This window comes from Rattus norvegicus, chromosome 3 (genome assembly GCF_021556685.1).
Source record: "Rattus norvegicus strain SHRSP/BbbUtx chromosome 3, alternate assembly SHRSP_T2T, whole genome shotgun sequence".
Taxonomy (NCBI): Eukaryota; Metazoa; Chordata; class Mammalia; order Rodentia; family Muridae; genus Rattus; species Rattus norvegicus.
The window spans coordinates 5,601,654-5,673,742 of NC_141536.1; the positions used below are offsets into that span (position 1 = coordinate 5,601,654).

General features: G+C 39.8%; 1 protein-coding gene and 1 pseudogene across 2 annotated transcripts; both read right to left on the minus strand.

Moving 5' to 3' along the window:
* Positions 1-28,056: 28,056 nt before the first annotated feature.
* Tbpl2 (TATA box binding protein-like 2) lies at positions 28,057-49,500 on the minus strand. Of its 2 annotated transcripts, none has more exons than NM_001099361.2 (7): positions 49,382-49,500; positions 47,491-47,954; positions 46,581-46,668; positions 43,650-43,741; positions 41,565-41,732; positions 31,356-31,450; positions 28,057-28,727 (listed from the first exon to the last, which is right to left on the minus strand). In NM_001099361.2, exons 1-7 carry the CDS (start codon positions 49,430-49,432, stop codon positions 28,651-28,653), a joined length of 1,035 nt encoding a protein of 344 aa, NP_001092831.1. In that variant the 5' UTR covers positions 49,433-49,500; the 3' UTR covers positions 28,057-28,650. The 2 variants fall into 2 exon arrangements, with proteins under 2 accessions (NP_001092831.1, XP_087510510.1); XM_087654384.1 differs by having other exon boundaries at positions 28,651-28,727; positions 31,356-31,453; positions 49,382-49,444.
* A 1,290-nt stretch (positions 49,501-50,790) lies between these two features.
* On the minus strand, positions 50,791-52,161 carry Hnrnpk-ps4 (heterogeneous nuclear ribonucleoprotein K, pseudogene 4; annotated as a pseudogene).
* Positions 52,162-72,089: the final 19,928 nt, after the last annotated feature.

Sequence of the window (72,089 nt, forward strand, 5' to 3'; positions counted from 1 at the left end):
AACCACAGTGTCCTTTGCCTTACAGAAGCTTTGCAGTTTTATGAGATCCCATTTGTCGATTCTTGATCTTAGAGCATAAGCCATTGGTGTTTTGTTCAGGAAATTTTTTCCAGTGCCCATGTGTTCCAGATGCTTCCCTAGTTTTTCTTCTATTAGTTTGAGTGTGTCTGGTTTGATGTGGAGGTTCTTGATCCACTTGGACTTAAGCTTTGTACAGGGTGATAAGGATGGATCGATCTGCATTCTTCTACATGTTGCCCTCCAGTTGAACCAGCACCATTTGCTGAAAATGCTATCTTTTTTCCATTGGATGGTTTTGGCTCCTTTGTCAAAAATCAAGTGACCATAGCTGTGTGGGTTCATTTCTGGGTCTTCAATTCTATTCCATTGGTCTATCTGTCTGTCTCTGTACCAATACCATGCAGTTTTTATCACTATTGCTCTGTAATACTGCTTGAGTTCAGGGATAGTGATTCCCCCTGAAGTCCTTTTATTGTTGAGGATAGCTTTAGCTATCCTGGGTTTTTTGTTATTCCAGATGAATTTGCAAATTGTTCTGTCTAACTCTTTGAAGAATTGGATTGGTATTTTGATGGGGATTGCATTGAATCTGTAGATTGCTTTTGGTAAAATGGCCATTTTTACTATATTAATCCTGCCAATGCATGAGCATGGGAGATCTTTCCATCTTCTGAGGTCTTCTTCAATTTCTTTCCTCAGTGTCTTGAAGTTCTTATTGTACAGATCTTTTACTTGCTTGCTTAAAGTCACACCGAGGTACTTTATATTATTTGGGTCTATTATGAAGGGTGTCGTTTCCCTGATTTCTTTCTCGGCTTGTTTCTCTTTTGTATAGAGGAAGGCAACTGATTTATTTGAGTTAATTTTATACCCAGCCACTTTGCTGAAGTTGTTTATCAGCTTTAGTAGTTCTCTGGTGGAACTTTTGCGATCACTTAAATATACTATCATGTCATCTGCAAATAGTGATATTTTGACCTCTTCTTTTCCGATCTGTATCCCTTTGATCTCCTTTTGTTGTCTGATTGCTCTGGCTAGAACTTCAAGAACTATATTGAATAAGTAGGGAGAGAGTGGGCAGCCTTGTCTAGTCCCTGATTTTAGTGGGATTGCTTCAAGTTTCTCTCCATTTAGTTTAATGTTAGCAACTGGTTTGCTGTATATGGCTTTTACTATGTTTAGGTATGGGCCTTGAATTCCTATTCTTTCCAGGACTTTTATCATGAAGGGGTGTTGAATTTTGTCAAATGCTTTCTCAGCATCTAATGAAATGATCATGTGGTTCTGTTCTTTCAGTTTGTTTATATAATGGATCACATTGATGGTTTTCCGTATATTAAACCATCCCTGCATGCCTAGGATGAAGCCTACTTGATCATGGTGGATGATTGTTTTGATGTGCTCTTGAATTCGGTTTGCCAGAATTTTATTGAGTATTTTTGCGTCGATATTCATAAGGGAAATTGGTCTGAAGTTCTCTTTCTTTGTTGTGTCTTTGTGTGGTTTAGGTATAAGAGTAATTGTGGCTTCGTAGAAGGAATTCGGTAGGGCTCCATCTGTTTCAATTTTGTGGAATAGTTTGGATAATATTGGTATGAGGTCTTCTATGAAGGTTTGATAGAATTCTGCACTAAACCCGTCTGGACCTGGGCTCTTTTTGGTTGGGAGACCTTTAATGACTGCTTCTATTTCCTTAGGAGTTATGGGGTTGTTTAACTGGTTTATCTGTTCCTGATTTAACTTCGATACCTGGTATCTGTCTAGGAAATTGTCCATTTCCTGAAGATTTTCAAATTTTGTTGAATATAGGTTTTGATAGTAAGATCTGATGATTTTTTGAATTTCCTCTGAATCTGTAGTTATGTCTCCCTTTTCATTTCTGATTTTGTTAATTTGGACGCACTCTCTGTGTCCTCTCATTAGTCTGGCTAAGGGTTTATCTATCTTGTTGATTTTCTCAAAGAACCAACTTTTGGTTCTGTTGATTCTTTCTATGGTCCTTTTTGTTTCTACTTGGTTGATTTCAGCTCTGAGTTTGATTATTTCCTGCCTTCTACTCCTCCTGGGTGTATTTGCTTCTTTTTGTTCTAGAGCTTTTAGGTGTGCTGTCAAGCTGCTGACATATGCTCTTTCCTGTTTCTTTCTGCAGGCACTCAGCGCTATGAGTTTTCCTCTTAGCACAGCTTTCATTGTGTCCCATAAGTTTGAGTATGTTGTATCTTCATTTTCATTAAATTCTAAAAAGTTTTTAATTTCTTTCTTTATTTCTTCCTTGACCAGGTTATCATTGAGTAGAGCATTGTTCAATTTCCACGTATATGTGGGCATTCTCCCCTTACTGTTATTGAAGACCAGTTTTAGGCCGTGGTGGTCCGATAGCACGCATGGGATTATTTCTATCTTTCTGTAGCTGTTGAGGCCCGTTTTTTGACCAATTATATGGTCAATTTTGGAGAAAGTACCATGAGGAGCTGAGAAGAAGGTATATCCTTTTGCTTTAGGATAGAATGTTCTATAAATATCCGTTAAGTCCATTTGGCTCATGACTTCTCTTAGTCTGTCGACATCACTGTTTAATTTCTGTTTCCATGATCTGTCCATTGATGAGAGTGGGGTGTTGAAATCTCCCACTATTATTGTGTGAGGTGCAATGTGTGTTTTGAGCTTTAGTAAGGTTTCTTTTACGTATGTAGGTGCCCTTGTATTTGGGGCATAGATATTTAGGATTGAGAGTTCATCTTGGTGGATTTTTCCTTTGATGAATATGAAGTGTCCTTCCTTATCTTTTTTGATGACTTTTAGTTGGAAATTGATTTTATTTGATATTAGAATGGCTACTCCAGCTTGCTTCTTCTGACCATTTGCTTCGAAAGTTGTTTTCCAGCCTTTCACTCTGAAGTAGTGTCTGTCTTTGTCTCTGAGGTGTGTTTCCTGTAGGCAGCAGAATGCAGGGTCCTCATTGCATATCCAGTTTGTTAATCTATGTCTTTTTATTGGGGAGTTGAGGCCATTGATATTGAGAGATATTAAGGAATAGTGATTATTGCTTCCCTTTATATTCATATTTGAATGTGAGGTTATGTTTGTGTGCTTTCATTCTCTTTGTTTTGTTGCCAAGACGATTAGTTTCTTGCTTCTTCTAGGGTATAGCTTGCCTCCTTATGTTGGGCTTTACCATTTATTATCCTTTGTAGTGCTGGATTTGTAGAAAGATATTGTGTAAATTTGGTTTTGTCATGGAATATCTTGGTTTCTCCATCAATGTTAATTGAGAGTTTTGCTGGATACAGTAACCTGGGCTGGCATTTATGTTCTCTTAGGGTCTGTATGACATCAGTCCAGGATCTTCTGGCCTTCATAGTTTCTGGCGAAAAGTCTGGTGTGATTCTGATAGGTCTCCCTTTATATGTTACTTACTTTTTCCCTTTTTCCCTTACTGCTTTTAATATTCTTTCTTTATTTTGTGCGTTTGGTGTTTTGACAATTATGTGACGGGAGGTGTTTCTTTTCTGGTCCAATCTGTTTGGAGTTCTGTAGGCTTCTTGTATGTCTATGGGTATCTCTTTTTTTAGGTTAGGGAAGTTTTCTTCTATGATTTTGTTGAAGATATTTACTGGTCCTTTGAGCTGGGAGTCTTCACTCTCTTCTATACCTATTATCCTTAGGTTTGATCTTCTCATTGAGTCCTGGATTTCCTGTATGTTTTGGACCAGTAGCTTTTTCCACTTTACATTATCTTTGACAGTTGAGTCAATGATTTCTATGGAATCTTCTGCTCCTGAGATTCTCTCTTCCATCTCTTGTATTCTGTTGGTGAAGCTTGTATCTACAGCTCCTTGTCTCTTCTTTTGGTTTTCTATATCCAGGGTTGTTTCCATGTGTTCTTTCTTGATTGCTTCTATTTCCATTTTTAATTCCTTCAACTGTTTGATTGTGTTTTCCTGGAATTCTTTCAGGGATTTTTGTGATTCCTCTCTGTAGGCTTCTACTTGTTTATTAATGTTTTCCTGTGTTTCCCTAAGTGTGTTCATGTCTTTCTTGAAGTCCTCCAGCATCATGATCAAATATGATTTTGAAACTAGATCTTGCTTTTCTGGTGTGTTTGGATATTCCACGTTTGTTTTGGTGGGAGAATTGAGCTCCGATGATGGCATGTAGTCTTGGTTTCTGTTGCTTGGGTTCCTGCGCTTGCCTCTCGCCATCAGATTATCTCTAGTGTTACTTTGTTCTGCTATTTCTGACAGTGGCTAGACTGTCCTATAAGCCTGTGTGTCAGGAGTGCTGTAGACCTGTTTTCCTCTCTTTCAGTCAGTTATGGGGACAGTGTGTTCTGCTTTCGGGCGTGTAGTTTTTCCTCTCTACAGGTCTTCAGCTGTTCCTGTGGGCCTGTGTCTTGAGTTCATGAGGCAGCTTTCTTGCAGCAGAAAATTTGGTCTTACCTGTGGTCCCGAGGCTAAGGTTCGCTCGTGGGGTGCTGCCCAGGGGCTCTCTGCAGCGGCAGCAACCAGGAAGACCTGTGCCGCCCCTTCCGGGAGCTTCAGTGCACCAGGGTTCCAGATGGTCTTTGGCTTTTTCCTCTGGCGTCCGAGATGTGTGTGCAAGGAGCAGTCTCTTCTGCTTTCCCAGGCTTGTCTGCCTCTCTGAAGGTTTAGCTCTCCCTCCCACGGGATTTGGGTGCAGAGAACTGTTTATCCGGTCTGTTTCTTTCATGTTCCGGTGGTGTCTCAGGCAGGTGTCCTGCCGCTCCTGGGCCCTCCCCCACGGGAGCCCAGAGGCCTTATACAGTTTCCTCTTGGGCCAGGGATGTGGGCAGGGGTGAGCAGTGTTGGTGGTCTCTTCTGCTCTGCAGCCTCAGGAGTGCCCACCTGACCAGGCGGTTGGGTCTGTCTCTCACTGGGTCTGGGAGCAAAGAGCTGCTGCGGGCCGGGATCCGCGGGTGTGGGACTTCCGGTAAAACTATTAGGTGTTTTCTAACAAGCCTACACTCCCTTCTGGAGAGACGCCAGACTACATTGTATACAAGGAGCAATATAGGAGATAACCCAAACATATTATTAACTTATACCTCAATTTTGAAGCAATTCCTTCTTTTCCTAATGCTTTCATATATTCTAGTCTTATAGTAAGGTCTTTGATTATTTTGAGTTTCTTTTTATGCAAATCGAGACAATGATTGTTAAAGATACTCTTTTCTTCTCTCTCTGTCTCTCTCTCTCTCTCTCTCTCTCTCTGTGTGTGTGTGTGTGTGTGTGTGTGTGTGTGTGTGTGTGTGTATGGTATTTGCCAAAAGTCAGCATTGGTAGCTGCATGGGTTTGTATTTGGGTATGTAAATTAATCTTTAAGTCCAAACAGTGGGTTAATGTGAGCATTTCTCATGAACAATTTCATATATATTTCTACATTTGAAGCTGTCACTTCTCCTATGAAATTGATTCCATCTTCAATGTTGGAAGGGATTTTTTTTGTCACATTAATATAATTAATTCTTCTCATCTTTGACCACTTTAAAAAGACTAGAGATTTTTTTCATCTACTTAGAAAGAATCTCATTTATTTCTACACATGTGCCTGCTCCAAGTGGTAGTTTGCAGGTGTGGAATCAAGGACTGTTCCCGGATAGCTTGAAACCCACACCAGGATACAGGACAGGGTCCTGCTGGATGCTATTGTCAGGAAGAAAAATCTTCCATGTCCAATGTCACCCTGCATTCTCTAAAAAGAGAGAATCACTGAACCTGGAAGAGTGCCTTCAACTAAAACAATTCTCTTCTGCCCTCTCCTGGCAAATATACAAATCACAGGCACTATCAAAGCAGAGACAGCAAAGAGCGATTCTGAGACAGTGTCAGTGACAAAGCCAGGAGCACAGCAGTGTCCACAGGGTGCTGTTATCTGTGGAGAGAGATTAGGATGTATGTAGTTGAAGCTCTCTTTGGTTCTGTTGTTAAATAATGGCAGGAGGTGCTAGAAATGACAAAAATGATCCATGGAGGAGGGAAGGGTGCAAGGATTTAGGATTCAGAAGCAGTTCCAGTCAATCCAACGCACAAATGTAATTTTAATCAGATTCAGAATTAGACACACACAGACACAAAAAAAATCATGTGCTACCTGTAACATTATCAACTGTAGTAACAGCAATAGAATGGGTCAGTGCACCCTTCATGCCAGAGTCACTGGGACACTGCCTGGGAAGGACAGAGTTCTGAGTGTAGGTGTCGGTACACTTTGAGAATAACATCACATGACACATACATGCAATTGTACCTATGGGTGCACACATGTGTGTGCGTACACACAAACACACAGAAAAATAATAAAAATAAATTTTAAAAAACAAAAATAGATGTAGTTTTGCTCAGTATTTATTAGTATATGCCATTTCCTTTAAAAAATTTTCTACACAAGTTATATGATAATTAGTGACCAATCCACTTGACACTTTTATTTAGTGTTGATAGTGGCTTTTTTCTTTTTTTCTTTTTCTTTTACTTATATCATGTTTTTAAATTTCATATTCTTCCCCTCCCCAAAGTCCTTCTCAATCCTCTCCCTGTCACTACCCACTGAACTTTAAGTCTTTCTTTAAAAAAACAAACAAGAACCGGTAGATAGGGGCACTGGAGCTGCAGGCCCCCTGAGCCTGAGACACCACTAGAAACTGAAGGGACCAACCAGATAAACAGTTCTCTGCACCCAAATCCCGTGGGAGGGAGAGCTAAACCTTAAGAGAGGCAGACACACCTGGGAAACCAGAAGAGACTACACTCTCCCCACATTTCTGACACCAGAGAAAAAAAAAATGCCATCTGGGACCCTGGTGCACAGGGGCTCGCAGAAAGGGCAGCGCAGGTCCTCCTGGTTTCTGCCCTCATGGAGAGCTCATAAGCAAAACCCCACGAGCAAACTTGAGCCTCAGGACCACAGGTAAGACCAATTTTCTGCTCCAAGTGACCTGCCTGGTGAACTCAGAACACAGGCCCACAGGAACAGCTGAAGACCTGTAGAAAGGAAAACTACAGGCCTGAAAGCAGAACACTCTATTCCCATAACTGGCTGAAAGAAAACAGGGAAACAGGTCTACAGCACTCCTGACACACAGGCTTATAGGACGGTCTAGCCACTGTCAAAAATAGCAGAACAAAGTAACAATAGAGATAATCTGATGGTGAGACGCAAGCGCAGGAACCCAAGCAACAGAAACCAAGACTACATGGCATCATCGGAGCCCAATTCTCCCACCAAAGCAAACACGGAATATCCAAACACACGAGAAAAGCAAGATCTAGAATTAAAATCATATTTGATCATGATGCTGCAGGACTTCAAGAAAGACATGAAGAACTCCCTTAGAGAAACGCAGGAAAACATAAATAAACAAGTAGAAGCCTATACAGAGGAATCACAAAAACCCCTGAAAGAGTTCCAGGAAAACACAATCAAACAGTTGAAGGAATTCAAAATGGAAAGAGAAGCAATGAAGAAAGAACACAGGGAAACAACCCGGGATATAGAAAACCAAAGGAAGAGACAAGAAGACGTAGATACAAGCATCACCAACAGAATACAAGAGATAGAAGAGAGAATCTCAGGAGCAGAAGACTCCATAGAAATCATTGACTCAACTGTCAAAGATAATGTAAAGCGGAAAAAGCTACTGGTCCAAAACATACAGGAAATCCAGGACTCAATGAGAAGATCAAACCTAAGGATAATAGGTAAAGAAGAGAGTGAAGACTCCCAGCTCAAAGAACCAGTAAATATCTTCAACAAAATCATAGAAGAAAACTTCCCTAACCTGAAAAGAGATACCCATAGGCATACAAGAAGCCTACAGAACTCCAAATACATTGGACCAGAAAAGAAACACCTCCCGACACATAATAGTCAAAACACCAAATGCACAAAATAAAGAAAGAATATTAAAAGCAGTAAGGGAAAAATGTCAAGTAACATATAAAGGCAGACCTATCAGAATCACACCAGACTTTTCGCCAGAGAATATGAAAGACAGAAGATCCTGGACAGATGTCATACAGACCCTAAGAGAACACAAATGCCAGCCCAGGTTACTGTATCCTGCAAAACACTCAATTAACATAGACGGAGAAACCAAGATATTCCATGACAAAACCAAATTTACACAATATCTTTCTACAAATCCAGCACTACAAAGGATAATAAATGGTAAAGCCCAACGTAAGGAGGCAAGCTACACCCTAGAAAAAGCAAGAAACTAATCGTTTTGGCAACAAAACAAAGAGAAAAAAAGCACAAAAACATAACCTCACATCCAAATATGAATATAACAGGAAGCAATAATCACTATTCCTTAATATCTCTCAACATCAATGGTCTCAACTCCCCAATAAAAAGACATAGATTAACAAACTGGATATGCAATGAGGACCCTGCCTTCTGCTGCCTACAGGAAACACACCTCAGAGACAAAGACAGACACTACTTCAGAGTGAAAGGCTGGAAAACAACTTTCCAAGCAAATGGTCAGAAGAAGCAAGCTGGAGTAGCCATCTAATATTAAATAAAATCAATTTTCAACTAAAAGTCATCAAAAAAGATAAGGAAGGACACTTCATATTCATCAAAGGAAAAATCCACCAAGATGTACTCTCAATCCTAAATATCTATGCTCCAAGTACAAGGGCACCTACATATGTAAAAGAAACCTTACTAAAGCTCAAAACACACATTGTACCTCACACAATAATAGTAGGAGATTTCAACACCCCACTCTCATCAATGGACAGATCATGGAAACAGAAATTAAACAGAGATGTAGACAGAGTAAGAGAAGTCATGAACCAAATGGACTTAACAGATATTTATAGAACATTCTATCCTAAAGCAAAAGGATATACATTCTGCTCAGCTCCTCATGGTACTTTCTCCAAAACTGACCATATAATTGGTCAAAAAAACGGGCCTCAACAGGTACAGAAAGATAGAAATAATCCCATGCGTGCTATCAGACCACCATGGCCTAAAGCTGGTCTTCAATAACAATAAGGGAAGAACGCCCACATATACGCGGAAGTTGAACAATGCTCTACTCAACGATAACCTGGTCAAGGAAGGAATAAAGAAAGAAATTAAAGACTTCTTAGAATTTAATGAAAACGAAGATACAACATACCCAAACTTATGGGACACAATGAAAGCTGTGCTAAGAGGAAAACTCATAGTTCTGAGTGCCTGCAGAAAGAAATAGGAGAGAGCATATGTCAGCAGCTTGACAGCACACCTAAAAGCTCTAGAACAAAAAGAAGCAAATACACCCAGGAGGAATAGAAGACAGGAAATAATCAAACTCTGAGCTGAAATCAGCCAAGTAGAAACAAAAAGGACCATAGAAAGAATCAACAGAACCAAAAGTTGGTTCTTTGAGAAAATCAACAAGATAGATAAACCCTTAGCGAGACTAATGAGAGGACACAGAGAGTGTGTCCAAATTAACAGAATCAGAAATGAAAAGGGAGACATAACTACAGAATCAGAGGAAATTAAAAAAAATCAGATCCTACTACAAAAGCCTATATTCAACAAAACTTGAAAATCTGCAGGAAATGGACAATTTTCTAGACAGATACCAGGTACCGAAGTTAAATCAGGAACAGATAAACCATTTAAACAACCCCATAACTGCTAACGAAATAGAAGCAGTGATTAAAGGTCTCCCAAACAAAAAGAGCCCAGGTCCAGACAGGTTTAGTACAGAATTCTATCAGACCTTCATAGAAGACCTCATACCAATACTATCCAAACTATTCCACAAAATTGAAACAGATGGAGCACTACCGAATTCCTTCAATGAAGCCACAATTACTCTTATACCTAAACCACACAAAGACCCAACAAAGAAAGAAAACTTCAGACCAATTTCCCCTTTGAATATCGATGCAAAAATACTCAATAAAATTCGGGCAAACGGAATCCAAGAGCACATCAAAACAATCATCCACCATGATCAAGTAGGCTTCATCCCAGGCATGCAGGGATGGTTTAATATACGGAAAACCATCAATGTGATCCATTATATAAACAAACTGAAAGAACAAAACCACATGATCATTTCATTAGAGGCTGAGAAAGCATTTGAAAAAATTCAACACCCCTTCATGATAAAAGTCCTGGAAAGAATAGGAATTCAAGGCCCATACCTAAACATAGTAAAAGCCATATACAGCAAACCAGTTGCTAACATTAAGCTAAATGGAGAGAAACTTGAAGCAATCCCACTAAAATCAGGGACTAGACAAGGCTGCCACTCTCTCCCTACTTATTCAATATAGTTCCTGAAGTCCTAGCCAGAGCAATCAGAAAACAAAAGGAGATCATGGGGATACAGATTGGAAAAGAAGAAGTCAAAATATCACTATTTGAAGATGATTTGATAGTATATTTAAGTGATCGCAAAAGTTCCACCAGAGAACTACTAAAGCTGATAAACAACTTCAGCAAAGTGGCTGGGTATAAAATTAACTCAAATAAATCAGTAGCCTTCCTCTACACAAAAGAGACACAAGCCGAGAAAGAAATTAGGGAAATGACACCCTTCATAATAGCCCAAAATAATATAAAGTACCTCAGTGTGACTTTAACCAAGCAAGTAAAAGATCTGTACAATAAGAACTTCAAGCCTCTGAAGAAAGACATTGAAGAAAGGTCTCTCAGAAGACAGAAAGATCTCCCATGCTCTTGGATTGGCAGGATTAACATAGTAAAAATGGCCATCTTACCAAAAGCAATCTACAGATTCAATGCAATCCCCATCAAAATACTAATCCAATTCTTCAAAGAGTTAGATAGAACAATTTGCAAATTCATCTGGAATAAAAAAAACCCAGGATAGCTAAAAACTATCCTCAACAATAAAAGGACTTCAGGGGGAATCACTATCTGTGAACTCAAGCAGTATTACAGAGCAATAGTGATAAAAACTGCATGGTATTGGTACAGAGACAGAGAGATAGACCAATGAAATAGAATTGAAGGCCCAGAAATGAACCCACACACCTATGGTCGCTTGATTTTTGACAAAGGAGCCAAAACCATGGGCACTGGAGAAAATTTCCTGAACAAAACACCAATGGCTTATGCTCTAAGATCAAGAATCGACAAATGGGATCTCATAAAACTGCAAAGCTTCTGTAAGGCAAAGGACACTGTGGTTAGGATAAAACGGCAACCAACAGATTGGGAAAAGATCTTTACTAATCCTACAACAGATAAAGGGCTCATATCTAAAATATACAAAGAACTCAAGAAGTTAGACCACAGGGAGACAAATAACCCTATTAAAAAATGGGGTTCAGAGCTAAACAAACAATTCACAGCTGAGGAATGCCGAATGGCTAAGAAACACCTAAAGAAATGTTCAACATCTTTAGTCATAAGGGAAATGAAAATCAAAACAACCCTGAGATTTCACCTCACACCAGTGACAATGGCTAAGATCAAAAACTCAGGTGACAGCAAATGCTGGTGAGGATGTGGAGAAAGAGGAACACTCCTCCATTGTTGGTGGGATTGCAGACTGGTATAACCATTCTGGAAATCAGTCTGGAGGTTCCTCAGAAAATTGGACATTGAACTGCCTGAGGACCCAGCTATACCTCTCTTGGGCATATACCCAAAAGATGCCCCAACATATAAAAAAGACACGTGCTCCACTATGTTCATAGCAGCCTTATTTATAATAGCCAGAAAATGGAAAGAACCCAGATGCCCTTCAACAGAGGAATGGGTACAGAAAATGTGGTAAATCTACACAATGGAATATTACTCAGCTATCAAAAACAATGACTTTATGAAATTCGTAGGCAAATGGTTGGAACTGGAAAATATCATCCTGAGTGAGGTAACCCAATCACAGAAAAACACACATGGTATGAACACATTGATAAGTGGCTATTAGCCCAAATGCTTGAATTACCCTAGATGCCTAGAACAAATGAAACTCCAGTCGGATGATCAAAATGTGAATGCTTCACTTCTTTAAAAGGGGAACAAGAATACCCTTGGCAGGGAGTAGGGAGGCAAAGATTAAAACAGAGGCAGGAGGAACACCCATTCAGAGCCTGCCCCACATGTGGCCCATACATATACAGCCACCCAATTAGACAAGATGGATGAAGCAAAGAACTGCAGGCTGACAGGAACTGGATGTAGATCTCTCCTGAGAGACACAGCCAGAATCCAGCAAATACATAGGCGAATGCCAGCAGGAAACCACTGAACTGAGAACGAGACCCCCGTTGAAGGAATCAGAAAAAGGACTGGAAGAGCTTGAAGGGGTTTGAGACCCCATATGAGCAACAATGCCAACCAACCAGAGCTTCCAGGGACTAAGCCACTACCCAAAGACTATACATGGACTGACCCTGGACTAACCTCATAGGTAGCAATGAATAGCCTAGTAAGAGCATCAGTGTCTTTGTGTTGTTGTTGTTATTGTAGACCATTAATATTTAGTTTTCCCCTAGATTTCTGGGTTGTCCAGTCTCGGGTTCTTGTTTATACAAGTAGTGCAAGTCCCATATTTCATCTGGTAAAATTAGCCTTGAGTCAAATAAGATATTGGTTGATTACTCCCAAAAGATTTTTGCCACCATCACCATTACCTATCTTGCCGGTAGGACACCACTGTAGATTAAAGGGTTTATGGCTGGGTTGGTGTTTACATTACTTTTTGATAGTGTGTATTATACCTTTCTGTACCAAAATCACTAGAATGTAGTGGTAAAGGCTCTGTAAAGACAACAGCTGAAGTTCACCATGTTCAATGAGTTGTATCGGTGTGGTCTTCAGCAATGTGACCTTGCTGTCAGTTATGAAGAGAAACCTATAGTACTAGCAACAGTCTGGGGTGTTTGTAGATTCCTATGGGATCGTTTTTGGTCAACAACTCAATCAGATGTAACCCAAGGTTAGTACTGGAGGTTTCATTTAGTGACAAGAGATGGCCGGTTGGGACTATGTCTTCACCAACATTTGGCAATTTAGATCACCTTCACATATGCATATATTTTAGCAAGTTTCTAGTGGATTGGGTTTTTATACTACCCATCAAATGACATTTAATTTTAGCTGTCTTCTAATTCTTTCCCTCTTGGCCCTTCTCCTAAGACTTATCCTTTTATTCTAGTCCCAACCCCATCCACTGGACAATAGTATTTCTCTTTCCTAGTGAGATCTATTTTCTCAAGTCCCTTACTGTCTACCTACCATCGTGTAATTCTATAGATTGCAGCTTGATAATCGTTGACTTAACAGCCGATATCCACATGTAAGTGAATAGATAGCATATTTATCTTTCTGGGTTTAGGATACTTCACTCAGGATAGTTTTATTCTAGTTCCATTTCATTTGTTTGCAAATTTCATGATGTCATTTTTTAAATGGCTAATATTTTATTGTATAAATGTAACATGCTATTTTTGTATTCTTCTGTTGAAGAACATGTAGGTTTCCAATTTCTGGCTGCTATGAATACAGTGTTTGGGCAAATGTCTCTGTGGTGGAATGAAGCTTCCTTGGGTAAATATTCAAGAACGGTATAGATAGATCTTGATGTATATCTATTCACATCTTTCTAAGGAACTGCTGCAGTAATTTTCATAGTAGCTGCTTGTATTTTTGCTCCCATCCACAATGTGTAAGTGCTCCTCTTACTCCACACCCTCACCAGCACGAGCTGTCACTTATTTGTTATGCTAATCTCAGCCATTCTAACAGGTGTAAGGTAGAATCTCCGAGTAGATTTGATTTGCATTTCCCTGATGGCTACAAAAGTTGAACATTTCTTTTTTTTTTTTTTTTCCCCCGGAGCTGGGGACCGAACTCAGGGCCTTGCGCTCCCTAGGCAAGCGCTCTACCGCTGAGCTAAATCCTCAACCCCGAGTTGAACATTTCTTTAAGTGCTCCTTAGCTCTTTAAGTTTCCTTTATTGAGAAATCTTTGTTTAGATCTGTACTCCATTTTCAAATTGAGTTGTTTTCTTGATATATACCTTCTTGAGTTCTTTATTTATTTTGTATGTTACCTCTCAATTAGAAGTGGAGTTGGAAAAAAAAAAAAACCTTTAGGTTGCAGCTTTTTCCAAATGACTGTGACCTTTTCCTTATAGAAACTTGTCTGTTTCATGAGGTACCAATTATTAATTATTAATTTTAGTACACTGTCCATGTTCTGTTTAGAATGTCTTTTCCAATGTTAATGAGTTAGTGTATCTGGTTTTATGTTGAGGTCTTTGATCCATTTAGAGTTGACTTGTGACAGGGTGGTGAGGATGGATGTTTGTATTCCTCTAAATGCAGACCAGCACCATTTGTTGAAGATTCTGTCTTTTTTTCAGTGTGTATTTCTAGCTTCTTTGTCAAAAAGCAGGTGTCCATAGTTGTGTGAACTTACTTATGACTGGGTCTTCAATTCTATTCCATTGATTGAATTATCTGTTTTGTGGCAATACCATGCATTATTATTATTATTATTATTATTATTATTATTATTATTATTATTATTTAGCATTGTAATAAACTTGAAATCAGGGATGGTGATACCTCCAGCAATTCTTTTATTACTTAAAATTTTTAGATATTGTGGGTTTTTTGGTGTTGATGTTGTTTCCATATGAAGCTGAAAATTGTCCTTTCAAGATCTGAGAAGAATTGTGGTTGAATTTTGTTGGGGATTGTTTAAATCTGTATATTGCTCTTAGTAGAATGGCCATTTTTACTATGTTAATCCTACCAGTCCATGATCATGGGAGATCTTTTCATCTGTGTTATCTTTAATTTTTTTCTCAATGACTTGAAGTTTTTATTATATGTCATTCCCTTGCTTGATGAGAGATATTCCCAAGATATTTTATATTATTTGAGGCTATGGTGAAAATGTGATCTGATTTCTTTCTCAGATCATTTGTCATTTGTATTTAGGAAGGTTACTGATTTTTGTGAATTAATTTTATATCCATCTATTTTGCTGAAAGGATTTATCAGCTGTAGGAGTTTCCAGGTGAAATGTTTAGGGTCACTTATATATACTATCATATCATATGAAAATAAAGACATTTTTGACTTCTGCAGTAATATTTTAATAGTCCTGGCATGGGGTCCTTCCCACCTTAATGGGTTTTGTTTCTGAGTGACAGACACACAGGCAGTCTTTATATTTTAATATGCCTTAAGCAGCACAAGAGCTGGGCAACTGCCTAATCCCCATGCTTTAGAATCTACCTCCCATTGATAAAACTTATTAATTTCTTTGTTCCATCTTGGCTGCTTTTGACCCAATTGAGCAGCTCCCTCTGGGTCAACGTTTACTTGGTCCCTTTGCACGAAGACTCTGATTCTCCTGCCACTCTTTCTCCTCCTCCTCCTCCTCCTCCTCCTCCTCCTCCTCCTCCTCCTCCTCCTCCTCCTCCTCCTCCTCCTCCTCCTCCTCCAATGTTAATGAGTTAGTGTATCTGGTTTTATGTTGAGGTCTTTGATCCATTTAGAGTTGACATTTAATTTTAGCTGTCTTCTAATTCTTTCCCTCTTGGCCCTTCTCCTAAGACTTATCCTTTTATTCTAGTCCCAACCCCATCCACTGGACAATAGTATTTCTCTTTCCTAGTGAAATAGTATTTTCCTCTTTCCTCCTTTTCCTCCTCCTCCTCCTCCTCCTCCTCCTCCTCCTTTTCCTCCTCCTCCTCCTCCTCCTCCTCCTCCTCCTCCTTTTCCTCCTCCTCCTCCTCCTCCTCCTCCTCCTCCTCCTCCTCCTCCTCCTTTTCCTCCTCCTTCTCTTCCCCTTCCTTGAAGTCCCAAGCATGGGAATACTAAATCCTGCCTCTGACTCTCCTCCTCAGCTATTGTCTGGTGGCATCTTTATTTACCAATCTGGGGGACAGGTTCCCAGAAGCTACATTCATACTCTTGTGCAAAGACTTTTGGGGGAATCCAATTAGCATTATAATACAGGCAGCTACAGACTTCTTCCTTTTAATTTATATCCCTTTGATCTCTTCTTCAGTTGTTTTATTGCCCCAGCTTCAATTATTATGGAGTAGATATGGGCTGCCTTATCTTGTCTTGTTTCTGATTTTAAAGATATTTCCTTGAGTTTCTCTCCATTTAAGTTGGTGTTGGCTAAAGGCTTGCTGTAAATTCTTTACTTTGTTCAAGTATATCCCTTGTATCCCCTAATCTCTTCAGGACTTTTATTATGAAAGGATGTTGAGTTTGGTCAAAGGCCCTTTCTGCATCTAATATGGTGATTCTGCTGTTTTTCTCTTCCAGTCTGTTTATATGATAGATTACACTTATTAATTTATGTATATTGATATTTCACTGCATCTCTGGGATGAAGCCTGCTTCACCATGGTGAATGATCTTTTTGATGTGATCTTGGCTTTGATTTGCAAGTATTTTATTTAGCAATTTTTCATCTATGTTCACAAGGAAAATAAATGTGTAGTTTTCTTTCTTTGTTAGGTCTATATGTGGTTTGGGTATCAGAATACCTGTGGCCTCATAAAAGAAATTAGGCAATGTTCCTTCTGTTTCTATTTTGTGGAATAAGTTAAGGAGTATGGCATTAAGTCTTCTTTGAAAGTGTGGTAAAATTCAGTACTAAAAGTATTTTGCTCTGGGGATTTTTCCTTGGGAAACTTTTACTGTTTGGGTGAAATATTCTGTAAATATATCTTAGGTCAATTTGATTTATAACTTTAATTGGCTCCAGAATTTATCCGTTTAACTTTTGTCTGGATGTCTATTTTGTCTATTGGCAAGAGCAAAGTGTTGAAGTCTCCTACTATCAATATTGCATGTCAATATGTGAGTTAAGCAGTTGAAGTGTTTCTTTTAAAAACTTGGGTACCCTTCTGCTCAGGGCATAGATATTAAGAAGTATCATCTTGATGGTTTGTTGGGTGCCAAATATAAATGTTTCAACTTTTGGGTTTTGGAAATTTTTTTAATTTTATTTTTGTTGGATAATTTATATATTTACATTTCAAATGTTAGCCCCCTTCCCCCTCTGTCATACTCCCTCTCCCTCCCTCTCTTCTATGACTATGATCTCACTCCCTCCTACCCATCCAGTCCCACCTCAATGCCTGGTATTCCCATACATTGGGGAAATAATTCACAGTATCAAGGGCTTTTCCTCCTATTGATGCTGGACAATACCATCCTCTGCTACATATGTGACTGGAGTCAAGAGTACCCCATGTGAACTCTTTGGTTGGTGGTTTATTCCCTGGGAGCTCTGGTGGGGTCTGGTTATTTGATACTGTTGTTCTTCCTATGGTATTGCAAACCTCTTCAGCTCCTTCAGTTTTTTTTCTCTAACTCCTCCACTGGGGTCCCCTTGTTCAGTGAAATGGTTAGCTGCAATCATCCTCATCTGTATCAGTAGAGCTCTGGGAGACCCTCTCACAGGACACCCGTATCTGGCTCCTGTCAGTAAGCACTTCTTGGCATCAGCAATAGTGGCAGCATATGGGATGGATTCCCAGGTAGGACAGGCTCTAGATGACCTTTTTTTTCAGTCCCTGTTTTTCCTCCCATGAGTATTTTGTTCTCCCTTGTAAGAAGGAAAAAAGCATCCACATTTTGATCTTCCTTCTTCTTGAGCTTCATACAATCTGTGAATTTTTTTCTTAGGTATTCCAAAACTTGGGCTAATAACCACTTATCAGTGAGTGCATACCATCTGTGTTATTTTATAACTGGGTTACCACACTGAGAATGATATTTTCTAGGCCCATCCATTTGTCTAAGAATTTCATGTAGTCATTGGTTTGTTTTTTTTTTTGTTGTTTTTTTTTGTTTGTTTGTTTTTTATTAAATTGAGTATTTCTTATATACATTTCGAGTGTTATTCCCTTTCCCGGTTTCCAGGCAAACATCCCCCTCCCCCCTCCCCTTCCTTATGGGTGTTCCCCTCCCCACCCTCCCCCCATTGCCGCCCTCCCCCCAACAGTCTAGTTCACTGGGGGTTCAGTCTTAGCAGGACCCAGGGCTTCCCCTTCCACTGGTGCTCTTACTAGGATATTCATTGCTACCTATGAGGTCAGAGTCCAGGGTCAGTCCATGTATAGTCTTTAGGTAGTGGCTTAGTCCCTGGAAGCTCCAGTTGCTTGGTATTGTTGTACATATGGGGTCTCGAGCCCCTTCAAGCTCTTCCAGTTCTTTCTCTGATTCCTTCAACGGGGGTCCTATTCTCAGTTCAGTGGTTTGCTGCTGGCATTCACCTCTGTATTTGCTGTATTCTGGCTGTGTCTCTCAGGAGAGATCTACATCCGGCTCCTGTCAGTCTGCACTTCTTTGCTTCATCCATCTTGTCTAATTGGGTAGCTGTATATGTATGGGCCACATGTGGGGCAGGCTCTGAATGGGTGTTCCTTCTGTGTCTGTTTTAATCTTTGCCTCTCTATTCCCTGCCAAGGGTATTCTTGTTCCCCTTTTAAAGAAGGAGTGAAGCATTCACATTTTGATCATCCGTCTGGAGTTTCATTTGTTCTAGGCATCTAGGGTAATTCAAGCATTTGGGCTAATAGCCACTTATCAATGAGTGCATACCATGTGTGTCTTTCTGTGATTGGGTTAGCTCACTCAGGATGATATTTTCCAGTTCCAACCATTTGCCTACGAATTTCATAAAGTCATTGTTTTTGATAGCTGAGTAATATTCCATTGTGTAGACGTACCACATTTTCTGTATCCATTCCTCTGTTGAAGGGCATCTGGGTTCTTTCCAGCTTCTGGCTATTATAAATAAGGCTGCCATGAACATAGTGGAGCACGTGTCTTTTTTATATGTTGGGGCATCTTTTGGGTATATGCCCAAGAGAGGTATAGCTGGATCCTCAGGCAGTTCAATGTCCAATTTTCTGAGGAACCTCCAGACTGATTTCCAGAATGGTTGTATCAGTCTGCAACTCCACCAACAATGGAGGAGTGTTCCTCTTTCTCCACATCCTCTCCAGCATCTGCTATCACCTGAGTTTTTGATCTAAGTCATTCTCACTGGTGTGAGGTGAAATCTCAGGGTTGTTTTGATTTGCATTTCCCTTATGACTAAAGATGTTGAACATTTCTTTAGGTGTTTCTCGGCCATTCGGCATTCCTCAGCTGTGAATTGTTTGTTTAGCTCTGAACCCCATTTTTTAATAGGGTTATTTGTCTCCCTGCGGTCTAACTTCTTGACTTCTTTGTATATTTTGGATATAAGGCCTCTATCTGTTGTAGGGTTGGTAAAGATCTTTTCCCAATCTGTTGGTTGCCATTTTGTCCTAACCAGTGTCCTTTGCCTTACAGAAGCTTTGCAGTTTTATGAGATCTCGTTTGTCGATTCTTGATCGAAGAGCAAAAGCCATTGGTGTTTTGTTCAGGAAATTTTTTCCAGTGCCCATGTGTTCCAGATGCTTCCCTAGTTTTTCTTCTATTAGTTTGAGTGTATCTGGTTTGATGTGGAGGTCCTTGATCCACTTGGACTTAAGCTTTGTACAGGGTGATAAGCATGGATCGATCTGCATTCTTCTACATGTTGGTAGTCATTGTTTTTAATAGCTAAGTAGTACTCCACTGTGTAAATATACCACATTTTCTGTTATCAATTTTTCTGTTGAAAGAAATCCAGATTCTTTCAGGCTTCTGGCTATTATAAATAAGGCTGCTATGAACATAGTGAAGTATGTGTCCTTGTTTTATGTTGGAGTATCTTTTGGGTATATGACCAGGAGTTGTATAGCTGGGTTCTTACGTAGTAATATGTCAAATTTTCTGAGGAACGGCCAGACTGATTTCCAGCATGGTTGTACCGGCTTGCAATCACACCAAAAATGGAGGAGTGTTTCTTTTTCTCCACATCCTTGCCAGCATCTACTGTCACCTGAGTTTTAAATTTTAGCCATTCTGACTGGTGTGAGGTGGTAGTTCAGGATTGCTTTAATTGTCATTTCCCTGGTGACTAAGGATGTTCAACATTTCTTTAGGTACTTCTCAGCTGTTCAGTATTCCTCAGTTGAGAATTCTTTGCTTAATTCTGTATCCCATTTTTAAGAGGGTTATTTGATTCGCTGGAGTTTAACTTCTTGAGTTCTTTGTATATAGTAGATACTAGACCTCTATCAGATGTAGGATTGGTGAAGTCCTTTTCCCAATCTGTTGGTTTCTATTTTGTCCTTTTAACAGTGTCCTAGCCTTACAGAGAGTTTGCAATTTTATGAGGCCCTATCTGTCGATTCTTCATCTTAGAGCATAAGCCATTGGTGTTCTGTTCAGGAAAATTTCCCCTGTGCCTATGAATTCAACCCTCTTCCCCACTTTCTCTTCTATTAGTTTCAGTGTATCTGGTTTTATGTGAGGGTCTTTGATCTACTTGGACTTGAGCTTTGTACAAGGAGATAAGAATGGGTCAATTTGCATTCTTCTACATGCTGACCTCCAGTTGAACAAGCACCATTTGTTGAAAATGCTGTCTTTTTTCCTTTGGATAGTTTTAGCTCCTTTGCAGAAGACAAAGTCACCATATGTGTTTGGGTTCATTTCTGGGTCTTCAGTTCTATTCCATTGGTCTACCTTCCAATCTTTGTATCAATTCCATGTAGTTTTTACTACTACTGCTCTGTAATACAGCTTGAGGTCAGGAATGGTGATTCCCCCAGAAGTTCTTTTATTTCTAAGAATAGTTTTCGCTATTCTGTTTTTTTCCTCTTTCCAAATGAATTTGCAAATTGTTCTTTCTAACTCTATGAAGAATTAAGTGGGAATTTTGATGCAGATTGTATTATATCTGTCTATTGCTTTCAGCAAGATGGCCATTTTTACTATATTAATCTTGCCAATCCATGAGCAGGGGAGATCATTCCATCTTCTGAGATCTTCAATTTCTTTCTTCAGAAACTTGAAGTTCTTGTCATACAGATCTTTCACTTGCTTGGTTAGAGTCACACCAAGGTATTTTATATTATTTGTAACTATTGTGAAGGGTGTCATTTCCCTAATTTCTTTCTCAGCCTATTCATACTTTGAGTAGAGGAAGGTCATTGATTTGTTTCTGTTAATTGTATGTCCAGCCATTTTGCTAAAGTTGTTTTTCAGGTTTAGGAGTTCTCTGGTGGAATTTTTGGGCTCACTTAAATATACTTTCATATCACCTTCAAATAGTGACGTTTTGACTTCTTCCTTTCCAATTTGTATACTGTTGACCTCTTTTTGTTGTCTAATTGTTCTGCCTATGACTTCAAGGACAATATATAATAGGTATGGAGAGAGTAGGTAACCTTGTCTAGTCCCTGAATTGCTTCAAGTTTCTCTCCATTTATTTTGACATTGGCTATTTGTTTGCTGTATATTGCTTTTATTGTGTTAGTTAAGGACCTTGAATTCCTGATCTTTCCAAGACTTTTATCATGAAGGGGTGTTGAATTTTGCTAAATGCTTTCTAAGCATGTAATGAAATAATCATGTGGTTTTATTCTTTGAGTTTGTTTATATAGTGGACTACATTGATGGATTTCTGAATATTCAACCATCCTTGCATCTGTGGGATGAAGCCTACTTGACCATAGTGAATGATCATTTTGATGTGTTCTTGATTTTGGTTTGTGAGTATTTTATTGAGTATTTTTGCACCAATATTCATGAGGAAATTTGGTCTGAAGTTCTCTTCTTTGTAGGGTCTTTTTGTTGTTTAGGTATAAGCATAATTTTGGCTTCCTATTTCTATTTTTGTGGAATAGTTTAAGGAGAATTGGTATTAGGTCTTCCTTGAGGTTCTGATAGAATTCTGCACTAAACCCATCCGGTCCTGGGCTTTTTTTGCGAGATTTTAATAACTGTTTCTATTTCTTTAGGGGTTATCAGACTGTTTAGATGGTTTATCTGATCCTGATTTAACTTTGATAACTGGTATCTATCTTGAAAATTGTTCATTTTCTTCAGATTTTCAAGTTTTGGTGAGTATCTGCTTTTGCAGTAGGATCTGACTTTTTTTTAATTTCCTCCATTTCTTATGTTATATCTCCCTTTTCATTTCTGATTTTGTTAATTTGGACACAGTCCAAATTTGTGCAGTCAAGCTGTTAGTGTATGCTCTCTCCAGTTTCTTTTTGGAGGCACTCAGTTTTCTTTTAGCACTGCTTTCATTGTATCCCATAATTTTTTGTATATTGTGCTTTTATTTCATTAATTTCTAAAAAGTCTTTAATTTCTTTATTTCTTCCTTGACCAAGTTGGCATTGAGTAAAGTGTTGTTCTGGTTCTGTGTGTATGTGAGCTTTCTGTTGTTTTTGTTGTTATTGAAGACCAGCCTTACTCCATGGTGATCTGATAAGATGCATGGAATTATTGCAATTTCCTTATATCTATTGAGGCCTGTTTTGTGACCAATTATATGGTCAATTTTGTAGAAGGTATCATGAGGTGCTGAGAAGAAGGTATATTCTTTTGTTTTATGATGAAACATTCTATAGATGAACCTAATCCATTTGGTTCATAACTTCCGTTAGTTTTACTTTGTCTCTGTTTCCATTATCTGTCCTTTGATGAGAGTAGGGTGTTGAAGTCTCCTATTATTATTGTGTGTGGTGCAATGTATGCTTTGAGTTTTAGTAAAGTTTCTTTTATGAATGTGAGTACTCTTGCATTTGGAGCATAAATATTCAGAATTAGATTTCATCTTGGTAGATTTTTTTCTTTGATGAGTATGAACTGTCCTTCCTTATCTTTTTGATAACTTTTGGTGGAAATTCGATTTTATTTGGTATTAGAATGACTACTCCGGCTTCTTTCTTGGAACCATTTGCTTGGAAAAAAATTTCCCAGCCTTTTACTCTTAGGTATTGTCTGTCTTTGTCACTGAGGTGTAGGTCCTGTTTTTGAAAGAGAAATATTCATCTCTATCCCCATCTAGCTCATAAATAAGAGAAACTGTGACTACTAGATTTACTTAGTCAGCTTTAGCACAATTACTACAGGGAATTGCCCCTCTTTTCTATCACTGTAATGGTTACTTCCCAGCTGAGCTCCCCAAGTACTTACTGTTTGAGTCTCACTCCAGTTATTTATGCTCCATTAATCTGTCCTGGTGTTTGTGTGTGGGGGGGAGTATTTATATACACACGTTCTTTTGACTTTGCTGATCTGTAATTATTTATTTCCCATGTTTCCTTGGAAGTAGTTAACCCCTTTAGGTTGGACTTTACTTTCTAACATCTGCTGTGCTACTAGTTTTAATATATAGATTAATATATCTATATTTTATATATCTATAATATATAGATATTGCTTATTTTTTTTATTGTGGAATGCTTTATTTCTCCATCTATGGTGATTAAAAGTTTTGCTATATATAGTAGTCTGAGCTAGCTTTTGAGGTCTCTTAGAGTCTGAATCACATCTGTCTATGCCTGGCAATCCCAGCTTGGCCATGTAACAGACAATATGACATGGTTTCCTGCCCCTGAAACAGAGACATTGGGGCATGGGCCTCCAAAAGTGTTGATGGCTACTGTGGGCAAAAGGCTCTTTTGTATAATAGTGTACATATTTTCATGTACCTTTTTCACAGAATATCCTCTCTGCCAAGGTTAATATCTCCATGATAATCAAAGACCTCATGAGTCCAAGAGGTGAGAGTGTATCTATGTCTCAGCAAAATGATAGAGTACTGTGATTGTCAGGACAGCCCATAAGGCTGTGGGAATGAATGCTGAAAACATGAGTTCAAAATGGATAATTTCTCAATTATGTAAAATATAATGATGAAATATGAGTTGTTTATGGAGATTCACAAATCTAAAGGAACAGTGGCAGCTGAACTATGACTATCTTCTCAGAAAGATACTAAAGAAGGAGATAAAGAGATTAGAAAGTGGTGATCACAGGGCAAGATTCAACCCAGCTTTTTTTGTTGTTTATTGTGCTGCTGCTTATTCTTACAAAGGCAGATAGATTCCTGAGTTTAAGGTTAGCTTGAGGTAGAGGCAGTTTTGGTCCAGGCTCAGTAAAGGTAGGAATGGTAATTTCAGGACAGGCCCACCCAGCTATTTTATTGTCTGCGCATGTGGTGGTTGCTGTTATTTTCTTTCTTTCTTTCTTTCTTTCTTTCTTTCTTTCTCCCTTTCTTTCTTTCTTTCCTTCTCCCTTTCTTTCTTTCTCTCTTCCTTTCTTTCTTCCTTTCTTCTTTCTTTCTTTCTGCGAGGGTTTTTTTAATTATTATTCTTTCCATTTTGATTAAATTGGGTATTTCTTATTTACCTTTCAAATATTATTCCCTTTCCTGGTTTCCTGTCTATCAGCCCCCTAACCTCTCCCCATCCCCTTCTATATGGTTGTTCCCTTCCCCATCCACCCCCCATTACCACTTCCACAGGTGCCCCAACAAGGCTATTCACTGATACTTATGAAGTTGGAGCCCAGGGTCTGTCCATGTATAGACTGGGTAGTGGTTTAGTCCCTGGAAGCTCTGGTTGGTTGGCATTGTTGTTCTTCTGGGGTTACGAGCCCCTTCAGCTCCTTCAGTCTTTTATCTAATTCTTCCAATGGGTTCCCATTCTCAGTTCAGTGGTTTGCTGCTGGCATTTGCCTCTGTATTTGACATGTTCTGGCTGTGTCTCTCAGGAGAGATCTATATCCGGTTCCTGTCAGCATGCACTTCTTAACTTCATCCATCTTATCTAGTTTTGGTGGCTGTATACATATGGGTAACATATGGGGCAGGCTCTGAAGGGCTGTTTCTGCAGTCTCTACTCCACACTTTGTCTCCCTATCCCCTCCTATGGATATGTTTGTTCCCCTTTTATATATTTGGTTGTGAGCCGCTAATAGCCTTAAACGGCTGAGCCATCTCTCCAGCACTTGCTCCCCTTTTAAAGAAGGAGTGAAACATCCACATTTTTGTCATCCTACTTGAGTTTCATGTGGTTTTGCATCATGGGTAATTCGAGCATTTGGGCTAATATCCACTTATCAGTAAGTGCATACCATGTGTGCTTTCCTGTGATTGGTTAACCTCGCTCACGATATTTTCTAGTTCATTCCACTTGCCTATGAATTTCAAGAAGTCATTGTTTTTGATAGCTGAATAGTACTCCATTGTGTAGATGTACCACATTTTCTGTACCCATTCCTCTGTTGAAGGGCATCTGGGTTCTTTCCAGCTTCTGGCTATTAAAATAAAGCTGCTATGAACATAGTGGAGCATATGTCTTTGTTGTATGTTGGAGCATCTTTTGGGTATATGCCCAAGAGATGTATAGCTGGGTCCTCAGATAGTTCAATGTCCAATTTTCTGAGGATCCTCCAGACTGATTTCCAGAATGGTTGTACCAGTCTGCAATCCCACCAACAATGGGGGAGTGTTCCTCTTTCTCCACATCCTTGCCAGCATCTGCTGTCAACTGAGTTTTTGATCTTAGCCATTCTCACTGGTGTGAGGTTGAATCTCAAGGTTGTTTTGATTTGCATTTCCCTTATGACTAAAGATGTTGAACATTTCTTTAGGTGTTTCTCAGCCATTCAGCATTCCTCAGCAGTCAATTCTTTGTTTAGCTCTTAACCCCATTTTTAATAGGGTTATTTGTCTCCCTGCAGTCTAATTTCTTGAGTTCTTTCTATATTTTAGATATAAGCCCTCTATCAGTTGTAGGATTGGTAAAGATCTTTTCCCAATCTGTTGGTTGATTGTCCTAACAACAGTGTCCTTTGCCTTACAGAAGCTTTGCAGCTTTATGAGATCCCATTTGTCGATTCTTGATCTTAGAGCATAAGCCATTGGTGTTCTGATCAAGAAATTTTCTCCAGTGTCCATGTGTTGGAGATGTTCCCCCACATTTTCTTCTATTAGTTTTAGTGTATCTGGTTTTATATGGAGTTCCTCGACCCACTTGGACTTCAGCTTTGTACAGGGCAATAAGAATGGATCAACTTGCATTCTTCTACATGCTGACCTGCAGTTGAACCAGCAGCACTTGTAAAAATTCTATCTTTTTTTTAATTGGATGGTTTAGGCTCCTTTTTCAAAAAATCAAGTGACCATAGGTGTGTGGGTTCATTTCTGGGTCTTTAGTTCTATTCCACTGGTCTATCTGCCTGTCTATGTACCAATACCACAGTGTTTTGTTTTGTTTTGTTTTATCACTAATGCTCTGTAATACTGCTTGAGGTCAGGGATGGTGATTCCCCCAAAAGTCCTTTTATTATTGAGGATAGTTTTAGCTATCCTGGGTTTTTTGTTATTCCAAATGAATTTGCAAATTGTTTTGTCTAACTCTGAAGAATTGGATTGGTATTTTGATGGGGATTGCATTGAATCTGTAGATTGCTTTTGGTTAAAATGGCCATTTTTACTGTATTAATCCTGCCAATCCATGAGCATGGGAGATCTTTCCATCTTCTGAAATCTTCAATTTCTTTCTTCAGAGACTTGAAGTTCTTATCATACAGATCTTTCACACTGAGGTATTTTATAATTTTTTATGTTATTTGGGACTATTATGAAGGGTGTCATTCCCCTAATTCCTTTCTCAGCCTGTTTTGTTTTGTGTAGAGGAAGGCTACTGATTTGTTTGAGTTAATTTTATACCCAACCACTTTGCTGAAGTTGTTTATCAGGCTTAGTAGTTCTCTGGTGGAACTTTTGGGGTCACTTAAGTATACTATCATATCATCTACAGATAGTGATATTTTGATTTCTTCCTTTCTAATTTGTATCCCTTTGACCTCCTTTTGTTGTCTGATTGCCCTGGCTAGGACTTCGAGAACCATATTGAATAAGTAGGGAGAGAGTGGGCAGCCTTGTCTAGTCCATGATTTTAGTGGGATTGCTTCAAGTTTCTCTTCATTTAGTTTAATGTTAGCTACTGGATTGCTGTATATGGCTTTTATTATGTTTAGGTATGGGCCTTGAATTCCTGTTCTATGTAGTCTGTTGCCCTAGAGTCCCAAACCTGCTATGGCAGCCTTCCGAATGAAGGAATTACTGGTATGTACCACCAGCAAATTCAGAAAACTGAGGTCAAATGGCTCTTTTTCTTTCCTATCCCTGGGCCATCCTTTAAGAGAAGCTGGATTCATTGGGACTTCCTCTAAGTTTCCTTAGGGGATGGGGAGTATCATATTTGTTGGATATGCCTCTAAATCATAGTGGAGATAGAGAAATGTGACTATGTGTCCAGTTGGACACATTATTTTCAAGGATATCTTTGGTAGGCCATTTACTGACAAAAGCTCTGGCTACTTTCCAGTGGGGATTTCTCCCCATATCACACATCCCAGCACTTAAATTGCCCCCCTATATACCAAGTAATGTTTTCCATGTATTTCACCTAGAAACTCAAATCTACTTTAGAAAGGACAATATCAGTAGTCCATGTCAGGACTAGAGCCTGGACCACAGGAGCCAGTTGCCTATCAACCTTCAAATCCTGGTGACTACAACCTGGGTAGGTTTTTGGCCTGAACTCATTGTTCCTTCTCCAGGGTCTAATTAAATACAATCAGGTAGTAGTATGAGAAAAATAAGGTAAAAGCCCAAATTCCCGACCAGGCAATCCAGCTAGAGGAAGAGGATCCAACAGCAGGCAATGACAGCTCCCAGCTCCAATTGTCAGGGGACCCACATGAAGACCAAGCTGTTTAACTGCTACAAATGTATATTGGGCCTAGGTCTAGCCTCTGCTGGGGCTTCCCCTTCTCTGACAAAAAAGGTGGGGAGGAGGTAATGGGGATAAGGACTTGTAAGGGAGGACCTAGAAGGAAAGGATGAACAGGCTGCAATCAGGATGTAAAGTTGATTGATTGATTAATTAATGAAGAAAAAGCTGAAGCAACCTATATCATTTTCCAAAATAGTTTTCTGTAAACCAGAATTGTTCTTGAAAGATGAAGATTTTAAAATGTAACAAGTCAAAGTGCACTCTGGACTAAGAGTAGATGACTTGTAAACATGTCAAAATCAACCAACCAAACCCACAAAATCATTAGCATAATAATGGCTAGTGGCTGCAATTTTACATGGTCATTTCAAACAAAGGATTTTAAGGTTTGAGATATTTTATTGGTTCTCCCCAGCTGATTTTTCACAGTTTCTGTTACCAAAAGGTCTGGATTCTGTCTTTTCTATACTTGAAATGAAAAAAAAAATTAAACATGAGTTTTTATTGATAGATGTTATATTACAGATATGATCAAGATATGCAGTCACTTGAAGTATATACTAATATATTATATACTTAATAAATAAAGTGTGGTCTTAATGTCTCAGTCTAGCAAGGCTTGACATATTTCAAATTCTGAAATAAGTTTACTTGTTCTTATTATTTATAATTAAATAACATACAAGACTCATTTTGAGCAAGAAATTTTCATTTCTTAATCATGGCTATTCACACAGAATTATTCTGTAATAAATCAAATTACACTTTAGGCTACATAGCAGACCCTGTTTCTAAAACAAGACAAAAATCAAACAGAAAACATAATCTATTAGCATAATAACAGAGGCCCATGGCTGCTAGAAAATATGAGAAGCTTCTATAGAAGGAATCAGCTTGCTCTTTGCTGTACTTAGTTTAAGCACATATCCAAATCATTGCTAGAAGCCCAATGACACCCTCAGACTTTCTTAAAACTTTCTAGAATAGGATACATGTTTTCAAATGCTTCGTAGATCTCAGAACGCTCTTTGGCACCTATAAAAAAAAATCCAAGTATATATAATCTTTAATAGAAGAACACCACCAACATTTTTCATACTAAAATTTCATTTTACCATGTTCGATTGCTGCCTCTTTTATTTTGGGAAATGGTCCAGCTAAACATCACAGATTGGCCTCAGTACAGACTTATCTGTGTCTGCTTCCCTAGTTCTGGGATTACAAGCATGCCCAGCTTTGTGATGGTTTCAAGTGGACACCTCCTTAGTTGCTTACAGTAAGTGACATTTCTTTGTAATACAGAAAAGAATTGGAAGAGGGGCACTATTGTCATAGTCTCCCCAAAATACATGCCCTAGGGCAGAGTTCCTTCAGTTTCCCCTCTTTGTGGGTCTTGTCTTCAGTCATACAGGGTTCAGTAGAGATATGGATGCAACGTTCTATAAGAGACCTAAGACTGACATCTTCAGCACCTGTGATCAAGCTAACTACCATCAGAAATGACTGCTATGGATCCACTAACTTCTGGCTAGTGTCTTGTCTTCAAAATGTACTAGGGTAGGTAGAGTCATCTTAAGAGTTGCCAATTTTAATGCATAGGAAGTAATTAGAGGGAAAATTTTATACCAGTTTTACTCTTGAAGAGTCTTAGGTGTCAGCAGTTGTTAACTATGTATAATATGATGTGAAGTCATCCTGAGCACATAGCCAACCCTATTTCAAAAACAAAGCAAAAAATAAACAAAACCATCAAAATAGCCTGTTATTGTGTGAAAAAAATAAAATATCTGGAGTCATAAGCTCTTTCTTAAGAAATGTGGAGTAAGAATGAAAGAAAGGAGATATGAGAAAGATTGTCTGGCTCAGCTCCAGGCATGAAGATGGAGATGATTCAAGAAGAGGACTAAGCAGAAATCAGGATTACCTATGAACTACAATGCTTTTACTAAAGAGGAAAATAACTGACAGGATTCAGAAGTTCAGCTGCCTCTGGACTGCTAGAGGGGATGTAAAACAGGATTCAGCTCCAAATTCGGGGTCCCCAAAAGTTAAGGGATCACTGCACAACCCAGCTGGGGAACCCTCACAAAACCTAATGCAGGTGTTCATGCAGACTGGAATTGCCACGGTAGTCATGGAAACAAAGAGGTGAAGCCAGACTATGTGGCCATCAATGGATAAGACTAGGATTATATACACACAGTCAGAGTATTGCTCAGTCACAAAAAGGACAAACTTTGAACATTTGAGAAAAACAATTTGAGAAAAAAGGGCCAGTTACTCCCCAGCCACCACCCCAGAAAGGGCAGGAGGGGTTCCATGTACAAGAAACATCCAAAAGAGGTAAGGTGAATCCATGAAGACAACAGACACTGGTGGCTGCTGGAGAACATGAAAGACTGTTCGATGATACAGGGATTTACTTGGAGTCATAGGAATGTCTTAGAACTGGAGGTAATGATATAGTCACATTGCAGAAATCTACATGAAATAAATGCCCTCCATAGTCCACTTTCAATATTAAGTTAACAAACTTAATTTTGTTTTTAAAAACCTGTTAGTCAAAAGGAAGTACTTAAATGACTAAAAGTTTTTTGGCTACTAATAATGACAAAATTGTGTTTATTTGTTGTTAAGGAGTTTGAAATTTGTAGGTCTGCACCCCAAAAGTTGGCAGGATGAAGAAGGTACACTGTGTCTTTGGAGTGGGAAATTCTCCCAGAGTCTCATCAGAGTTTAGAATATTCAAGTTTTCCTTTCCAAGTAGATCAGTTTGGAGTAAATCGAACAGGATGTGGGGTATACAAAAAGTACAAAGCTACTGACAGAGGACTTGCCTCTGGCTTTGTGGAACAGGCTTCTTGCCATCCAAAAATGCCATGTGAGAGGTGAAACAAACTTGCACACTAAACCAGACCCAAAGGCAAGGCATTCTTTTCACAATTCCTTGAGGAACATAAAATCTAGATCTGGCATTTGATCTTTTTCCATAGGACTTTATATAAAATACTGTGCCTAAGAACATCCCCTTCAAACATGAAGAGCATACTACCCAAAGACCCCAGGAAGCAGAAGCACTGGGAAGCCATATTTCGTATCATAGAAAAATAATTTCTGTACAGTTTCCTCATTTCATAAATGACAGGGAAGCAAGAAATTGAAGTTACCTACATCATAAAACAGCAGTTAGGAGAGACACAAAACCAGCGTCTTCCTTCCTAAAGGAATTGTAAACACTAGTGTAAACACTAGCGCAATCAAACAAGTGCCATTTGTACTCATGCCCACATGTTAAAACAAGATTTTGTAAAGGTAGTACTAGTTCTAGTGATGAGGATTAGACCGAGAGTCCTTTACATTCTAAGAAGAACCTTCTCCTCTGACTGTGTCCCTGACCTCATCCAACATTTCCTTAATAAAGTATGGACATCAAAGGAAAACTTACTCTCATAGTCCTTAATGGTTGATATAAAGCAAGATGGCAAGATGAAAATATACATCAAGTAGTAGGAATTTTAGAAATTGCGATCTGAGAGTGACATCATTTTCTCTCCAGTATAGCAAAAGTTACCTGTTATGGATGAAATGCATAGCATTCCTTGAAGGAAAGGCACACACATAACTTGATATCGTATGCCGTGGGACAGTAACCTGAGAACTTACCTGTCAGTACAACCTTTCCAGATGCAAAGATGAGCAGCACAACCTGCGGTTTCACCATCTTATAAATAAGGCCAGGGAACAGTTCAGGCTCATAACTGCTGAGACACACAAAGTGATAAATCCACTGCTTTTCTAGAACATTTCAAGGTCCCACATGTTAAACCTTACCTCACAGTTGTAGACAAGTACCATTTTACTAAAAGCCTCTCTCAGCAAGAGTAGTGCTTGAGTGTAAACTTTGTTTCTCTGCTAGGATTAAACCCTGAACCCCACACGTTGTGGGCATGTGCTATGACACTGGGCTACACCCTTGACCCTAACTATAGACACTTAAGACATCCAAAAACAGAGCTTTTAGTTGATTGGGGATTGGTGGCTCATGTCTGTAAATCCCAGCAATCATGAGACCAAGAGAGAATTGAGACTTAAAGACAAGTCTGGACTACATAATAAAACTGCCTTAAACATCATTACATTTTACTGGTTTCTTAAGCAGGGTCTCCCTGTAAGTTTCTAAGACTAGTTCAACACTTGCTACACATAACTCAGACCGGCCTTGAGCTTGTGGTCTTCCTGCCTCAGCTTCCTGAGTTCTAGGATTTCAGGCATATGCCACCATGACCAGCTTAAGAGCTAACTTTTGGTTAATGTTTCTCACATTTGTAAGCTACCCTAGATGATCAAAAATCGAGATTAACTTCATTATCAGATTTGGTACTTGAATATCTTGTTAAACACTCTCTGCTTGTTACTCTGAGCTAAAGCTTGCCAGTAACAGTATACAAAATGTTTTTCTGATTTTCTGACTTCCCAATAACCACACATTTTATATGCATTTATAAACAACATGTAGAAGAATGCAGATCGATCCATGATTATCACCCTGTACAAAGCTTAAATCCAAGTGGATCAAGGACCTCCACATCAAACCAGATACACTCAAACTAATAGAAGAAAAAGTGGGGAAGCATCTCCAACACATAGGCACTGGGGAAATTTTCCTGAAAAAAACACCAATGGCTTATGCTCTAAGATCAAGAATCGACAAATGGGATGTCATAAAACTGCAAAGCTTCTGTAAGGCAAAGGACACTGTGGTTAGGACAAAACTGCAACCAACAGACTGGGAAAAGATCTTTACCAATCCTACAACAGATAGAGGGCTTATATCTAAAATATACAAAGAACTCCAGAAGTTAGACAAGTTAGACTGCAGGGAGACAAATAACCCTATTAAAAATGGGGTTGAAAGCTAAACAAAGAATTCACAGCTGAGAAATGCTGAATTGCTGAGAAACACCTAAAGAAATATTTAACATCTTTAGTCATAAGGGAAATGCAAATCAAAACAACCCTGAGATTTCACCTCACACCAGTGAGAATGGCTAAAATCAAAACTCAGGTGACAGCAAATGCTGGTGAGGATGTGGAGAAAGAGGAACACTCCTCCATTGTTGGTGAGATTGCAGACTGGTACAACCATTCTGGAAATCAGTCTGGAGGTTCCTCAGAAAATTGGATATTGAACTACCTGAGGACCCAGCTATACCTCTCTTGGGCATATACCCAAAAGAAGACACGTGCTCCACTATGTTCATAGCAGCCTTATTTATAATAGCCAGAAGCTGAAAAGAACCCAGATGCCCTTCAACAGAGGAATGGGTACAGAAAATGTGGTACATCTACACAATGGAATATTACTCAGCTATCAAAAACAATGACTTTATGAAATTCATAGGCAAATGGAGGGAACTGGAAAATATCATCCTGAGTGAGGTAACCCAATCACAGAAAAACACACATGGTATGCACTCATTGATAAGTGGCTATTAGCCCAAATTCTTGAATTACCCTAGATGCACAGAACACATGAAACTCAAGATGGATGATCAAAATGGGAATGCTTCACTCCTTCTTTAAAAGGGGAACAAGAATACCCTTGGCAGGGAATAGGGAGGCAGAGATTAAAACAGAGGCAGAAGGAACACCCATTCAGAGCCTGCCCCACATGTGGCCCATACATATACAGCCACCCAATTAGACAAGATGGATGAAGCAAAGAACTGCAGGCTGATAGGAACTGGATGTAGATCTCTCCTGAGAGACACAGCCAGAATACAACAAATACATAGGCGAATGCCAGCAGCAAACCACTGAACTGAGAACGGGACCCCGTTGAAGGAATCAGAGAAAGACTGGAAGAGCTTGAAGGGGCTCGAGACCCCATATGAACAACAATGCCAACCAACCAGAGCTTCCAGGGACTAAGCCACTACCCAAAGACTATACACGGACTGACCCTGGACTCCAACTGCATACATAGCAATGAATGGCCTAGTAAGAGCACCAGTAGAAGGGGAAGCCCTTGGTCCTGCCAAGACTGAACCCCCAGTGAATGTGATTGTCGGGGGGAGGGCGGTAATAGGGGGAGGATGGGGAGGGGAACACCCATAGAGAAGGGGAGGTGGAGGGTTAGGGGGATGTTGGCCCAGAAACCGGGAAGGGGAATAACAATCAAAATGTAAATAAGAAATACTCAAGTTAATAAAGATGAGAAAAATTAAAAAAATAAAAACTGTGTTTCCACAGTCTGTCCCAGAGAAGGGCATAGAGTCATAAAAGTAGTTGATATGTTGGCTCCAGAGAGTAATACAAAAATACAATTGTTCTCAAAGTAGTGGCTCATGGAGAACAGGTATAAGGAAAGTAAGACATCTGAAAAGTGGTACACTAAGAACTGCCTGACTCTCTGTGTGTGCATAGAGGATGAACAAGACCACACTGATAACACCCACAGCTCTTCAACCACTAAAACTGTAGAAGCCCTTGCTGGAGACAGAAAGGGGATTGTCCTGAAGAGTAGGAAGGTCACTCCCCAAACCATGTTTTTAAAATGACAGGCATGATGAACTCCTGAATAGAGATGCATTCCTTACTCTGTGTGTCAGTGTAATAAAGAGAGCTAACACAGAGAAAGGACAAAAGTCACAGACCACCCAAGAGAAGCTGAACTTCACATCTCTGTCGATTTCTTGACCAATTCACCCTTGAATCGTCTTACATCACCACCTCTCCAGAAGAACTTTTCTAACTCTCTAGATCCACAGAAACACAAAGCACCCTGTTCAGAGTCCCATAGCACAGAGAATTGTCTCAGCTCCATAGTGCCTACCACAGTTCAAGACTAACAGTGACAGTTTGTCTTTATTTTTGTCAGCAAATTCCATGTGGGCAAAGGACTAAGACTGCATAGGTGGCCAGTAGCACCTTATCAGCTACCACACAATACTAGCCTGGATTTTAGACCTTCAACAAGTATTTATTAGCATAGATTTTTAGTTTAAAACTAAGGTGGAAATGCTCATAGAAAGCTATAAAGATGATTGTAATATAGATTGATAGAGAAGGTAGCAAGGGGGAGACTATGGTGGTAATGCAGCTCAGCCGTAGAGCACTTGCCTAAGAGAGAGGAGGCACTGGCTTTAACAGCCTAGACATGGTAGTACATGCTTATAATCCTAATACTCAGGAGGCTGAGACAAGAGAATCACTATAGTGTGAGGCCAACCTGTGTTACCTTATTTCAAAATTAGATGTTGAAATGCAAATTTTCAGGCCCTAAATTACACTTGACCTGATCATGCTTCCCATAAGCTCTGGCCATTGAGAAAAAGAGCTAAGAAGAAATCTCTTTCTCTGCATAGAAAAAAATTTCAAGACTCCCAACATGAAGAATACAGCCATATTAGTGTTGATATCTATATCCTGTGGACAAAGGCCTGACAGAGTGCTTTTGAGGGAGGCTTTTGAGGGAGTGAGACTGGAAACAGACAGTCTCTGGAAGACAAAGTACACCTTTCCAACCAGACGCAGCAAAAATGACTGGATCTATAAACCTGGCTGGTTGGGAATACAAGGTGGGTGTGGGCTGCTCCCAAAAAGGATAAGCCAGGCAGCTAACTCTGTTTTTGCTCTTCCAGCAGTTTTGTTTTACAGAAAGTGAAAACTGTGACAGGTAACTGTCATTATCAACTGAGATCCCTCTGCATATTATTGAGAAAGGGAAGAAAGAAGGAAGATGGGAAGGGAAGAAAGAAGGCACATAGCATGTCGAGCCCCAAGTAGCCTGAGAGGAGAACCAAGAGTCTACCTCAGCCATGCTTTGAGTTGAGGTAGAGCTCATTGGTGTGTTCTAAGAATGGAGTTGGAGACCTGTAGCTCAAGATTCTTGACAATAAATGGCAGTGTTCACATATTTTAAAATGGAGTATGTACTAAGTCTGTAAATTACCCCCGGGCTGAAAAAGAAAACACACCTAGAGATGATAGATATTGTATGAGGAAGGGATGAAGCTGTCCACGAAACTCAGACTTTTGAAATAAATAATAACAGACAGCATAGTTACTCAATAAGCAGACTGTATGGAAGAGAAAAAGAAAACAATTAGGAGGAGGGAGAATGCATTGTCCAAGCTAGATCTAGGAATGAACCATAATTTGACAGTTAAGAAAAGTCAAGACACTTTAAACTTCTCTTGGGAATGGATCTGCAAGGAAAACTAACAAAGCCCCTTCCCACTGTCCTTACCCACACTGTTGAACAGACTTACTGTTTACCCAAAGAAAGAAGAAGGGTGGAATGAGCCTGAACTGATCAAGAGGATGTAAAAGCATCTGCCATCATACGTTGGGTTAGGAGCTTTGACTCCAATGTGTATTCAAGGGATCCCTGAAGCCTGAGCTGCCCTCTCTGAGGGCTGAGTTGAGGATGGGGAGCCACTCTGGCTATGGAGATTAGGATTAAAGAAGCCAGGAGGCTACAAGGCTCCCTTAGGACAGGAATCCTATAAATAGAGCATTATTGTGGCCTTTACAACTACACAAAGATGCCCCTTCCAAATAGGGTCAGACTCAGAGTCTGTGCCTTAGCTCTCTCTATCTTCCTCCCACGCTCCAGCTAACAGCCTCAGCCCTTCATTTCTTCTACTACCATCTCCAAAGTTACTTGGGCCTATTTTTATAAATTAATGCACCTGAACATAGAAAGCTCCAGGACAGTTCATATTTATCAAAGGAAAAATTCAACAAAATGAACTTTAAATTCTGAATATTTATGTCCCAAATGTAAGGGTAACTACATTCATAAAAGAATCCTTACTAAAGTTTGAAGCACACATTGCCCTCACACAATAATAGTGGGAGACTTCAACACCCTACTCTCTTGAATGGATAGATCATAGAAGCAGAAACTAAGGAGAAACACAGAGAAACTAATAGTTATGAACCAAATGGATCTATCAGATATCTATAGAACATTTCATCCTAAAACAAAAGAATATACCTTCTCAGCACCTCACGGTACCTTCTCCAAAAATGGAGAAATAGGTCACAGAACAGGGCTCTCAACAGATACAAGACTATTGAAATAATCCATGCATCCTATCAGATCACCACAGACTAAGACTGGTCTTCAGTAACAAAAAAAAACAGAAAGCCCACATGCACATGGAAGCTTAACAATGACTTACTCAATGACAACTTGGTCAAGGAAGAAATAAAGAAATAAATCAAAGACTTTTTAGAAATTAATGAAAATGAAGGAACAACATACCCAAACATACGGGATACAATGAAATTGGTGCTAAGAGGAAAATTCATAGCTCTGAGTGCCCCCAAAAAGAAACTGGAATGAACATATACTAACAGCTTGAAAGTACAACTAAAAGCACTATAACAAAAAGAAGCAAATACACCCAAGAGTAGTAGATGGCAGGAAATATACTCAGAGTTGAAATCAACCAAGTAGAAATAAAAAGAACTATACAAAGAATCAACAAAACCAGGAACTTGTTTTTTGAAAAAAATCAACAAGATAGATAAACCCTTAGCCAAAATAACTAGAGGGCACAGAGACAGTCTCCAAATTAACAAAATCAGAAATGAAAAGAGAGATATAACAGAAGCTGAGGAAATTCAAAAAATTATCAGATCCTACTACAAAAGCCTATATTCAACAAAACTGGAAAATCTGGATGAAATGGACAATGTTCTAGAAAGATACCAGGTACCAAAGTTAAATCAGGATGAGATAAACTATATAAGCAGTCGCATAACTCTTAAAGAAATAGAAGCAGTTATTAAAAGTCTTCCTACAAAAAACAAACAAGTAAAACAAAAAATGAAAAAAGAAAGCCCAGAATCAGATGGGTTTAGTGTAGAATTCTATCAAAGAAGACCTAATACTAATACAGTCCAAACTATTCCACAAAATAGAAACAGAAGGAACACTACCCAATTCCTTCTATGAAGCCACAATTACAGTTATACATAAACCACACAAAGACCCAACAAAGAAAGAATTCAGACCAATTTCCCTTATAAATATCAACACAAAAATACTCAATAAAGTTCTTGCAAGCCAAATCCAAGAGTACATCAAAATGATCATTCATCATGATCAAGTAAGCTTCATCCCAGGGATGCAGAGATGGTTTAATATATGGAAATTAATCAACATAACCCACTATATAAACAATCTCAAAAAAAAAAAACCCACATGATCATCATGATCATCTCAGTAGATGCTGAGAAAGCATTTGACAAAATTCAACACCCCTTCATGTTAAAAGTCTTGGAAAAATGAGCAATTCAAGGCCCATACCTAAACATAGTAAAAGCCATATACAGCACACCAGTAGACAACATCAAACTAAATGGAGAGATACTTGAAGCAATCCCATTAAAATCAGGGACTAGAGAAGGCTGCCCACTCTCTCCCTATCTACTTAATATAGTACTGCGGAGTCCTAGCCAGAGCAATTAGACAAAAAGGAGGTCACAGGGATACAAATTGGAATGGAAGAAGTCAAAATATCACTATTTGTAGATGATATGATAGTATACTTGAAAGACCCCAAAAATTCCTTAAGAGAACTTCTAAACCTGAAAAACAACTTGAGCAAAGTGGCTGGATATAAAATTAACTCAAACACACCAGTAGCCTTCTTCTACTCAAAGGATAAACAGGCTGAGAAAGAAATTAGTGAAACAACACCCTTCATGAGAGTCACAAATAATATAAAATGCATTGGTGTGATTCTAACCAAACAAGTGAAAGATCTGCACAATAAGAACTTCAAGTCTCTGAAGAAAGAAATTGAAGATCTCAGAAGATGGAAAGTTCTCCCATGCTCATGGATTGTCAGGATTGATACTGCTTTTTGTTTGTTTGTTTGTTTGTTTGTTTGTTTGTTTGTTTTTTAAAAACAGAAAATGCTTCATTTCCAGCATTTCATCATTTTAAAGAAAAAGGCACTGAAACTAGTTGAATTTCATCTTTGTGTTCATATATTTCTTCAAAGAGAGGCAAACAATAAGAAACTAGAGGAGCATCAGAGCTTTGATGTAAAACACTTTAGGCATGTCTTTGGTTCAATTGAAGCAGGATTGATACTGTTAAAATGGTCATCTTGCCAAAAGCAATCTACAGATTCAATGCAATCCTCATCAAATTCCTAACTCAATTCTTCATAGAGTTAGAAAGAGCAATTTGCAAATTTCTTTGGAATAACAAAAAACCTAGGATAGCGAAAAGTATCCTCAACAATAAAAGGACTTCTGGGGGAATCACCATCCCTGACCTAAAGCTATATAACAGAGTAATAGTGTTGAAAAACAGTATAATATTGGTACAGAGACAAGAAGATAGATCAATGAAATAGATTTGAACCCACACACCTATGGTCACTTGATCTTTCCAAAGGAGCTAAAACCATACAGTGGATAAAAGAGAATTTTCGACAAATGGTGCATGTAGAAGAAATCAAATTCATCCATTCTTATTGCCCTGTACAAATGTCAAGTTCAAGTGGATCAAGGACCTCTACATAAACCAGATACACTCAAACTAATAGAAGAAAAAGTGGGGAAGAACCTCGAACACATGCACACTGGAGAAAATTTCATGAACAGAACACCAATGGCTTATGCTCTAAGATCAACAATTAACAACTGGGACCTCATAAAATTGCAAGAATTCTGTAAGGCAAAGGACACTGTCATTAAGACAAAATGGCAACCAACATATTGGGAAAAGATCTGTACCAATCCTACATCTGATGCCTAATATCCAATATATACAAAGAACTCAAGAAGTTAGACTCCAGAGAATCAAATAACCCTATTAAAAATGGGGTACAGAGCTAAACAAAGAATTCTCAATTGAGGAATATCGAATGGCTGAAAAGTACCTAAAGAAATGTTCAATATCCTTAGTCATCAGGGAATCACAAGATTCCCTAAGATTTTACCTCACACTAGTCAGAATGGCTAAAATAAAAAAGTCAGTTCACAACAGATGCTGGTGATGCTGTGGAAAAAGAGGAACACTCCTCCATTGCTGGTGGCATTGCAAGCTTTAGGATCCACTTTAGGAATCAGTCTGGTCGTTCCTCAGAAAATTGGACATAGTAGTATCTGAGAACCCAGCTATACCAGTCCTGGGCATGTACCCAAAAGATGCTCCAACATATAACAAGGACACATGCTCTATGTTCATCGCACATTTATTTATAATAGCCAGAAGCTGGAAAGAACCCAGATGTCCCTCAACATAGGAATGGATACAGAAAATGTGGTACCTTTACACAATTGAGTACTACCCAGCTATTAAAAACAATGACTTCATAAAATTCATAGATAAATGAACTAGAAAATATCCTGAGTGAGGAAATCCAATCACAAAAACAAACAAACAAACCCCACATGGCCTGCACTCGCTGATAAGTGGATATTAGTCCAAAAGCTCCAATTACCCAAGATACAATCCACAGGCCAAATGAAGTTCAAGAAGGACAACCAAAGTGGGAATGCTTTAGTCCTTCTTAGAAGGGGGAACAAAAATATTCATAGGAGGAAATACAGAGACAAAATTTGGAACAGAGACAAAGTTTGGAGCAGAGACTGAAGAAAAGGCCATCCAGAGACTGCCCCACCTTGGGATCCATCCCATATGCATATAGCTACCACACCCTGACAATATTGGTGACGCCAAGAAGTGCATGCTGACAGGAGCCTGATATAGCTGTCTCCTGAGAGGCTCTGCCAGATCATGTCAAATACAGTGGCAGACTGTATAAACCAACCACTGAACCGAGAACAGGGTCCCCATTAGAGGAGTTAGAGAAAGAATTGAAGGAGCTGAAGGGGTTTGCAACCCCATAAGAACAACAATACTAACCAACCAGAGCTGTCAGGGACTAAACCACCATCCAAAGAGTACACATGGACTTACCCATGGCTCCAGCTCCATACATAGCAGAGATGGCCTTGTTTGGCACCAGTGGGAGGAAAAGCCCTTGGTCCTGTCAAGGCTCAACCTCCCAGTGTAAGGGAATGTCAGGGTGGAGAGGGAGGATGGGGTGGATGAATACCCATTCATCCATTCTATGAGGGAACACCCTCATAGAAGAAGGTAGGTATGAGGAAATGGGATAGGGAGTTTATGGATAGGAAACTGGGAAAGGTGATAACATTTGAAATGTGAATAAAAAATATCCAATAAAAAATTAAAAGAAATAAAGCATGTGCTAAAGCATGTGCGCACATGCACACACACACACACACACACACACACACAAATGTTAGTTGTATTCATGATCTTCAAAATAAGAATAATGAAAGCATATTAAAAAAAGCAATCAGTCTAGTCTCCCCAATTGTTGATTTTCTCTTTTCTAAGTTTCAAGGCTATACCCATTTAAAAAAAGAAAAGAAAAGAAAAATAGAAAAAGAAAGAAAGAAAAGAAAAGAAAAAGAAAAATAGAAAAAGAAAGAAAGAAAAGAAAAGAAAAGAAAAGAAAAGAAAAGAAAGTTCCAGGTCAGAAGCACCAGAGTCAGTTATGAACTTTGCAGGACTCCAAGCTGACTCTCTACTGGTGAGGCTGTCCAATCAAAGTTGTGAGCTAAAGTTTTGCTAGTGATAACTATGCAGTTTTTCTGTGAAAAACACTATTTCGAAACACTGGCTTCATATAGTAACTTTTGATAACTTGGGCACAGCATCTTGATTCATTCAGATACCCTGCCTCTACCTGTAAAGCATTTTTTGGTAAATGGTCATTTTCTCTGAAAGCTATTTTATATTATCAGCATGAATTTTCTAACTGCTATAACCTAGTAAGTACAACATTAAGCTTAATACCATCATACCTACTGAACTGCCGATGGGTTAGTGCCAAAATCTCCAGCCTGATGGGAAATTTCACATCACAGCTTGCAACCATGTTCTGAATTTTAAAATTGAAGAATCTGACGGGGAACCCCAGCTTCTGCACCACGCGAGCATACTTTCTTGCTGCCAGCCGAGACTCGTCTTCACTGGGGAGATGCAAGCATGATTAAAGGCATTCATATTGTTTTTGAGATAATCTGGCTCTGCAGCCCAGGCTAGTGGGAACTTGTACGTTCCTGCTTCAGCCTCCCTTGCCTGAAACTACTGGCAGTCATCACCACACCTACTTGACCAATGGCATCTTAGACAGTTTGTCTCCTCTACTATTTGTGTTACACTTGCAGCCTATGCTCAGCTTCTAATGCACCTAACAACTCTGTAAACTGGGATGGGGCTCAGTGACTTCACTAGCCTAATGTGTACAAGACTCTGGGTTTGGTCCCCAGAATTATAAAAATAAGATAAAAGAGAGGTTCCATGAGAGGGACCTCCCTCCAATGCTTGTGCCTGTGATGTCTTGTCAAAGGTCTGATTCAGTGCACAATGAACTGTTGAGCTGAACCAACCACCAAAAACCTTGATTGGTCATCTCTCATCTAGAAGGCACTTTTTCTTTTACTTGTCTTAAATGTTACTTGGAAAATTAACTACTGTGCCATTTCTTAAAGTGTGTCCACAGTCCTAAAATCTTGTTAGAGGAGCCATGACCCAGGTTTGCCTTCTGTCAAACACACAGTCTTGTCTGAGGCCCAACAAACTGCTGTCCACAGCCTCCCAAATGCTTCTGTTCCTCACCACAGCCTGAGAATTGCCCTGGTCTAAATGTGTGGAGCCATTTATATAGGAACAAAAATAAGTACAAAGAACGCTTAGAGAAACAACACACGGAAGAAAGATATGTGCCAAGTAAGTGGAATAGACTTCCATCTTTACCAGACAAATTGCCAAGGACAAATTTAAATTGCTTAAAACTTGACCAAGTTTTCTCAGATTTTCTCACCCAACTGCTATAAAACATACTCCGTGAGCAGCAGTGGCTGCTAGACAGGAGCCACACCTAATGAGTAAGTTATGGGAACACAGCTGTCTTGTGGGACATATCCCATCTTTAAATTGTAAATGAGCAGTTTCTAAAAGAAAAGTCAGTGTGACGCAGCTTGCCTGGACAAAGGGAGATGTTGGAGTCTTTAAATCCCTCACTGTCCTCTTCTGGGAACTCTGTTACATGTGCTTTACTTCAATTATCCCCATTTTCCTCTTCCCAATTCTAACTCCTGACACTGCTATGTCCTGTAGAGAGATTATCTTGTGTCTTGTATGGCATTCAATGTCAATTAAAAAGCTTACAACCTCTGTCTTAGGCAGGAAATAAGAGGTGAGACATGAGGAGGAGAAAGAATTCTAGGAGGAAAAGGAGGAGCCTGAAAAGAAGTGAGGAGACAGACTATGGTACCTGAGCATAGGTGATTAGCCATGTGGCAAAATATACATTAAAATAAATGGGCATCTTAAGTTATGATTTAGTCAGAGTAGGGCATAGCTATGTGGCCCAGGTATTTGTAAGTATAATTTGAGTCTTATTTCTAGGAACATGGGGCTGAGAGGCAGAACTGGAGCCTAACTTCAACAGTGTCCCAGGTTAGCCATGGAATAAGGACATTTTATAAAGGAAGGCTTACTTCACTGAAAATTTCACAAACAAGTTCCTATTTTACCACAGCTCAAAGTCTGTACATATATTCATTGCACAAACATTAGAAAATAGATTAAAAATTCTAAAGTCTCTGGTCAGATCAGATCTTTGGATGTGATCCCTTTTAAAATTTAAGTTTTACCTTCTGCACATAGCCCTAAGTAAATATGTATTCTTCATCTTTATTATAGGAAAATAGATTTGTATAGAGTTTGGACAATTATGCTGCTGTCTCTTGAACTTTCAACTCCATATTAATAGACAGTGAAAAATATATTGCTCCTAGTATGAATTTTCACACAAATACTATGCTTCTTTTCTTACATAATGAGTTGCCTATAGGGTAGGAGTGGAAACTTCATCTTCATACCTTTTGGCTCCTGTACAGACCACTTTCCCAGAGCTAAATATAAGAGCTGTGGTCCTTGGCTCTCGGATCCTCATTATGACTGCAGCAAACCTCTGCAAACCAAAGCCAATGGGAGATTAGTCTCTCCTGGAAGTTATTACTAGCACAGTTGGAAACTGTGGCTTTATATATGAACATCTTGAGAAAACTAAAACTAGATGGAAAAAAAACCAGATAATGCTTAGGTCTGTTTTCAACACATTAACAAGAATTATAGTTGTTATTTCACAGTCATTCTTAATGTAACAGTGCCTATCCAATTTCTCTCATTTAGTATAACAAGAGTAACTTGAGTTAATTGTTGCCCTTATTTAGTACACAAGAAATTAAGTAACCTCCAATGTTATCAGAACTTGGTAAGGATAGGGTGCAAAACTACAACTAGTAAGATTTATGCTGACATACTTCCTTCTTCTCTTACAGAATCCCTGTTTTAAAAGGAAGAGTAAAGATGGGGAGCTGAGGATACGGCTCTGTTGGCAGAGTAATTCTGAACACACACGATGCCCTGAGTTTCATTGCCCAGATGCAAATAATCCAGGTTTGGTGGTGCAGACTTGGATTCCCAGCACCCTGAATATGAAACATGGAAAGAGAAAATTCAAGATCATCCTTGGCAGCATAAAAAAATTTGAGGCAAGTTTGAAATACATGAGATCTCATCTCAGTACAAAAAATTGTACAAGTTCAATGTGGTGGGACATGCCTATAAGTCTAGCACTTGGGAGACTGGGGTAGAAGGATTCCAAGTTCAAGAACAGCCTAAATCACAGGGCTAAATCCTACTTCAAGACAAAACAAACCCACCATAGAAAATAGAAGTATGCTATCATGTATGTTATTGCCAAGATTCTATACTGTAGAATTCTACAAAGTAATCGAAATACAGAACACAGTATACATAATGACAGACATACTTAAAATTAAAAGAAAACCTGTTTCATCATGTTCCAGTCTTCCCAATCCATTTCCATATGCAATGTGTGCTCCTGGGCCTGCTCTTCCGTAAACCTTTCAAGGACACCCTCGAGACCAGTCAGCCTATCACATTGATGTGGCACTAAATAACCTCTTACTGGTCCTACATTCTCTTCTCCAACTTTCCTTTACCCAGTAGGCCAGTAACAGCATTGGAGTGGGTCCCATGCAAGACAACTCCAGCTATTCCAAAAGATAAAAGATGACTTCAAGCTCTGACAAGCAATTGCAATTTGAACTGTCAACACACATACACACACACACACACACACACACACACACACACACACACACACACATCCCTCAGTCACCAACCAGGGAGTTGATAAGTCCTGTTAGTGTTGTTCATGTGCATACTAAAATATATCACTTTTCCTGGTATTCATTAAAATAAGAGAGAGGGACAAAGGGAGGGAGGGAGGGAGAAAGGGAGAGGGGGGAGGAGGAAAAGGAAAAGGTAGAGAAAGGGGAGGGGTGAGTAAGGGATGAAGAGTGAAAAATGTACATACCCTCTTCTACGTGACCCAGGCAAACAGCCTTCTGCTGCTGCCTCTCCAGTGCTGGAATTGTAAGTGCAGATGACCAATTTTGTTTTGCGAGACTGGGTCTCACTATGTCACACTGGCTGGCTTTTTGACTCTTTTTGTAGACCTGGCTGGCCTTGAACTCACAGATACATACATGCCTACTTCAGCCTCCCAAGTACTGGTATTATAAGGTGTGCACCACCATGCCCAGAAGAGTTATTTCCACCTGTACTTGAGCCAGAGATATACGACATAAAAGGGGAAGCTATAATGTATCTGGATAATAAGTAGCCCTAAATTCCAATGTCAGCAAAAGCAAATGCTTATCTATAAAGACTTAATGCATGTCATCTCTTCTTCTATTGAAATTCTTTGTCAAAATATTGCTTATTGCACTCCTAGTACAGGACTTGGCTTCAAATCCTGTCTTTTTCTACAAGGTACAGGCCCTAAGAAATTATTAAATGTTGATGTAGCTAACAAATCCACATTCTGTATGCAAACAAGCCAATGAAAAAGAGTGCCTACCCTTGTTGAGACACAAGGAACAGATTTTAACTAAACAGCAGTCAGTGGGCACAGGCAGGGAGGTTCCTATGAGCTGGAGGCCAGCTTGGTTAGACAGTGAGAAAAACTTTAGGTAGAGAATCACAGAATTATCCTCCAGTAAATAGAAGCTTGAACCTTAGAATGAGTTTACTTTTGGTATAAGCAAAACTGTAACTGGGAAAGCAGATATGTCAGCTAAGTGGGCCAGCATTTAGAAAAATAGGATTTCTGACCAGGCAGGGTTACACAGACCTGTGGGTCCTGGGAGAAGAGACAGGAGGATTCGAAGATCAAGCCAAGCCTTTATTACATATCAAGACATTGTCAAAAATGTTAAAAATTCTTGTAGAGGCTTAATACCCCTGCATAGGGGAATGCTAGGGTAGTGAGGTGGGAGTGGGTTGGGAGAGCACCCTCATAGAAGCAGGGGAGATAGGTTAGAGGGATTGCACAGGAGAAGCTAGGAAGGGGAATAACATTTGAAAGGTAAATAAGATAACCAATTAAAAGAAAAAGAAAAAAATTCCACAGATGTCATGGCAGTTACAGAGAGAGTTAGTGCTCCACCAGGAACAGTGCCCAGACCCAGTGTTAGGATCCCTGAGTTACTGCTTTAACCGGTGTGGAGAATGCTTTTTTCTTAACTTCAACATAAAAAAAAATTAAAGACTTAAACTTCTGAATAGCAAAACTTTTCACTAAGAATTTATTTTAAAAAAATTAAGCATTGTCAAAGTCATACAAGAAAAATAACTGAAGGAAAAAATAATGCCAAAATCATACAATGGAAACGACCTAAGGGAAAATGAATGATCAAAGGAACACCAAGGAATCTTACCTTTGGATTATATTCTGTGTTTTTGGCATTCAAAGCTATTTTTCTCAGATCCAATTTACAGGCCAGATTTGCAGTGGAAACTACATTCCTGAGCAAAGAAGTCAACGCAGAAAATCATATAGGTGTAGTTTCAATACCAACTTCTTAACTTATTTCATAGACTCTGCCTGAGCAACTTGCTAGGCAAATGGATAGAACTAGAAAATATCATCTTGAGTGAGGTAACCCAGTCCCCAAAAAACAAAACCACAAACAAAAAACAAACAAAACATGGTATGCGCTCACTGACAAGTGGATATTAGTTCAAAAGCTCAAATTACCCAAGATATAATCCACAGACCACATGAAGCTCAAGAAGAAGCATGACCAAAGTGCCCATGCTTCAATCCTTCTTAAAAGGGGAACAAAAGTATTCATAGGAGGGGATATGGAGACATACTTTGGAGCAGTGACTGAAGGAATGGCCATTCAGAGCCTGCACCATCTGGAGATTCAGCCCATATACATGCAGCCACCAAACAATCTCCCACTTGTTAAAACTTTTGTGCTTTTGGTATAATCAATACAATCTTTCAAGAATGTGTCAAGAACTGGTGCTTCCTTTTATAAGTTACCAGACCACCCACAATCTAAGAAGATTGTAAGACTGTATCTTCTTACAATCTAAAAAGAAGGGGACAGAGGAATAGGAAGAGGATATTTAGAGGAGGGGAGTGTTGATATTGGGGTATAAAGTGAATTAATTAATTTAATAAAGATTAAAACTTAAACTTAAGATTATAACTTAAAAAGAATACAGCAATCTGAACTTCTCTGCCTTCACACCATTATCCTGAAATTAGCTGTCACGTTCTGAAATATAAACTGTGTTTCTAGAAGCATCCCTCACTTTAAAAACAAGTACACTTACTGTAATTGAGGCACAATTCCAGAACATTCTGTAACAGGGTTCATTGGTGTCATGGATGATATCAATACCACAGGTAAGGCATTGGAATTTGGTGTTTCTGAAGAGAGCTGGTTGGAGTCAGCATCATGAGAGCACAGACATGACTGGGTATCTGGTGAACTGTTGCTATTCAAGTTCAGCCCACTGCCTTGTTCATCAGGCAACTGCAACTGACTTTGCCAATCTTGAGTCCTAAAGCTTTCCTCATTTGTGACTTTGTTTCCAGTGACAGTTCGGTCTTTATTTTCTTGGGTAAGTTCATCTGGTAAGAAGCTTAGATCCACAGATGAAAAGTCACTGGGTGCCTTTTTGACTGCACCAAGATGTGAATGAAATACAGTCTCTGGATTGGATGGATTAAGTGGGTGCACATCTAAAGGCGCTCCTGGGCTGAATAGTTGAGACGTAGCTGGAGGAAAGTCATCCTAGGAAGTTTGCAAAGCAAAAGAAATCAAAACACCAGTGTCTTACACCAGTGGTATTCCACTATGGAGGAAGGCAATGGGTTCAGTCTAGAAGGTGGTCCAAGATTGCTTAAATCCATACCCCACCTCCTACTACAAAGTACCACCCAATGTTCTACTGCAGAGTTACAGCATGCTTAAAAGTGTATCTTAGAGCTGGACAGATGACCAGAGACTGATGACAGATGACTGAGCTCTCTTCCAGAGGACCCAGGTTTGTGGGCCCCACATGGCTACTCTCAACCATCTGTAACTCCAGGTCTGGGAGATCTGATATCCTCTTTTGGACTCATTCATTGGACACTAGGCATATACATGGTACACATACATACATGAAGGCAGAACACTCATACATGGAAAATAAAGGCAAATGAATCTTTTGTAAGTATATCTTAAAACATAGAAAAAGCATTTATCATATGGTTTTTTCCTACTTCAGTTATAGCCTACTAAGCTGTCCCTAGCCCCGGCTGTTAAAGAGAGCAGTTGCACTCTATTAGTTAATTATGAGCATCAGTTGACTTAAATGGTCCTTCAGTCTTAAATTCACATTTAATTTTTAAAGATTTATTTTTATTATTTTGTCATTATGTATATGTGTGAAGGGGATATGTGCAATCAGTGCAGAAGTCTAAGGAATCTAGAAGGCAGCATCGGACCTCATTGGACATGAAGTTACAGAAAGTCATGAGCCACAGACATGGGTGCTGGGAATTGAACTCAGGTTGTCTGCAAGACTGGTAATTGTTCCTAACTATGGAGCTATCTCCATGGCCCAAGAAAACTCACATTTTACAGCAAGCAAGTGAACATTGGAACATAATCTTAATTGACTAATAAACACTAATTAAAGACTCTGCATGCTTTTTCTAATTCAGGGGAAAGATTTTAAAAATGTAAGATTTAAAAATAAATCTAGGGCAGATAAATAAGATACTGAGATTTAAATGTCAAGAGAATTTTAAATTGATATTTGTTTTGTTTTAGAAATGGAATCTCATTGTTGCCCAGGCTGGCATCAGCCTCTATAGTGCTGGATTATTAACTTTAATCCCAGCACTCAGGAGACAGAGGTAGGCAGATCTCTGTAAACCTAGTTGTTCACTGTTGGTTTAAGAAGTCAGATGCCATGGGCCTGGCCTGGACAGAGCAAAGCAAAAGCTGAAGCATTGACACCCAGGTGACTGCAGGCAGCATGTCACTTTACCACCATAACCAGGTCATCTAGCTTTGTGGCTAGGGTGTCTGATTGACAGCCCTGATCACCTTGCTCAAGTTCACCTGAAGGGTCCCTAAAACCCTGCCTCTTAGTGAGGATTTGGCATTTCAAAGAGATTCCCAAGGCCAACAGCAGCCCTGGTTCTCAGCAATGTGTCTGCCAGGCTCACCTGGAAGGTATAAGGGTCCAGGAAAATGTCCACGTACATGTCCTCCTCCATGAGGGGAGAGCCCGCTATGTAAAGCTAGGGGCAAGCAAGGCATCAGCGTCCAGGCACGTGGGAGGCGCCTTATGGGAACCTTCCTGATTGTGGGAGCACATGCCCTTTATCAGGCAGCACGCAGTGAGGTGGGGCCAGCTCTGCCACCTTGCACAGATGCTATGAATGAGCTTAGGAGTCAGGTGAGATACACAGAAGAAGCTGATGAACCAGGCAAGACACAGCTTCTTCCAGAAGAGGAAGGCTGCTGAGCTGGATGGGGCAGGCCAGGATAGGACTGCAAGTGGTGCTTGCAGGGCAACCAGGTGTTGCCCGTGCCTCCAGGAGAACAGCATGGTAAGGTTAGTGCAGTGCACAATGAGAAAAGAATGTTTTTCTCTCCCCCTCTTTTCTTTTCCTTCTCCTTTCTCTTTCCCTTTTCTTCTTTACTTTCTCTTTCCTTTTCCCCTTCTCGTGTAGGCCAGGCTAGCCACAAACTTGTATATCCTCCAGCTCCTGAGTGCTAGGATTACAGTGTGCACTACCATACCCAGATTCTCAGATGTGATATTTCTAATATTGATTTATCTTCATTGGCATGTGTGCATGGACACATGGACTAGGTTCTCTCCTTCCCGCTTTGGACGAAACCAAAGGATCAAGCCCAGAGTGTCAGTCCTGGTGGCAAACACCCTTACTCACTGAGTCTTCTCATCTATTCACATGTGATATTTCTGTAATTATTCTTCACCTTCACATCCCAGGTAGATTTTCACCTGTTACAGAGAATTTGCCTACAGCTGTGTTGCTCTACAGTTAGGATTCAAACAACTCAAGAAGTTAATGTAAAACCAAATATCTAGAAAAGCTCTTCTTTCTTTCTTTTTTTAGATTCACTAAATTTATTTTAAAAATCATAAAACATTTCTTTCAAAAGAGCATTACATTCTGCACATTTCTCTGAACAAGTGCCAGGGACATGTGGACTATTACTTTTCTCCCTGCCCCCCCCCAATGTTACAGTGACCACAAAGCAAGGTGTTCACAATAATTACACAGGGGGATTTTTTTTCAAGCCACCAACAATAAACAAAAAATAAAAGTCATTCACTCTGCTGCTATCTCAGAATTTCAATGATAGGTTTTCTTTGCATGCCCTCCCCCAAACCCTGTTTGTAAGGAACTAAACCATTACATCTGGTGAACAGCAAAGATTTCACTACACCTCAAATGCAGAACACCTATGAAGCAGAGGAAAGTTGGTCTTTTAAACAGAAGCAAATTAAAAAAAATATGCAGGACTCCTGCAGTTCTTTGCTAGTCTTAGAAAAACCTTCAAGAAAACTGCTTCACAGTATAAAAGAGAAAAATATCTTGCATTAGAATCCTTCAACACCTGCACACTGCTTTGCACTGTTCTGCAGCAAATACTATGTGCTCTGTATTTGGTTCTGTGTTCCTGGAATGGTAATGATCCAATCTTCTGATCATTCTAAAGGTTCATCACTTTTGATTAACACTCCAGACTCATGACAAATTTCTTTAATCCACTGACCACCTTTGCCAATAATAGATCCAGCCAAATCTTTGGGAATAGTTACTTGCGTAGTGATAACAGGTCCATCGAGATCACTGTGTGACCCACGACCCCCTGCATAAAAATAATTATATCCAGAACCACCCTGTAGTTCATAAGCCATTGGCCATTCTGATGGGCTCCATGTGTCAATTGTAGCGTCCCAAGTTTCATCAGCACTGAACCCAACCATGCCATCATAGTGGTCTCCAGGCTGTCCCGTTCTGTTGTAAGCCAATAGATCTCCCCCTGTGGGTGGTGGAGGAGGAAGATGAAGATTCCAGGCTTCCACCTCAACCAGGAGGAGATGGAGGAGGTCCTCGATGAGGGCTCATATCATCATAATCTCTTCTAGAAGGAGGTATGGGGTGCCTATCCCGACCAGAAAGCATTCTGTCAAAACCACCTCTTCCTGGCATGGGGAATCCCACAGGATGTCCTCGGCAGTCATCAAACATCATTGTAAAGCCACCATAATCATAAGTTTCATTATAAAAGTTGGGATCATAAGGTTGTGCATGTCCTTTGATGGGAGACTCAAATATAAGGTCAAGGATGATCTTGTTGCATTCTACAACCCTATCAGGTTTTCCTCCAATAAGAGCAACTCTGTCAGTAGAATGAGGGCAGCATTCCTGGAAAAGCTTGATTGCTGTCTGAGTGTTTTCTCAGAGTTCTTTGACTTTAGCACCTTTAACACCAATAATTCCTCCTGCCAGATTTGATGAATCAACAGTCTCAGCTCACAGTCAAAGTCACTCCCTTTATAATACTGGTGATTTAAGCATCCACAGCATCAGATTCAAGCGGGAGCTGTCTGATCGGAGTGGGTGATGGCAACTGCAGGCTCTTGTCCAAGGTAGGGATGATTTTCTTCAGAATTTCTCCAATCAACTCAATATCCACACTGATAGTATGCAGTCGGGGCCAGTGTTTCTGGAACTGAAACACTGGCATTGTAGACTGTATGGAGAGCCTTAATATTCTTGCCTTCTTTTCTAATCACTGCCCCAGCATTCTTGCTGTGAAGCAAAATGTGCGATTCAACCGTCACATCCATATTTCTAGATCTTTTAAAGGCTTGTTCCTTTTCCATATCTTCTGCAGGGCATTTACCAAATTCACCATTGGTTTCAGTGTTAGGGAAGGTTTCTTCTGGCTGTTTGGTCTCCATTTTCTTGAATTAAATGGATCTACCAATGAGCTGCAATCAAGTGAGAGACAAGCACGATGGCAATGTCCATGCAGTGGAGAAGCAGAGGATAATGGTGTCTGTAGCCAAAGCTTTTCTTTCTTTAAAGTTTTAATTCAAATGTCTTAGCTTAACTATATTGAACTGTTCTAGAAACAGACGTTTTGATGTAAGAGATTGCAAAATGTATGTTTAAATCTTCCATACTTGATTCTACTGTTTAAAGGGAGAAATTTGAATCATTCTTCATCATGTCTCTGTGCCTAGCTCATCTACTCAATCAGTCTTGGTGGATGAAAGGGCCCTAAGAATGGAGCCTGGATAACCTATACTAGAGTTAGATGACTCTAAGCATCAGACATTCTAATAAAAATAAGGGGATCCTTTTGAAAAAGCTGGGATTTATATAATGGTATGTGATGGTAAAAGTGTGTGGTAAATGAGACAGCCTACTGAGCTGAACCCTCAAAACCAGCCTGATAAATCAGTAACTATTGTATTCTTAACTGCACTTAAACTGTTTGTCCCAGTCCCACAAAAATCATGAATGGAAGCCCCAATCCAATGTCTGATATTTTCATAGAACTAGTAAGCTAGAACATACAGACACAAGGAGTGTGCATATACAAAGAAAAAGCTGTAAAAGGAACAGTATTAAGGCAGCTACCTACAGGGGGTGGAGGGAGGATGGCTACAGGAGAGATCAAACCTGCAAGGACCTTGATCTTGAATTTCCAACCTCCAGAACCATGAAGAAGGAAATTTCTGTGGTTTAAACTGCCCAATTTGTGATGTTTTATTATGGCATCCCAAACTGGCTAAAGCAGATCCAAACTTTACTTTATTATTTATATCTCACCATCTTGTGTGTGAGAGAGAGAGAGAGGGGGAGAGGGGGAGAAGGAGAAAGGGAGAGAGGGAGAGGGAGAGAGAGAGCCTTCCCCTGTGCATAAGTATATGCCAGTGCAAACTGGTGTCTAAGGAAGCCTGAAGAAGGCATCAGGTCCTGGAGAGCTGGAATCAGTGTGGGTGCTAGTAACAGAATAGCAACAAAATTTCTATCCTATGAAAAGATAGAAAGCATTCTTGACTGCTTGGCCATCTCTCGGCCTCCAAAATAGATTTATAATAATCTCTCATATTGCAGGCATAATGTTTTGGTGGCTCCCCAAATTCCTGTCCAGATGAACCAAATGCAACTCCCAGTTATCTAAAAACAAATCCAGAAGCTCTTGAGCTTTGAAGATGTCATTAAAATTCCAAGTCTGTTGTTAGGAAAGGGCTAAGTCTGGCCTTACTGACTGAGCTGCCAAGAAGTACTTGGCCACTCTTTGAGAGGGATTTGAGAGCAGGAGATGACTTTGCCATGGAGATGAGTTTCCACTACTGACTTTGAAGATAGATAGGACCATGATACAAGAAGTCTGGGTAACTTCTAGACCCTAAGAATGGAACAAATGTGATATGACAAGCAAGTGAATATCTCAGCTCTACAGTTATAAAGAATTAAATTTGGTTTCGTCACATAGCTAGAGCGATCTCTAGTCTCTTTGTGATGTTGGGTAGTCATATTAACTGTACAAAATACTATTTCCATGATGGCGCATTCATAGTGCTCATCACGTTCTCCCATTATAGATTGTCGCCAGTATTCCCATGGACCTGCCCGTCTGGTTTCCTTTTCCTTGATTGCTACTTCTGCTTTCACATCATCACTGTGTTTCCTAGGCTACACATATGACAGAAAACATGTCACCCTCATTTTCTGTATCTGGCTTTGTTATCTCCTTTTTTGGGGGATTTAGTACAACCATTGCCAACTTTACAGTTTTTTTCATCTTTATTAACTTGGGTATTTCTTATTTACATTTCGATTGTTATTCCCCTTCCTGGTTTCCAGGCCAATGTCCCCCTAACCCCTCCTTCTCCACTTCTACATGGGCTTCCCCTTCCTATCCTCCCCCCATTACCTCCCTCCCCTCCACAATCACGTTCACTGGGGGTTCAGTCTTGGCAGGACCTTCCCCTTCCACTGGTGCTCTTACTAGGCTATTCCTTGCTACCTATGAGGTTGGAGCCCAGGGTCAGTCCATGTATAGTCTTTGGGTAGTGGCTTAGTCCCTGGAAGCTCTGGTTGGTTGGCATTGTTGTTCATAAGGGGTCTCGAGCACCTTCAAGCTCTTCCAGTTCTTTCTCTGATTCCTTCAACGAGGGTCCCGTTCTCAGTTCAGTGGTTTGCTGCTGGCATTCGCCTCTGTATTTGCTGTATTCTGGCTTTGTCTCTCAGGAGAGATCTACATCCGGTTCCTGTCAGTCTGCACTTCTTTGCTTCATCCATCTTATCTAGTTTGGTGGCTGTATATGTATGGGCCACATGTGGGGCAGGCTCTGAATGGGTGTTCCTTCTGCCTCTGTTCTAAACTTTGCCTCCCTATTCCCTCCCAAGGGTATTCTTGCTCCCCTTTCAAAGAAGGAGTGAAGCATTCACAATTTGGTCATCCTTCTTGAGTTTCATGTGTTCTGTGCATCTAGGGTAATTCAAGCATTTGGGCTAATAGCCACTTATCAATGAGTGCATACCATGTGTGTTTTTCTATGATTGGGTTACCTCACTCAGGATGATATTTTCCAGTTCCCTCCATTTGCCTATGAATTTCATAAAGTCATTGTTTTTGATAGCTGAGTAATATTCCATTGTGTAGATGTACCACATTTTCTGTACCCATTCCTCTGTTGAAGGGCATCTGGGTTCTTTTCAGCTTCTGGCTATTATAAATAAGGCTGCTATGCACAACTTTACAGTTTTTTATAAGTTCTCTATGCTGCAGGTTGGACTCTTCAGGAGTGTAGCTGCCTGGAAGTTACCCAGGAGACTTCCTAGAGATGTAGCTGTCTTTGAGTAGTGCATATTTCTATAAGTAACCCCATCAAATGCATTAGTTCACTAATTTAGGCATTTCCCCATGAGCGAAAGATAATGGGCCTAATCTCATGCTGGTTGTATGCCATTCTTTGGGCTAAAATCACCCTCTATGTTTGAATAGAGATTTTACCATTAGGTTATTATTCTCTTTACCTGGATATCCCTTATTCTATATATAAGATGATTTTGTTCTTCTTTGTGGACATGCACTATGTTGTCTTCTTCAGTCACCATTAATAGGCACCCAGGCAGATGCTATAACCTAGCTGCTGTGAATATTGTATAGGTATGTAAATATCTCTGTCCTTTGGTTCTTCTGTTCTTTTAGGGATGAACATAGGAACACAAAACTGAATTATATATAAATTCTATTTTTAGTTTCCTGAGGACTCTCTATATTAATTTTCATAAGAAGTGGATAATTGGTACATAGACCTGTCTGGCTTGAAACTCACAGCAATCCACCTACCTGTGCTAGGCTTAATAGTATGTGACACCACACCTTACTCAGTATAGTTTAGATTCATGCTTCACTGATATAAAGAATGTTGAGCATTTCCTCCTGTACTTAGAAAGACATATCTTTGATTTTGCCTTTAGCAGTTTTCCTCCTTACATTTTCATCAAATTGGGGGTTTATTCAAATGTGAGCTTATGAGATGATAGTGTCATAAATGAGTAAAGGGTGAGTTGTAAACGAGTTAGGCATTGTGGAGCATACCTGAGATCCCAGCGTCAGGCAAAAGGTAAGGGATCAAATCAAGGCAAGCCTCAGCTACCTAGTAAATTAAAGGTCAGCCTGGGCTACAGTATACCTTGTCCCCAAACCCCAAAACAAACAAACAAATGAGTTATCAATAGTAATCAGATACAGAGGTTTCTATGATTTGCATTCAAGTGACAAGCAGAGGAATTCGATGCTAATGATAAGCAAATGTTGGGAAGACTAATGTTCCTTCTACTTTGATCTTTGTAACCTTTTGTATGTTTGAAATTATTTCAAATGAAAAGCTTCAGAAAAAAGGGATGTTTGCAGGGTGTTTTCAGTTGTTTTTGGTGACATATTAGTTTGTCTAAAACCTTAAGTTGTTCTTTGCTGGGGATAAAAGATTGTCACTGTTCCATTGAACAAGAGCTGATTGCTAGCTAGCATCCTTAGTAGGGCCTTTACTGGAGGTTAAGTGTTTCACATGTCTAGATTCACTTTAGTGTCACAACAAAACTTGGAGTGAGTACCCTCCCCATCCTCTATAGTGCTGTGGACTGAGTTCAGCACCTCATACACATCAGGCAAGCATTCTATCACTGAGCTACACCCCAAGTCAATAAGCGCACTTAGCCTGCCTCGGTTTATAAATTCCTTTTCAGACCTATATTCTCTGTGTGACCCTTTATCAACAGTCTACATACGACATCTTAGATTGATATTACACATCTCATCTCTTTCAAGTCTGGCTTATTTTTGTATAGAAATTTATCGTATTTTGTACTTTGGCAAAAAAATGATGGAAAACAGAAAAGTTATAAACAAAGCTTATAGAAGAATTTAAACTCACTTGTTTGTTTTGTTCTATTTTGTTTAACCTTTTCTAATGAAAAGCCCTCCAGCTGAATTCTCTGTGGAGGAAGCAGAGTAGGACTAAGGTTTGGCTTTAGAGGGCTTGGACAGATACCCGGCTGGCCAAGTTTAACCCTTTTAAGCCCTAGGCTTCCCATCTGTGAACAGAGAACATTTAAAGCAGTTCTATTAGGCATTGTGACACATACCTATAATCCCAGCACTTGGTGAGGCAAGGTGATCATGAATTGAAAGCCAGCCTGGGTACATAGTGACACTTGGCTTTAAAACAAACAGACAGATAGCTGAACAAAGCAACTGCCCAAATAATATAATGTGTGAAACTTTGAGTTTATTGCCTAGCCATTCCCAAGGGCACAGGGAATTGCAGATATATTTCTAGAAAACAGATCATCTTCCCAAAGTATGTCATTTTCCTTGTTTCATGAAGGAGAGAAAAAAAAACCTCATACATTTCCCTCCACTGTGTTTGAAGTAAAATACAAATTTAAAAGGATGAAATCAGAAATCAACTCAAAGCCCCTTTTTAGCTGTATACCAGCCACTTGCACTCAATTGAATCTGAACTTGATTTCAACTCGTCCCATATTTGACCATATCCTCTCTCTTCTGCTTGGAGAATGGTTGATGAGTGGCAATCCAGGCAGACTTTCCTGGACACCCCCACCCCCTGCCTGTATAATTCTTATGTGGAAGAAATCCACAGTAGCTCCAATGTTTTCTAGCTGTACTTTGCTTAAAGAAAGGCTAAAAGAAGAGGGCTGGAAAACAATATCTGCATTTCTTCCTTCTTGCTTTCATCCAAGCAGCATTGGAGGTGAGACTCCTAGGTCAATGATTATCCTCCCTTAGACAGCTCCAAGCTGAAGGAGAAATAGAAATTTACCTCCATCAGAGACAGCCAAGGTCACTTCCTCCTTGGAATCAGTAGGTATTAAATCAAGCTGCCATCAGCTTACCCCCAAAGACCCCACAACGTGGGCAACTCATTACCTCTGCACAGAAAGTCGTGAAAATGAGATCAAAGAGTGGGCAGCCTGGCTGGCTAAGAGCCTGCCTTCTTTGGGAGGTGGTGGTGGGTCCTGTTACCTCCCATTACTCATTATTTATACTATTCCCTGACAGTGAAATTGGGAGCCAGATGTCAGCTTCCAGATGTTTCTAACTTCTACAGCAAGTGATTTAGTAAAGATAGTTTCAAATGCCATCCCATATGCTTCAGGAAGTAAACTACTTTCCCAAGGACTTTGAGAACTCTTGCACAGAGGCACATGGATGAGTCCAAGCCCCTCTACTTATCTCTGTTGCTGCTGCCACTTTCTTGATCTCCCCACTCAGCATTCTGCCTCCTGCATGTCATCACCCTCTGGTATAGCCTGACTACATGTTGGACTCCTCCACAAACTCCAGTCCAGTCCTTAGGGTGTCACAATTCATGGTTGTGTTGATTTTAGCAATGGCCTGTGTATGTGTGGTATGTATATGTAGTATTTTATGCATGTGTGTAATTAAAACAATTTGGTCTGTGATTCCATGTGTGTATGTGAGTAGGGTGCATGTTTCATGTGATGCATTTGCGTATGATGTGGTATGTATATGCACTGAGGTTCTTATGATAAATGTGTGTTGTAATGAAGTGTGTGTGTGTGTGTGTGTGTGTGTGTGTGTGTGTTATGCAGTGCTAGTTTCCTAGTTATAATAATGAAGTACTACAAACTTAATGGCCTATTTAAGAGGAATGTACTGTCTTATGATTCTGAAAGCATCTAGAAGTGTCAGCAGAACTGTGGGCCCTTTCAAGGCTCTGCCTACATCTTTTCTCTATCTTCTAGTAGCTCATGGTTTGTGGTGGCATAGCTCCATGCATCATATGCCATTCCCTCTGTGTGCCTTTGTCCAACTGTCTTCCCTTCTAAAAACAACAGTCATATTGGATCAGAGGTTCACTCTATTTCCCAAGATTCTAGTTTGACTCCACATCCCAAAATTCCCAGAAGCCCCAAAATAGCACCATCAGATGGGTGCTAAGAACACATGAGCATGTGGGAGACAGCTCATATTCAAACCAGGGCAGGTTTAAAATATTTGTGTCACATTTTCCTATCCCAGCTCTCTAACATCCTCAGTGCTTCTGTCCCCTGGAAGCACTTCCTGTGACCATGTTCCTCTCCTCTCCCAACCCTCCCATCAAGTTGTTAGGCCCCTCTGACCTTCTTTCCAAACCTGTTTCTGATTCTTCAGTTCCCCTGAAAAGCTACCATGCTGTTTTATACAAATCTATTTGCAGATTTTGTTCTTTCTGCTGCAAGATGTTCAGGCTTGACCTGTACCCTGAACATAATAAGTCAAAAGTCCACTAGCAATGCTCTGACAAAGACACACACTTCCTTAGTATCTGACTGAGAAAGAATCTTGTGGTCACATCCCATAGTTACATTTCCCCTCTAGTCAGTGAATTAAAAGAAACTGTTAATTAAAAATATTTCATGAACTGTTTATTTCTGGCTCAAAAAATAAGGCCTCCTATACAATGCTGAAAATAAAAATGATCATGAGCAGGAATGTTGCTGCACAGGCTGAAAAGGGCAGCTCAGCACGCCTCCCTTCCCTGGCAGATGCGTTCATAAGCAGAGCATTCGCTTCTGACAGTTGAGAGTACAGCTTCAGTATCCCTCTCCATGGACTGGATTCAAGCTGTCCTTATGAGCCTATTAAAGTTGACAAGAGAAAGGAAACCAATCTGCCCAACTATCCTGATCAGTCAGGTGGTGTTAATTTCATGCTCCAGATGATTGCTTCTCCTCATTAACAGTTACCATAAACCTAGCCTGGAGACTGTGGAATCTGCCAGTCAGCTTAGACTGGGTTCTGCTATAGCAAGCAACCCCAAATAACAAGAATTTATACGTCTTGCCCATAACACCTGTCCTCTCATATTGGGCTGATAGTCTCTTGTGGATTTGAGCAGACAGCAGATTCTCCTTGCTGAAGAAGGAAATGAGACATGGGTGGATCATGAATGGGTTCCTCGTAAAACTTGAGGAAGTAACCCAAGTCACTTCTACCCACATTGTACCATCTACCAAAATGTTAAGGTCAAGGAAGAAAAGATCATTTTCCCAGAGGGAGGGGCAGCAACCTATCAGGTATCTATGTTTTGTTATTGTTCTTCCATTCGTGGAAAGTAAAGGAAAATGGAGACCTTTCTTTTCATCAATTTTAATGACTCGAAATTGTTTTCTTACTGTCTATGGTTGAATGTACATCATAAGGTTAAAGAATAGAAATACATCCGGCCCGCAGCAGCTCTCTGCTCCCAGACCCCGTGAGAGAGAGACCCAACCGCCTGGTCAGGTGGGCACTCCTGAGGCTGCAGAGCGGAAGAGACCACCAACACTGCTCACCCCTGACCACATCCCTGGCCCAAGAGGAAACTGTATAAGGCCTCTGGGCTCCCGTGGGGGAGGGCCCAGGAGCGGCAGGACACCTGCCTGAGACACCTCCGGAACCTGAAGGAAACAGACCGGATAAACAGTTCTCTGCACCCAAATCCCGTGGGAGGGAGAGCTAAACCTGCAGAGAGGCAGACAAGCCTAGGAAACAAGAAGAGACTGCTCTCTGCACACACATCTCGGAGCCAGAGGAAAAAGCCGAAGACCATCTGGAACCCTGGTGCACTGAAGCTCCCGGAAGGGGCGGCACAGGTCTTCCTGGTTGCTGCCGCTGCAGAGAGCCCGTGGGCAGCACCCCACGAGCGAACTTGAGCCTCGGGACCACAGGTAAGACCAACTTTTCTGCTGCAAGAAAGCTGCCTGGTGAACTCAAGACACAGGCCCACAAGAAGAGCTGAAGACCTGTAGAGAGGAAAAACTACACGCCCGAAAGCAGAACACTCTGTCCCCATAACTGACTGAAAGAGAGGAAAACAGGTCTACAGCACTCCTGACACACAGGCTTATAGGACAGTCTAGCCACTGTCAGAAATAGCAGAACAAAGTAACACTAGAGATAATCTGATGGCGAGAGGCAAGCGCAGGAACCCAAGCAACAGAAACCAAGACTACATGGCACCATCAGAGCCCAATTCTCCCATCAAAACAAACATGGAATATCCAAACACACCAGAAAAGCAAGATCTAGTTTCAAAATCATTTTTGATCATGATGCTGGAGGACTTCAAGAAAGACGTGAAGAACTCCTTTAGAGAACAAGTAGAAGCCTACAGAGAAGAATGGCAAAAATGCCTGAAAGAATTCCAGGAAAACATAAATAAACAAGTAGAAGCCCATAGAGAGGAGACACAAAAATCCCTGAAAGAATTCCAGGAAAACACAATCAAACAGTTGAAGGAATTAAAAATGGAAATAGAAGCAATCAAGAAAGAACACATGGAAACAACCCTGGATATAGAAAACCAAAAGAAGAGACAAGGAGCTGTAGATACAAGCTTCACCAACAGAATACAAGAGATGGAAGAGAGAATCTCAGGAGCAGAAGATTCCATAGAAATCATTGACTCAACTGTCAAAGATAATGTAAAGCGGAAAAAGCTACTGGTCCAAAACATACAGGAAATCCAGGACTCAATGAGAAGATCAAACCTAAGGATAATAGGTATAGAAGAGAGTGAAGACTCCCAGCTCAAAGGACCAGTAAATATCTTCAACAAAATCATAGAAGAAAACTTCCCTAACCTAAAAAAAGAGATACCCATAGACATACAAGAAGCCTACAGAACTCCAAATAGATTGGACCAGAAAAGAAACACCTCCCGTCACATAATTGTCAAAACACCAAACGCACAAAATAAAGAAAGAATATTAAAAGCAGTAAGGGAAAAAGGTCAAGTAACATATAAAGGCAGACCTATCAGAATCACACCAGACTTCTCGCCAGAAACTATGAAGGCCAGAAGATCCTGGACTGATGTCATACAGACCCTAAGAGAACACAAATGCCAGCCCAGGTTACTGTATCCAGCAAAACTCTCAATTAACATTGATGGAGAAACCAAGATATTTCATGACAAAACCAAATTTACACAATATCTTTCTACAAATCCAGCACTACAAAGGATAATAAATGGTAAAGCCCAACATAAGGAGGCAAGCTATACCCTAGAAGAAGCAAGAAACTAATCGTCTTAGCAACAAAACAAAGAGAATGAAAGCACACAAACATAACCTCACATCCAAATATGAATATAAAGGGAAGCAATAATCACTATTCCTTAATATCTCTCAATATCAATGGCCTCAACTCCCCAATAAAAAGACATAGATTAACAAACTGGATATGCAACGAGGACCCTGCATTCTGCTGCCTACAGGAAACACACCTCAGAGACAAAGACAGACACTACCTCAGAGTGAAAGGCTGGAAAACAACTTTCCAAGCAAATGGTCAGAAGAAGCAAGCTGGAGTAGCCATTCTAATATCAAATAAAATCAATTTCCAACTAAAAGTCATCAAAAAAGATAAGGAAGGACACTTCATATTCATCAAAGGAAAAATCCACCAAGATGAACTCTCAATCCTAAATATCTATGCCCCAAATACAAGGGCACCTACATACGTAAAAGAAACCTTACTAAAGCTCAAAACACACATTGCACCTCACACAATAATAGTGGGAGATTTCAACACCCCACTCTCATCAATGGACAGATCATGGAAACAGAAATTAAACAGTGATGTCGACAGACTAAGAGAAGTCATGAGCCAAATGGACTTAACGGATATTTATAGAACATTCTATCCTAAAGCAAAAGGATATACCTTCTTCTAAGCTCCTCATGGTACTTTCTCCAAAATTGACCATATAATTGGTCAAAAAACGGGCCTCAACAGGTACAAAAAGATAGAAATAATCCCATGCGTGCTATTGGACCACCACGGCCTAAAACTGGTCTTCAATAACAATAAGGGAAGAATGCCCACATATACGTGGAAATTGAACAATGCTCTACTCAATGATAATCTGGTCAAGGAAGAAATAAAGAAAGAATTTAAAAACTTTTTAGAATTTAATGAAAATGAAGGTACAACATACTCAAACTTATGGGACACAATGAAAGCTGTGCTAAGAGGAAAACTCATAGCGCTGAGTGCCTGCAGAAAGAAACAGGAAAGAGCATATGTCAGCAGCTTGACAGCACACCTAAAAGCTCTAGAACAAAAAGAAGCAAATACACCCAGGAGGAGTAGAAGGCAGGAAATAATCAAACTCAGAGCTGAAATCAACCAAGTAGAAACAAAAAGGACCATAGAAAGAATCAACAGAACCAAAAGTTGGTTCTTTGAGAAAATCAACAAGATAGATAAACCCTTAGCCAGACTAACGAGAGGACACAGAGAGTGCGTCCAAATTAACAAAATCAGAAATGAAAAGGGAGACATAACTACAGATTCAGGGGAAATTCAAAAAATCATCAGATCTTACTATAAAAACCTATATTCAACAAAACTTGAAAATCTGCAGGAAATGGACAATTTCCTAGACAGATACCAGGTATCGAAGTTAAATCAGGAACAGATAAACCAGTTAAACAACCCCATAACTCCTAAGGAAATAGAGGCACTCATTAAAGGTCTCCCAACCAAAAAGAGCCCAGGTCCAGACGGGTTTAGTGCAGAATTCTATCAAACCTTCATAGAAGACCTCATGCCAATATTATCCAAACTATTCCACAAAATTGAAACAGATGGAGCCCTACCGAATTCCTTCTACGAAGCCACAATTACTCTTATACCTAAACCACACAAAGACACAACAAAGAAAGAGAACTTCAGACCAATTTCCCTTATGAATATCGACGCAAAAATACTCAATAAAATTCTGGCAAACCGAATTCAAGAGCACATCAAAACAATCATCCACCATGATCAAGTAGGCTTCATCCCAGGCATGCAGGGATGGTTTAATATACGGAAAACCATCAACGTGATCCATCATATAAACAAACTGAAAGAACAGAACCACATGATCATTTCATTAGATGCTGAGAAAGCATTTGACAAAATTCAACACCCCTTCATGATAAAAGTCCTGGAAAGAATAGGAATTCAAGGCCCATACCTAAACATAGTAAAAGCCATATACAGCAAACCAGTTGCTAACATTAAACTAAATGGAGAGAAACTTGAAGGAATCCCACTAAAATCCGGTACTAGACAAGGCTGCCCACTCTCTCCCTACTTATTCAATATAGTTCTTGAAGTTCTAGCCAGAGCAATCAGACAACAAAAGGAGATCAAAGGGATACAGATCGGAAAAGAAGAGGTCAAAATATCACTATTTGCAGATGACATGATAGTATATTTAAGTGATCGCAAAAGTTCCACCAGAGAACTACTAAAGCTGATAAACAACTTCAGCAAAGTGGCTGGGTATAAAATTAACTCAAATAAATCAGTTGCCTTCCTCTATACAAAAGAGAAACAAGCCGAGAAAGAAATTAGGGAAACGACACCCTTCATAATAGACCCAAATAATATAAAGTACCTCGGTGTGACTTTAACCAAGCAAGTAAAAGATCTGTACAATAAGAACTTCAAGACACTGAGGAAAGAAATTGAAGAAGACCTCAGAAGATGGAAAGATCTCCCATGCTCATGGATTGGCAGGATTAATATAGTAAAAATGGCCATTTTACCAAAAGCAATCTACAGATTCAATGCAATCCCCATCAAAATACCAATCCAATTCTTCAAAGAGTTAGACAGAACAATTTGCAAATTCATCTGGAATAACAAAAAACCCAGGATGGCTAAAGCTATCCTCAACAATAAAAGAACTTCAGGGGGAATCACTATCCCTGAACTCAAGCAGTATTACAGAGCAATAGTGATAAAAACTGCATGGTATTGGTACAGAGACAGACAGATAGACCAATGGAATAGAATTGAAGACCCAGAAATGAACCCACACACCTATGGTCACTTGATTTTTGACAAAGGAGCCAAAACCATCAAATGGAAAAAAGATAGCATTTTCAGCAAATGGTGCTGGTTCAACTGGAGGTCAACATGTAGAAGAATGCAGATCGATCCATGCTTATCACCCTGTACAAAGCTTAAGTCCAAGTGGATCAAGGACCTCCACATCAAACCAGACACACTCAAACTAATAGAAGAAAAACTTGGGAAGCATCTGGAACACATGGGCATTGGAAAAAATTTCCTGAACAAAACACCAATGGCTCATGCTCTAAGATCAAGAATCGACAAATGGGATCTCATAAAACTGCAAAGCTTCTGTAAGGCAAAGGACACTGTGGTTAGGACAAAACGGCAACCAACAGATTGGGAAAAGATCTTTACCAATCCTACAACAGATAGAGGCCTTATATCCAAAATATACAAAGAACTCAAGAAGTTAGACCGCAGGGAAACAAATAACCCTATTAAAAAATGGGGTTCAGAGCTAAACAAAGAATTCACAGCTGAGGAATGCCGAATGGCTGAGAAACACCTAAAGAAATGTTCAACATCTTTAGTCATAAGGGAAATGCAAATCAAAACAACCCTGAGATTTCACCTCACACCAGTGAGAATGGCTAAGATCAAAAACTCAGGTGACAGCAGATGCTGGCGAGGATGTGGAGAAAGAGGAACACTCCTCCATTGTTGGTGGGATTGCAGACTGGTAAAAACATTCTGGAAATCAGTCTGGAGGTTCCTCAGAAAATTGGACATTGAACTGCCTGAGGATCCAGCTATACCTCTCTTGGGCATATACCCAAAAGATGCCTCAACATATAAAAGAGACACGTGCTCCACTGAACTGAGAATAGGTCCCCCGTTGAAGGAATCAGAGAAAGAACTGGAAGAGCTTGAAGGGGCTCGAGACCCCAAAAGTACAACAATGTCAAGCAACCAGAGCTTCCAGGGACTAAGCCACTACCTAAATACTATACATGGACTGACCCTGGACTCTGACCCCATAGGTAGCAATGAATATCCTAGTAAAAACACCAGTGGAAGGGGAAGCCCTGGGTCCTGGTAAGACTGAACCCCCAGTGAACTAGACTATGGGGGAGGGCGGCAATGCGGGGAGGGTTGGGAGGGGAACACCCATAAGGAAGGGGAGGGGGGAGGGGGATGTTTGCCCGGAAACCACTTGAAATGTATATAAGAAATACTCAAGTTAATAAAAAAAATAAATAAATAAATAAAAAGAAAGATGCAACTGAAAAAAAAAAGAATAGAAATACATATTCTCTTTGGATAGCATCAGAACCTTTGGTACTTAATGTCTTTACCAATTTGGAAAACTACTTAGTTTTAATGGAAGACTGCTTAATGGTCAAGGTGAGGCATATTAATACAAACTAGGATTATTTTAGCAGTTAAATTTTTTCCAGTTTCCCAACTATTCAACAAAATAGGAGGTTGGGTTATTTTTTTGTTTGGTTTTAGTTAGTTTATTTGTTTACCTTCTTAGGAAGACAAGCTAAGCCTAACTGTATTAATCTAATGATATCCTTTTTAAAGTGGTCTATACTCTCATAATACTTTTGATAGACAGTCCTTTCTTTTGGAAATACATTAAAGTACATAGGTTTAAAAAGGACTGTGTGCTGTGATGATTGTTCATGTATTCAGGTGAGAGGTTCAGTATGTGAACTGATGAGACAGTTGCTGAAATGCATGTCGAGGAACATTAGGTTAGCATATGATATAAATAATTACAGGAAGAGAGACACAGGACACAGGCTTGGAAGATGCTTGGTAAATACAGAAAGCAGGATTTTTTTTTATTTTTTGATAAAAGAAGCATCTAAACTCTAATATGGCCTTGTTACTACACAAGCCTGTGACTGGGTAGATACAGGGAGTGCTGACAAACACAGCTTTTAACCTCTGGGTGACAGGTGCTTTCCTGTTACCCCAGCTGTCACAATGAGTCATCACTGAGCAGGCAGGTCTGCATGCTTTTCTGGCCATGTCCTCCTACCCTGCCTGCCATCTTCCAGGACAGTACTTCACATCCTCTGTTGACTTTATATTAACCAGCCCTCTGCTTTCCTGACTTCCCCATCTCCTCACCTTACGCTGCATGACATGTTACTTTACTAACACCCTTGACAAATGACCTTAATTGTCTCTGTCCTATCTCTTTTTGTGCCCTTTAGCAAATCTCAGCTTTTTGCTTCCAATTGACCTTGATGGAAAAAGTCACATGATCTTCCTAATAAGTTCTTAACATATTCATCCCATTTCTCAAATATTTCAAGTATTTCTCTTTTCTCAATTCCACTTCCACTCTCTTGCTACCTCCTGCTATATTGATCTAGCTTTTTTATAGAGAGCAAATGTGTATGATGTTCCTAATCCTAAGAGTGTCCTATGTCTGTCCCTACCTAGGCCCCTGTGCCTGGGACAGTGGGGATGTCTCTCCCTGTCTACAGACAACTCTGCTTAGATTGGACTCTCAGTTTTCCTGGGACTTTCCTCATGGTTATTCCTCTTCTTTCTGATGTGAACACATCCTACTCTATTTGTTTTGTTTAAGAGCCAGGGTCTCATTGTGTAGCTGAGGCTAGCTGGTAGCTCAGGTTGGCTTTGAATTTATAATCCTTCTGCCTTAGTCTTCTAAGCACTGGGATTATAGGCATGTAGCACCACAAATATCTAAATCAATTTTCTTCTTTAATTGATCTTCTCATTACCATTGGCAATTAAACATGCTTAAGTCTTCCCATTACAAAAAGGAAGGTAGAGAGGAAGGAAGAAAGCAAGGATGGAAGAAGGAAGGGTAGAGGGAAGAAGGGAGGAGGAGAAGGGAAAGAGGGAGGCTGAGAAAAAGAACTCTCCTGTCACTTCATAAATTCTAGCTAGCCAGTCCTTTCTTCCAACAGATCACCTATATACTGACTGCATCTGCTTTGTTCTCTAGTTCTTTTATTACCTTTTATCTAAGAAAGGAAAAACTCACAGAGGTGCAACTATATATAAAGCACACTGATCTTAATGGTGCAGTTCACTAAAGGTTTATACATTTACAGACCACGACAACATATGTGATATTTTCAGGAATGTGAGATAATTAGTGTCTCCAAACCTTGTATATCCACTTGATAACGCACCTGGGAGACAGTTCTGCAATGGAGTATCCTTTTAAGATTCACTTTATGTGCTTCCAGTTTCTGCCTGAACACAGAGCTGAACTGGTCTCACAGCACAAATCCCTTGGGGGACAGAGCTGGACTCTCAGAAATGCAGACAATCCTGAAAGCCCAGGGAACACCATCACTTCTACTCATATTCCTGGCAAGAGGAACCCGACTAGAGTACTCTGGACACAGGAACCAAGAAGCAGTCAAAAAGAGGATACTTCCAGTCTCTCCCTGAGCCCAGAGCTGAAAGCCAGTCACCAGGAGCACTGACACACCTGAGGTACAGACTATCCAGAGGTAAGACTATCACTTCTGCTCCAAGGGACCCACCCAGAGCCCTCAGGACACAAATCCAGGGGCAGTCTGGAACGAGACCCTACTGTTTTCTGCCTGCGCCCAGATCTGACCCATTCCCACAGCTCTCTGTACCCAAATCCCGTAGGCGAGAGAGCTGGACTCTTAGAAGTTTGAACAATCCTGAGAGCTCAGGAAAGACCACCACTTCTATTCACATTTCTGGACCAAGAGGAACCTGCCTAGTGAACTCTGGACACAGGAACCTAGAAGCAGTCGGGGACAGGACCTTTCCAGTTTCTGCCTACACTTGAGCTGACCTAGTCCCACACTACTCTACCCAAATCCCTTGGGAAAGAGAGCAGTGTTCTTAGAAGTGTGGACAATCCTGAGAATTCACAGAAGATCACTACTTCTGCCCACATTCCTGACCCCAAAAGAACCCACTTGAGCCATCTGTACACAGGAAACTAGGAGCAGTCAGGGAGAGGATCCTTCCAGTCTCTGCTTGCACCAAGAGCTGGAAAGCAGTCAAAAGGAGCACTGACACAACTGAAAGCAGAGATAAGACCACCACTTCTGCTCAGAGGGACCCGCCAGGAGCCCTCAGGACACATGAACTGAGGAGCAGTCTGGGACAGGACCCTTCCAGTTTCTGCTTTGACCCAGAGCTGACCCAGTCCCACAAATCTCTATACCCAGACCCCACTAGGAGAAAGCTCCTAACACAAAACATCCAGGAAATCCGGTACACAATGAGAAGATCAATCCTAGGGCTAATAGTATACAAGAGGGCAAAGATTCCCAACTTAAAGGACCAGTACATATCTTCAACAAAATTACAGAAGAAACTTCCCTAACTTAAAGAAGAGATGCCCGTAAACATACAAAACGCCTACAGAACTCCAAATAGATTGGACCAGAAAAGAAATTGCTCCAAATAATTAAAACACCAAATGCACAAAACAAAAGAATATTGAAAGAAGTAAGGGGAAAAGGTCAAGTAACATATAAAGGCAGAACTTTGAGAATTGCACCAGACTTCTCACCAAAGACTTTGAAAGCCAGAAGATCCTGGGAAGATGTCACACAGACCCTAAGAATTAAATCAGGATCAGATAAGTCATCTAAACAGTCCCATAACTCTTTTTTTTATTAACTTGAGTATTTCTTATATACATTTCGAGTGTTATTCCCTTTCCCGGTTTCCGGGCAAACATCCCCCTCCCCCCTCTCCATCCTCCCCCGCTTGCCGCCCTCCCCCCAACAATCTAGTTCACTGCAGTTCCATAACTCTTAAAGAAATAGAAACAGTTATTAAAAGGATTTCAACCAAAGAAATCCAGAAACAAATGGGTTTAGTGGAGAATTCAATCAAACTATCAAGGAAGACCTAATACCAATATTGACCAAAGTATTCCAAAAACTAGAAATAGAAGGTACACTACCAAATTCCTTCTATGAAGGCACAGTTACGCTTATACCTAAACCACACAAAGACCCAACAAAGAAAGAGAACTTCAAACCAATTTCCCTAATGAATATTAATGCAAAAATACTCAATAAAATTCTCTCAAACCGAATTCAAGAACACATCAAAATAATCATCCATCACAATCAAGTAGGCTTCATCCCATGGATGCAGGGATGGTTCAATACACAGAAATTCATCAACATAATCCATTATATAAACAAATTCAAAGAAAAAACCACATGATCATCTATCTCATTAGATGCTGAAAATGCATTTGACTAAATTCAACACCACTCCATGTTAAAAGACTTCGAAAGATCAGGAATTCAAGGCCCATACTTAATATAGTAAAAGCCATATACAGCAAATGACTAGCCAACATCAAACTAAATGAAGAGAAACTTGAAGCAATTGCACTAAAATTAGGGACTAGACCAGGCTGCCCACTCTCTCCCTACTTGTTCCATATAGTACCCAAAGTCCTAGCTAAAGCAATCAGACAGCAAAAGAAGGTCAAAGGGATACAAATTAGAAAGGAAGAAGTCAAAATATCACTACTTGCAGATAATATGATAGTGTACTTAAGTGACCCCCAAAATTCCACCAGATAACTACTAAGCCTGATAAACACCGTCAGCATAGTGACTGGATATAAAATTAATTCAAACAAATCAGTGGAATCTCAGGGTTGTTTTGATTTGCATTTCCATGATGACTAAGGAAGTTGAGCATTTCTTTAGGTACTTCTTAGCCATTCTATATTCATCAGCCGAGAATTCTTTATTTAGTTCTATATCCCATTTCTTAATATGGCTCTCTGGAATCTAAATTCTTGAGTTCATTGTATATTTTGGATATTAGCCCTCTATCAGATGTAGGATTGGAAAATATCTTTTCCCAATCTGTTGGCTGCTGTTTTGTCCTAATGACAGTGTCCTTTGCCTTACAGAAACTTTGCAGTTTTATGAGGTCCCATTTGTCAATCCCTGATCTTAGAGCATAAGCCATTGGTGTTTTGTTCAGGAAATTTTCTCCAGTGCTCATGAGATGGAGACCCTTCCGCACCTTTTCTTCTGTTAGTTTGAGTGTATCTGGTTTGATGTGGAGGTCCTTGATCCACTTGGACTTAAGCTTTGTACAGGGTGATAAGCATGGGCTGATCTGCATTCTTTTACTGCTGACCTCCAGGTGAACAAGCACCACTTGTTGAAAATGCTGTCTTATTTCCATTGGATGGTTTTAGCTCCTTTGTCAAAGATGAAGTGACAATAGGTGTGTGAGTTCATTTCTGGGTCTTTAATTCTATTCTACTGATCTACTGCTTGAGGTCAGGGATGGTAATTCCCCCAGAAGTTTTTTATAGTTGAGTATAGTTTTCCCTATCTTAGGTTTTTTTGTTATTCTGAATGGATTTGCAAATTTCTCTTTCTAACTCTATGAAAAATTGAGTTAATATTTTGATGGAGATTGCATTGTTCTGTAGATTGCTTTCTGCAACATGGACATTTTTACTATATTAATCTTGCAAATCCGTGAGCATGGGTGATCTTTACATTTCCTGAGATCCTCTTTGATTTCTTTCTTCAGAGACTTGAAGTTTTTGTCATACAGATCTTTTACTTGCATGAGTACTGTAATAACAAGGTATTTTATAATATTTGTGACTATTGTGAAGGGTGTTGTTTCCCTAATTTCTTTCTCACCCTGTTTATACTTTGAGTAGAGGAAGGCTATTGATTTGTTTGAGTTAATTTTATACCCAACCACTTTGCTGAAGTTGTTTATCTGGCTTAGTAGTTCTCTGGTGGAACTTTTGGGGTCACTATTATATCATCTGCAGATAGTGATATTTTGACTTCTTCCTTTCCAGTTTGTATCCCTTTCACCTCCTTTTGTTGTCTGATTGCTCTGGCTAGGACTCCACGTACTATATTGAATAAATAGGGAGAGATTTGGCAGCCTTGTCTAGTCCTTGATTATATATAGCGGGATTGCTTCAAGTTTCTCTCCATTTAGTTTAATGCATAGCTACTTGTTTGTTGTATATGGCTTTTACTATGTTTACATATGGGCCTTGAATTCCTGATCTTTCCAGGACTTTTTTCATGAAGGGGTATATAATTTTATCAAATGCTTTCTCAGCATCTAAAGAAGTGATCAGGTGGTTTTTTCTTTGAGTTTGTTTATATAATGGATTATGTTGATGGATTTCCATATATTGAACCATCCCTGCATCCGTGGGATGAAGCCTACTTGATCATGATGGATGATCATTTTTATGTGTTCTTGGATTTCGTTTGCAAGAATTTTATTGAGTATTTTTGCATTAATATTAATAAGGGAAATTGGTCTGAAGTTCTTTTTCTTTGTTGGGTCTTTGTGTGGTTTAGGTATAAGTGTAACTGTGGCTTCACAGAAGGAATTAGGTAGCGCTCAGGCTGTTTCTATTTTGTGGACTGATAGAATTTTGTACTAAATCCATCTGGTCTAGGGCTCTTTTTGGTTGGGAGACTTAATGCC

Excerpts from the sequence above, each read along its gene's own strand:
- Tbpl2 (XM_087654384.1), bottom strand. The coding sequence starts at position 49,432 with ATGGAGGAGGACATGTACGTGGACATTTTCCTGGACCCTTATACCTTC. Across the intron at positions 47,955-49,381 it reads TGGACCCTTATACCTTCCAG|GATGACTTTCCTCCAGCTAC; the intron begins GTGAGCCTGGCA and ends CAAACTTCCTAG. Across the intron at positions 28,728-31,355 it reads TGGAAAGGTTGTACTGACAG|GTGCCAAAGAGCGTTCTGAG; the intron begins GTAAGTTCTCAG and ends TTTTTTTTATAG.